At 40.4% G+C, this 72,089-nt stretch overlaps 1 long non-coding RNA gene, 1 other non-coding gene and 1 pseudogene across 2 annotated transcripts; 1 reads left to right on the top strand and 2 right to left on the bottom strand.

The window, feature by feature from the left end:
• Positions 1–5,054: 5,054 nt before the first annotated feature.
• Positions 5,055–6,095, top strand: LOC139438931 (uncharacterized). Its single transcript, XR_011648760.1, has 2 exons — positions 5,055–5,232; positions 5,890–6,095. It is a non-coding gene; the product is annotated as an uncharacterized lncRNA (long non-coding RNA).
• A 20,559-nt stretch (positions 6,096–26,654) lies between these two features.
• LOC101423111 (centromere/kinetochore protein zw10 homolog pseudogene) lies at positions 26,655–28,977 on the bottom strand (annotated as a pseudogene).
• Positions 28,978–47,662: 18,685 nt separating this feature from the next.
• On the bottom strand, positions 47,663–47,931 carry LOC111758685 (small Cajal body-specific RNA 13). The gene has a single exon (XR_002792870.1). It is a non-coding gene; the product is annotated as a small Cajal body-specific RNA 13 (non-coding RNA).
• Positions 47,932–72,089: the final 24,158 nt, after the last annotated feature.

The following is a 72,089-nucleotide window of genomic DNA, read 5'->3' as shown; positions in this document are numbered from 1 at the left end:
CTAAGAATGTCTGCGTGTATCATGTCATAGAGTCAGTAGAGAAACCTTGGGGCGGAGGGTAAGGTGCATGTGCATGGGTTTGAGGTAAAGTACTCAGGTTTTTTCTGCCTGAAGTGGGTCAGGGGCTACATGGATTAGGTCACTAAAGTTACAGCTATAGCTGAACAGGTGGCCAAATATCCTGGAGCCAGGAGAGGAGATCAAAACTGGCCCATGAAGGGTGCCTATCCAGTTTTCCCCTTGCATCACTCAAATCAGCTCTACCCTTCCATTATATCTAACTCTCACGCTATAATATGTGGCCTTCGTTTTTGTGAGGCAAAGATACCTTCAGTTCTTCCCTGAGACAGAAGTACAAGTCCGATAATTCAAACTTAACTTCCAGATGGTGGCCAACCATAATTTCTGAAAAGATTTAAGCTAAGAGAGTTAGCAAACTGAACTACAGTTCCCAGTGTTGCAGCTGTCCCTTGACCAGAAATATTCATCATCTCTTTCCTCCACCACTCATTCTAGATTTCCCTCTCCATTGGCCAACACTTTGACTGGTCTGGGTTTCTTTCCTGGTGGAGTGATTCAGACCTTAATCCCTGAGGGGTCTGAATCTTTAGTTGCTTTAGCTTTGTCAGGTTAAGTTTTCCCTTCATTGTTATCACTTGTGTATCAAAGCACCAAGAGATATCTCAGTGAATCCCAGTGTTCCATACACTCTCCTTTTCTGACCCCACTGTGTGACTTCAACCCTGGTTTCTCATGTTAGTTAGAAATTAACTCCTATTTTTGCCTGGGGGTCTACTGGCATGAGGAACCAAAAGTGTCTGGGTAGAAGGTGAGACTTAAGGGATGATAGAACTCATATTGTATTCCTTGGTGGAAGCATCCCTACCCAGACTCAGTATCCCAAACACAAGAGCATTTAAGATTAAGTGAATGGGAAACACAACCTTTGTAACTGAATCCCTGGGGGCAATGGTGAGAGGGATAATCCTACTACTACCCATTGGTTTTGGACTTGGATATTCTAGCTATTGGAGACACAGGGTGATGCTCTGTTGAATAAATACCTATACCATATGCTGGAAAAAATGCACAATAACCTTGCAGAGTATTTTTTTTTTTTGGCTTCTAGATATTAATTTTAATTACTTTGAAACAACATAATTTAGTACCAAAAGCTTAACAGGCACCCATTGTAATTGTTGTAATTTCAAATTAGCAGTATTTGTATCTGATCAGCTATACCGAACATCAATTTTTCTCTTAAAGACAGATGGTAGAAATCCCAAAGAATAAAGAAGTAACTACTAAATAAACGCCATGTTTACTATTCTAGCACCATAATTCCAGTCTTAGACTATCCCAAGCAGCTGGAAGAAGGATGGGAAGGGGTGAGGACGTTGGAAAATAAGTATAGTTCTTAACTTGTGGCCTCATTTTTGCTCTAAGGCAACTCAGGGTCTAGCAACGAAGAAAACTGCTGAGGCTGGAGATTAAAACAAAAGCTTTTGGTTCAGATGGTAAAGGAGGCCCTCAAAATACTAGAATCAGTGTATCCAGAAAGCAGCTGAAGTCGGCCTCAGGAACTAGGGGGTTTCTTCTTGGCATCCAAGTCCTTTTTGATATCTTCAAGTTTTTTGGCCAGGTTTGGTATATCATAGTTCTGAGCCAGATACATTCCAACCACGTTGACTAAAGTAAATCCAAGCAGGAACTGGAGCATGATGTCGGTGGGGAGGATGAGGCTACAGAGAGACTGCAGTTGGGAGCAGGCCAGAGCCTCGCGCCTCCACCGCGCCAACCTTGCGGAGTATTAACCCAGCACTTTAATTGAGTCCTAACAGGCCATTACACTGTCCCATTAGACTGGATGTTTCAGGATAAAGTGGTACATGGTAAGACGATGGAGCCCATGGTCATGTGTCCCTTGCAACACTTAACTTTGCTGTAAAATGGGCCCCTTGGTCCAAATTGCCTTGGACCAAAGCAATAATGTATGGCATATAATGCCAACAGAGTAGGCATTTGTAAGCCTTGGATGTTGGTGACTTTGGAGGCATTGCGTGGAGGAAAAGTGCACCTTATTTAAAGTAGGTGTCAAATCTGGAAAGGACAACTGCTGTTCTATCCAGAGTGGAAAGTTATGTAGCTGTAATTCCTTGAGAAATACTGCCATATCAATATTTCAGTGTCAGAATCTGCTGCTGGCAAGTTGACACTAAGCAGTAGTGGTCACTACATAGACCTTAGCCAGGGGGAACCCATGCTATTTGGCCCATCCATAACATGTAGCATGGAGGTAGGCTGTGGATGGGCCAAATAATAGTTTATTGTACCAGCACTGTGGCGGCCTAGAAAAAGAGGCTGGCTATTTCCATAAGACAAGTTATCCTGTCCGCTGGTTGGTGAGAGCCTTATCTGGATGGGACACTCTCTGGTAGGCATGAAGATACATAGAACTAGACACCTAATATCCCACTCCACAGATCTCCTTTCCCTCCACTAATATTTGTATTGACCCATCTGTGAACCAGGCTTGAGTTCTTCTTCCTCTATTAACTGGTGTTAAGGAATCCTCCATGAGGCTACAGGAGTGAGTGAGGCAGAGGTGTTAATGCACTAGAGATAGATGAATAGTAATCTGGGCTACATGTTCATCTAATTTACTCATGCCTTCTACTCAGGACCAATCCTAAATATACCATTTCCATCATATAATAGTTGCTGCTGTGCCATCCTGAACTTAGGATCCAGTGATTTGATCAGAAGCTTGATGGCCAATTCCAGATGCATAGTCACTTGGTGTCCCATGCTCAGCTGCTCTCTCTTTACTAGGTCTCAATATACCAGGAGCTGTTTTTCAAATGGAAAATAATTCTTACCCACAGAAGGTATGGCCTTACTCCATAATCATAGGGGCTTATATTAACTCTCCTATGAGGCTTTCCAGAGACTCCACATAGTGTTCTTATCCACCACAGATATTTCTAACACTACCACATCTGCTGACTGATAAGGTGGCAGAGCAGCTTGCACCACAGCTGGACTCCTGCCTTCTGAATGCAATCCCAGGGAGCAGAGGGAAGGGAAAAAGGGAGTGAGTCAGGAGAGGACAGTGAATAAATATAAGATGGTAACCACCTGGATTTAAACACAGCTGATTTCTCAATCTTATGGGATCATTTTCTGACAAGTTTGATTGTTTTTCAGGACAGTTCATATGGAAGAGGTAGGGAGCAGAGTTTATCTATCAGCACTCATCTTGCTTAGTCCCTTTTATTCCAGTAACAAATCCTCTGAAACACATCTCGACTCTGTTCACTTTTCCCTTTCATTACTACTTATCAGTCCAAGCTACTTTTACCTTTACTTGTATTATTGTACAAACTTCTTCATAGGTCTCCCTTTTTTTACACTTGCTCCATCTATAAACCATTCTTCACACAGCAGAAGTAATTTCTTAATAATGTAAAGACAGACCATGTCGTATTCCATTTAAAGCTCTCCAATTTGCTTCCTCCTATAATTAGCATAAAATCCAATGGTCTGGTTCCTGCTCACTTCTCTGACTTGATCACATACTACTTGTTTCCTCTACCACTGCTTTCTAGCCATACTGGCTTTCTTTCTGTCCTTGAGATCCCCAAGTTTCGAGGACTTTGCACTAGCTATTCCCACTGCCCAGAATGCTCTTCTCCCCAGTTTATACATGGCTGGCTTTCCTTGGAATTCATAGCTCAGCCCGAATATCATCTCAGAGTGTCCTTCTTTGGACCATCCAATCCAAAGTAGCCCACCCAGCATCTCTCATATGGCCTTAATTCCAATTTTATTTTTGCTTGCTGATTGTTTCTCCCTTGTCCTCATTAAAGTGTTTGCTCCATGAGAGCAGAGACCTTGTCTTTTTGACTCTTGTATTTACAGCACCAAAAATGGTGCTTGGCATAAAGTAGGCACTCAATAAATATTTCTTGAATGAATGCAGGGATATTTATACTTGCAATGGAAGTAATTTAGGTTTTCCCACAGAGCATTCAGATTTTGGTTCGGTTGGTTCAGTTAACTGCCAAATGCTTCGTGGCTAACATGGCTGAAAATTGCAAATTGACCATGATGAGGTTAATTCATTTGGGTAGTAGAGAGATGATCAGAGCCTCTGGGAGGCTAAGGGTAAACCTCCCAAATTTCATCCTCTGCCAGAGAAGCTCTTCCGTTCTATAGAAAGTACATTACATTAGAAAAATATTTTAGAGCCATTCTTCTGAGGAATGCTCTCATCATTCTTTGCTATTACCTCTGGGATGGACTTTGGACATCTTCTAGTTTAGCCTTCTCATGTTATAGATGAGGTAAGGAAGGTCTGGAGAGGTAAAGCGACTAGCCCAAGGTCATTCTGTTAGAGGCAGAGTCAGAACTAGCATTCTAATCTCCTAACAAAGTGTAGAGGCTTTTACAAAATCCCATGACATATTTCCCCTCATTCCCCAGTCTCCTAAAAAACAAAACAAAACAAAACAAAACAGAACAACGCTTGGATTTGCCTTAAGCAATGCTCTTGTAAGTCTTGGTGGACCCACCTTGGATCTCTGAAGCCTGCAGTGGTGGTAAAGATGAAGGCGCTTGTCTTCCTTTCTCAGTTTGCTTAGAATATTCTTGACTCATCATCAAACCAATATTTACCATCAAAGGGAAGTAATTGTATTTTATTTTGCATTTATATATTTAAAAAATTTATTGAAGTATATCATTTATAGATGAATGCACATAAATAATAAGTACACAGTGAAAGTTGTGAACTTACAAAACATGCATATCATCATACGGGGCTCCCATACATCACCCCACCACCAACACTTAGCATTGTTTTGAAACATTTGTTCCCAACTATGGTCAAAATAGTACTATTAACTATAGACCATATCTTACATTTGGTGTATTTCCCCCCCAACCCACCTGATTATTAACACCTTGTATTAGTATTACATATTTGTTATAGTTCATGAGAGAACGTTCTCATATTTTTTCTCTTCACCGTATTCTGTCTCCCACCACAGGATTCACTGTGTTACAGAGTCCTCCGCTTTGTACAATCCACTGGACGTGTACACTCAGTGGCTCTTATTTTCATCAAGGAGTTGTGCTGCCATCACCTCAGACAATTTTAGAACCTTTTCAGAAGTAATTGTATTTTTATCTAGGACTTTAGTGAGGATACACCTACATAAAAAGCCACAGGTAACATTCTAATTCCATCTAATTAACAGCTTTTTAAGATTCAGTGGGAACAAATCATTTTGGGTATGTAAGACATAGTTTGACAGCGAATCAACAGACCTGGTTGTCTATCCCCTTTCCTTTAGAAGTTTAGGCTTGGAGACGTAAATTTCAGGGAATTTGAAAAAAATCAGAACCATTTTTCTTTGTACCGTTGCTGTAGATAAAAGTTAGGACCGTTAGTGAAATACTCCAAATGGTTGGTTTGGAAGATTTGGGGAAAATGGAAAGTATTCTGAAGTGAAAACCATTCTAAGCTTCCTTTCCTGTACTTGTGTTCACCGGTTGCTTCCTTCTCCGCCTTCAGGGCTTTAGGGGTGGGGTAACATTTCCAATTTACAGTGTGTTTGTTTTCTCTTGAAAATTCTCAAAACGATTATGAGGATTTGTTGGTCGGAGGGTGGGGAGTGACTAGGTTCAATTCGATTAACTTATTAACCCTGTAAAGTCCTGGCTAGGCATGTGTCCCAGAAGTTCAGGACCGGGTTTTCGGGGAGAGCCCCTGAGCAGGCAGCGGCGCCTCTTCTAAACATGTGATGTGCTGAGAGCAGCAGCATCAAGTGTTTTTTTTTAGTTTCAAATTTTTAAAGAACTCCATGATGTAACTTTTGTTTCCAGGGTGTGTTTCGGGCACAGCAGACATCCCGGGACTTTGAGTCCATCCCTCCGGGAGGAAAGGTTAAGCGGAAACGACGGGCCCGAAAGCGGCCCCGGCTCTTCTTTCCGCAGAGGACTTTCCCGTTCGCAGCAGCTGCCGGTGTTCTCCGCGCCCTCCGGGCCCCGCTCGGGCCCTGAAGCGGCAACTGCGCACTTGCCGCACTCGTGCCGCAGCCCTACCTTTGTGCAGCTCCCTCCCCAGCACCCTGTCTGCGCACGAAGCGTCGGCTGAGGGCGGCGCGCGGCGCGGCGCGGGGCGGGGCGCTCGCCGGGGGCCGCGCGGGCCCGAGCGCCTCCCGCGGGGCCGCCGCGTCCGCCCCGCCTCGGCCACTGACGGAGCGTCCCGAGGAAGCCACACTCCCGCGTGGCTCACCTCAGCCTTCTCCTCCATCTCCAGGCCCCCAGGTGAGACTAAAACAAACCACCAAAGCACCAGACCGACAGACCGCCGCGTCACCGTCGCTGTCCCTGTCACCTGCCTGTAGAACGAGGCGGGAGCGGGGCGGCGGGGGGGGTGGGGGGGGTGGGGGGGGGTGGGTGCGGCTAGCTTATACTTTGGAATTTGAACCTGAATCTTAGTAGTGCCTATTGTTTTGTGAAAAGAAATGCTGTCATTACCGTGTTCCTTTCTTTTCCAGCAATTATTTTCTTGTGGTAATTTAAAACAATTCTTTTGGGGATGGGGTGAAAAAAAAATCAGATGTAAATGTCTACAAGTGCAAAGTACTTTGGCTTACTTCAGGGTATGAGGCTTCAGATGCCTGGTGCTAACCAGGTTACCCACGCAAGGCTTCAAACAGCCTTCCAAGAATGGTGGCGGAAAGCCAAGGGTGCAAATGTGATGCTGCAATTTGTGGGGGTCTGTTTCAGCATTTATATTTAAATATATTTCCCGCGAATAATTTTTAATTGGAGATTTCGCCTTGACATGCTCAAATAAATCAGAGAGGGAGCCAAACCTAGTTATTTCGCTTCATAACCAAGCTTTATTTCAGCGCTTTCTTTTCCCCGCGGTTCTTGCCCTGAAGCGATCTGTAAAGCGAACCCACTCTGATACAGTTTGAAAAGTGCATTTTGTACTTGGCTCTTTCTTTGATCGAATTAATCTGGGCTTTTTTGTAGTTCTAAATGAGGCCTATGGGCTGACAATGTAGCTGTTTAAAGGGGATTTTAGGGGATAATAGCAATGCAAATAGTGCCATGAGAATGGCAACTTGCTTTTGCACTCTCAATCACATAATAACAGCAAAGAAAGCTTTTAAAATGAATTGAAATTTTGTGGCATGCCATCTGGGATTATTTGGGGAAACAGTTCTGAATACTGCAGTTGTGCAAAAGAATGGTGGTATGGTCTGCTCTTAAGCTGACATGTTTCTGATGGCAACCTTATGCTAACTGGTGCAAAGTTGGGTTGCATTTTTTTTTTTTAATTTTCTTTCTCTTGGATTATCTGCAAAAATTCTCTTTGATTGCTGGTATTTGGGTCTGAAAAACTTTTCTATTGTTGCAGAATTCAATTCAACCCCTTGCAGCTGCTGATCCCCTTATTGTTCCAGTCGTTATGTGTACGCGTCTTGGATGAATGTAGCCAAGCCTTTTAGTGCCTTAATAGGTGTCTACATAAAGGTCATTTATTCTGCCGTACTTGTTTTAACAAAAGTTTATACACAAACAACAACCACAGCTAAAACATTCACATTAATCAATTTCCTCCTGATGCAGAATGCAAAAAACTGCCTCAAACCATGGTCAAGGCATGAAAAATGTTTTTGGTATATAATGTTGTCAAGCTATAAAGAGTTTAGGCAATTTCATCAAGAACAAGGCATAATTATTTCAACACAGTTTCTAGCGGAGACTGTCGGTTCAGGTGCGGCTGTGTTAGTGCAGCACCAGCGGGTTACGGTTGAGGACAGAGAGGGGCTTAGGATGGACTGAGTTGAGGTTTTAATTCTTCCCTTGATGTTTACTCCAGGTTTGGAGCTGCTCTCCGTGAACTTCTGGAGAGTGTCAGTTATGTGTCTGCAGGAATGGATGAGTAGGTAATTTAGTGGGTGGTTTGGAGAAAATTGTGTAAAAGTGTACAATTAGGTATCTAGAATTTGCAAAACATAAATGATTTCCTTGCAGGTATAAGTCTGTTTTTTTATTGAGCCTGTGGCAAAAGATGGCCACGGTCTCCCTTTTTCACCCTCGAACCCAATAGAAAGGCTTTAGGATGAAGAAGTAGATGACGGAAGTAACAGCCTATTGTAAATGCTCATGAGGATGCTGACACACTAACTAGATGCAAGACGGAGGAGAGACAGGCAAGGGTTTCTAAGGATCTTGGTGCTGATCATTGGTGCTGTGAGGGGATTGCCGAGCACAGAGGACGTCATGTGGGAATTACAAAACTCTGGCCACGTGGGGAAGGGAGTGAAGAGGCCCACCCACCCTGCCTTGCTGGAGCAGCCCCAGAGTCTGCCTTAGCCACCGGGTGATTCAGAAAGGCCACTTCATTTAATCCATCTCAGGATAATACTTAGTACCTGGTCATGGACCTGTCTTCTCCCAAATCCTTTAGGAAGTAAAAATAGACAGACCGTATGGTAGCTTGAGGTTATTTTCCTCTGAAGCATTGGTTTGCCTGCTCATTACTCTTTCAAGTTCAAGGCTTATACTCGAAAAGAGAAAAGATTCAAGTCCTTAGATGCTTTGGGGTTTTTATGAAGGCCAGAAAGCACTACGATTTGGCTTCTTTGTGTGCTGCAGCTCTTTCCCCCCCATTCCCCCATCTGAGAATCTATGGCAGGGCTTCATGACAAGGGTGTGTGAACTTGAATTGAAATTCAAACAAACATTATTCTTGAGGGAATGTGTTCGTGCGGTGTGATATATTTATGAAATAATACACAGTTTAGTGTGGACTTAGTAAGGGGTCCATGGAATAAAAAGTGAAGAACACCTGGTCTATGGGATGGGAATGGGGGAAGTGGGGAAGTCGGGGAAATGGGGGAGGGAGAATCCCAGCTCTCCAGGTGCTAAAGAATCCTTCCGAGGAGCCACCTGATCAGCTCCCACAATGATTTCTCAGTCAACTGGGTAAGATGGTGCTTCTCAAACTTTAATGAGCACGTGGCTCACCCCCTGCTCTTGTTAAACTGCAGATTCTGATTTGGTTGGTCAGGGATAGGGAATGAAAATCTGCATTTCTAACCAACTCCCTCTCAGTAACGATGCTGCTAGGGCCTCTAACTTACTCTAATTTACCCAAGGATGAGGTACAGCTCTTATGTTTCAGGTCTGAAGTAGCTACCTGTAAATTGATGGGAGTAAAAATGCCCATTAAAGATATCAAGGATTTCAACTCCAATAGCTTTTTGGGAGATTGGGAAAAACTTGGGGAGAGCCTATATTTAGGGAGGTTTTTTTTTTTTTAGAAAAATTTATTTATTTATTTATCCTCCCCCCCAGTTGTCTGCTCTCTGTGTCCATTTGCTGTGTGTTCTTCTGTGACCGCTTCTATCCTTATCAGCAGCACCGGGAATCTGTGTTTCTTTTTGTTGTGTAATCTTGTTGTGTCAGCTCTCCGTGTGTGCGGCACCATTCCTGGGCAGGCTGCACTTTCTTTTGTGCTGGGCGGCTCTCCTTATGTGGCGCATTCCTTGCGAGTGGGGCTCCCCTACATGGAGGACACCCCTGTGTGGCACGTGGGGCTCCCCTACGTAGGGAACACCCCTGAGTGGCATGGCACTCCTTGTGTGCATCAGCACTGCACATGGGCCAGCTCCACATCAAGGAGGCCTGGGGTTTGAACCGCAGACCTCCTATGTGGTAGGTGGGTGCCCTATCCATCGGGCCAAGTCTGCTTCCCAGGGAGGTTTGTCTTGTAGTTTATCTGGCACCTGATTTGATTCTTCAGTTCCCAGCAGGAGAGACAAAGTAAAGAACATTTGGTACCAATCTTTTATCGTTTCTATATTCTTCTCTTTTTTTTTTCATGATTAAATGAATATTGAATTCCTACTCTATGGAAGCACAGTGCTGGGTGCTTTGGGTGCAGTGGTGGCAAAACAGATCTCATCCTTGCCCTCGTGGGCTTTCCAGTCCTAGGGTTTAGGGCAGTGGTTCTCAGCCTTGGCTGCACAATAAAATCGCTGGGAGAGTTTTTATAACTAATAGATGCCTGGATGCAGTTGCCAGAGAACCAAATTAATTGTTTTAGGAGGGGTCCCAGACTTTAGCATTTTAAAAAAGAGTTCCTTAGGTGAGGACCAGAGGGTTTAACTAAGGTGTGGAAGGGTGTGGGTGGGAATTGTGAAAAGGGCTACTTTGCTGCCTGAGTCTGAAGCTAAGAGAGAATAATGGGATGGCTGTGTAAGTGAAACTTTAGTCTCTTGCCAGACTGCCTCTCTGGAGCTTCATTCCATTGTAATGAGACAGGAAATTGTGAAGTTACCATGTGTGCCAGTCATAACATCATAGCATAGCATCATAGCATATTGTCAGTGACATCATGTCCTGATTCTAAGCCATAAAGATGTGGTGTCTCCCTGGCCCTGGCCCTCTACTGCTCAGTTGAGGCTGGTTTGGTGCAAAAGATGTGCAGGAGTTCATTGGTTCTAGTTAGGGTGACTGACTATTCTGGTTTGTCTGGGGCTGTGGAGTTTCTCAGGACATTGGACTCTTCGGGGCTAAAACCAGAAAAGTCCTGGGCAAATTGGGCTAAATTACTGATCCTAATTTTAGAACAGTGTCTCTTGTGGTGGAGTCCTCAGACTTGTCCCAAAAAACATGATCCCTAAAAGGAAAACTTGGGAAGCGGATGTGGCTCAAGCAGTTGGGCTCCTTTCTATCATATAGGAGGTCAAGGGTTTGATATTCAGGGCCTCCGGGTGAAGGCAAACTGGCCAGTGTGGAGTGCTGGCCCATACGGAGAGCTGGTGTAGCAAGATGACACGACAAAAAAAGACGCAGAGGAGCGATAATAAGAAATGCAGCTGACCAGGAGCTGAGGTGGCGCAAGAGAATGATTGTGCCTCTCTCCCACTCCGGAAGGTCCCAGGATCGGTTCCCGGAACCACCTAGTGAGAGCACAAGCAGACACAGAAGAACACGCAGTGAATGGACAGAGAGAGCAGACAATGGAGGGAGGGGGTAGAAATAAATAAATAAAATCTTAAAAAAAAAAATAAAAGGAAAACTTGATAAATTGGACCTTACCAAGTTAAAAACTTTTGCTTTGTGAGAGACCATGTGACGAGGGTGAAAAGACAAGCTGCAGGCTGGGAGAAAATATTTGCAAACCACACATCTGACAAAGGACTAGTTTCTAGAAAATACAAAGAACTCTCAAAAGTCAATATGAAATAAACAATCCAGTTAGAAGATGGACAAAAGACATGAATAGACATTTCACTGAAGAAAATATACAGATGACAAATAAACACATGAAAATATGTTCAACTTCCTCAGCCATTAGGGAAATGCAGATTAAAACCACAGATGACTCAACAACACAAAGACAAAAACCTAATTACAAAATGGGCTGAGGCTTGAATAGACATTTCTCCAAAGGAGATATACAAATGACCAATAAGAATTTTAAAAAATGCTAAGCATTATTAGTCATTAGGGAAATGCAAGTCAAAACCACAATGAGATACCATTTCAAAACCACTAGGATGGCTTTTTTTTCCTTTTAAAGAAAAATAGTAAGTATCGATGAGGATGTGTTGAAATCGGAACCCTTATATATTGCTGGTGGAAATGTGAAATGGTACACCCATGTGAAAAACAGTTTGACAGTTCCTAAAAAAGTTAAACATAGAATGACCATATGACCCAGCAATTCCACTCCTAGGTATATACCCAAAAGAATGGAAGGAAGGAATGCAAACAGATACCTGTATATGGATGTTCATAGCAGCATTATTCACAATAGCCAAAAGGTGGATACAACCCAAATGGATAACAAAAGGTGGATACAACCCAAATGGATATACATTCAATAGAATATTATTCAGCCATAAAAAAGGAACAAAATTCTGATACATGCTGTAATATAGATGAACCTTGAAAACATTATGCTCCATGAAATAAGCCAAACACAAAAAGACAAATATTTATTCCACTTATATATAAAATAGGCAAATTTATAGAGATACAAAGTAGACTAGAGGTTACCAGGGGCTGGGAGGAGGGTGAATGGGGAGATATTGCTTAATGGGTACAGAATTTCTGTTTTGAGTGGTGAAAAAGTTTTGGTAATAGATGGTGTAGATGGTAGCACAACGCTGTAAATGTAATTAATGCCACAGAATGAGTCACTTCAAAATGGTTAAAATAGTAAATTTCATGTGACATATATGTTACTATAATACAAAAATTACATTGAAATGTCATTATAAACCTATCAGAAGACTAAAATGAAGACTAATACTGGTGAACATCACTCATATGTTGTTTGTAGGAATGTAAAATGGCACAGCTAGTCTAGGAAACAGTTTGGCAGTTTCTTATAAAACTAAATATGTACTTTTCCAAATGTGATGGTTTGAGATTATTTTTGTGAATCCCAAAAAGAGAAAGATTATGTTTGTAAGCTAATCTATTTCTCTGGGTGTGATTACCTTTGACTGTATTGAATTCAGTGAGAGGCCTCTGATTAAGTTTATTTGACAAAATCGATTTAGGGCTTCAGATTGGGCTACGTCAGTAAGGTGTAACTCAGGTTGGGCTGATAAAAACAGACACTCACTCAAGAAGACACATGGGAAGAGAGAGTGCTCTGTCATGTTTGATCCTGGTGCCCCGGGGAGAGATGAGCCATTTACCAAATACTTTGCAGCTGACCTTGGCAAGAGAGCCAAGACTGACATAGAAGGCCCTATGCCAGGAGAGAGGAAGCCCTGAGAGACAAGCTCTATGCCAGCCTGCAGCTGAGAGAGAGGAAGCCCAGAGGGGAGGGCTGAACCCTCCCAGTTGAAGAGATCAGTGACCATCTTGCTTCAACGTGTGGCCACTGACTTTAGTGAGAAAGCAACCTTAGGTTGGACTCTTCACAGCCTTGTAACTGTAAGCTTTTACCCCAAATAAATACCCTTTATAAAAGCCAACAGATTTCTGGTACTTTGCATCAGCACCCCTTTGGCAGACTAATACACCATACAATCCAGCAATTGTTTCTTGGGCATTTATCCCAGGGAAATGAAAAGTTATGTAGACACAAAATTCTATATAAGAATGTACATACAGCTTTATTTGTAATAATCAAAATCTGGAAACAATCTAGATGTCCTTCCAACAAGTGAATGGCTAACCAATGACTGTATTTCAGTAAATAAAAACTTTCAAAACATGCAGTTTGTGGGCAGAGCAAATAATTATTTTCTGGATGTTGATTTTGGGGTGCTACTCTCAGGGTAATTGACCTTTGTGATAAGGTGAGGGCTGGGTAGATGATAAATTCTCACAGAAAAAGACTTGTTAATATCCTCACTGTCCAGAGCCCAAGCAACTGGAAAATAAAAAAGTAGAAAAAGACATAGTAGTTAGCAAGCTTGTTATATCAAGGATTAAATTAAAAAAGACTACTTCTAGGATACAGTGATACAAGTTCAACCCATTATCCTTCCATGTCTGTATCTCTACAGCAGAGTGATAACCAGTGTTCTTAATAACGATTCTGAAACATTGTTGGAGCTTGAAGTGCTTTCTGAATTATCAAAAATGTTTTATAAATCTTATTATAGGTATGCTGTACTGTATCACAATTTTCTGTAAAGTGGTAAGCCATGGATGATCTCTATATGGCACCTTTTTTTTTTAAAGATTTATTTATTTATTTAATTTCCCCCCCTCCCCTGGTTGTCTTGTTCTTGGTGTCTATTTGTTGCGTCTTGTTTCTTTGTCTGCTTTTGTTTCTTTGTCCGCTTCTGTTGTCGTCAGCCATTCCTGGGCAGGCTGCACTTTCTTTTCACGCTGGGCGGCTTTCCTCACGGGCGCACTCCTTGCGCGTGGGGGCTCCCCCACGCGGGGGACACCCTTGCGTGGCACGGCACTCCTTGCGCACATCAGCACTGCGCATGGCCAGCTCCACACGGGTTGAGGAGGCCCGGGGTTTGAACCGCGGACCTCCCATATGGTAGACGGACGCCCTAACCACTGGGCCAAAGTCCGTTTCCCGGCACCTTGTTTTAATTTGCTAAAGGCTGCCAATGCAATATATCAGAAATGGGTTGTCTTCTACAGTGGGATTTATCAACTTGTAAGCTTACAGTTCTGAGGCTGGGAAAAATGTCCAAATCAAGGCATCAGGCAAAACTATCTCCCTGAAGGTGGGCTGCTGGTGATTCCGGACTCCCGCCACATGGCAGGGCACAGTGGTGACTGCCCATCTTTGCTTCTTCTCCCAGCCTCATCTCTTTCAGCTTCTGGCTAAAGTGGCTTCCTCTCAGCCTTTCTGTTCCTTTGATCCCAGCTTCTGGTCCCAGCAACCTTCTCTCTCAGCTTCTGGGTTTTTCTCTATTTCTGCAGCTTTTCTTTCTGTGTCTGCGGCTTTTTATTTCTCCTTTAAAAAGGACTCCAGCAAGAGGATTAAGACCCACCCCTGGGTCACACAATCTAATTAAAGGCCCTGAATTGCAGTGATTTAATCAAAAGGTCCCACTTACAATAGGTTCATATACACAGGAATGGATTAGCTTTAAGAGCAGGCTATTCTGGGATCCACCCAGCTTCAAACTGTCACACACCTTTTAGTTAATGTTTGCTGTTCCAGAGCTTGCTCTTCTCCGTCTTCTGGACACCCAGAGTTCATAGTGCTGGAGAGCTTCAGAAAAGAGTACTTCTGAGCTCAGTTACCTAGCTAATAGAAGGGAGCATCTATTGGTCCTGATCTTTACTCAGGTTTGAGTTTTGGGTCCAAGCAGTCTGAAGTGCCAAGTCAAGGGACTCATTTGTGTTGACTTTGTTAAATGGCACCTTAAAAGAGCCCCACCTCTAGTACATAGAGATCATGATAGCTAACTCCTATATAGCACTTACTCTGTGCCAGACAGTACACTCATTTAATTCTCCTTAAAACCCCGCAGGATGGATCTAGCTGTACCCCCATTTTACTGATGAGGAAACTGAGGCACAGAGAAATTAAACTGCCTGAGATCTGACAGCTTGGCACAACTAAGAATCAAACCCAGTGAGTTTGGCTCTGAAGACAGCTCCCTTTCAAAAAAGTGTGCAACTATATAGACTTTATAAAGGTTTTCTATTTGAATGATGAATATTTTAATTTTAATATGCTGTATAGTTCTTACCCAAAATTTTCTGGAATTTTGTTTTGCATGCTTTTCTTAATCAGTTTATCCCTTAAGTGTCTATATTACAAAGCCTGTGCATCTATATGCAACTCTCCACTGGTCATGGTAGGATGCATTAACTGTAGAGTTTTTCAGATGGCAAAACAAGATCCAGATGGAGTAATGTTTTTCTAAATGTCATTGTACATGTCAGCTGTTTTGGTGAGACCTGCGTCATTTATTTGGTAGTTTGGAATAATTTGTTCAATTGTATAATTTTCATTTATTAAAGATTATAATTCAAAATAATGTGTCATTTGTGTTCATGGGTTGTTGTTTCTCCATGAATATCTTCAAAGTTGAGGGACAAGCTTGCCATAGAAACCCCAGTAAGTTTTGGAGGAATTATCTGAAACATACCTATTCCTCCCACCCCACCTCTTTTGGCAGAGTCACCACAGATGGGCTGACCTAAGAACACACAGAACATTTTTCTTTTATTTTTTAAAGATTTTTAAAAAAATAATTTATTTCTCTCCCCTTCCTCCCCACCCCAGTTGTCTGCTGTCTATGTCCATTTGCTGCGTTTTCTTTTGTGACTGCTTGTCAGTGGCACCAGGAATCTGTATCTCTTTTTTGTTGTGTCATCTTGCTGTGTTAGCTCTCCGTGTGTGTGGCACCACTCCTGGGCAGTCTGCGCTTTCTTTGCGTGGGGTGGCTCTCCTTGCAGGGCAACAAATACTGTCCCCTATGTGGGGGACACCCCTGCATGGCATGGTACTCCTTGTGTGCATCAGCACTGCACATGGGCCAGTTCACACATGGGTCAGGAGGCCCTGGTTTTGAACCCTGGACCTCCTATATGGTAGGCTGACACTCTTATCAGTTGAGCTACAACTGCTTCCCACATTTTTCTTTTTCAAGGAGGTATCGGGGATTGAACCCAGGATCTTGTATGTGGGAAGCAGGCGCATAAACTATTTGAGCTAAATTGCTCCCCAGAACGTTTTTTAAATTTTTTTTTTTTAAGATTTATTTTTATTTATTTAATTCCCCTCCCCTCCCCCGGTTGTCTGCTTTCTGTGTCTTTTTGCTGCATCTTGTTTCTTGTTTCTTTGTCTGCTTCTGTTGTCAGCGGCACAGGAAGTGTGGGCGGCGCCATTCCTCGGCAGGCTGCTCCCTCCTTCGCGCTGGGCGGCTCTCCTTACGGGGCTCACTCCGTGGGGCTCCCCTACGCTGGGGACACCCCTGTGTGGCTCGGCACTCCTTGCGAGCATCAGCACCGCGGGTGGGCCAGCTCCACACCAGTCAAGGAGGCCCGGGGCTTGAACCGGGGACCTCCCATGTGGTAGACGGACGCCCTAACCACTGGGCCAAAGTCTGTTTCCCCGTTTTTAAAATTTTATGTAATGTTCACAGCCTTAGAGGAATTTGAATGACCCTGGATTTAATTACAGGCTGCTGTTTCTTGGTGTGGCATGTATTCAAAGATGAAATAAGGGAAGCAGGTGTAGCTCAGTGGGTGAGTGCCTGCTTTGCATGTATGAGGTCCTGCGTTCAATCCTTGGTACCTTCTAAAAAAAATTAAGATGAAATAAGGCCTCATTATTTCACAACTAGGTCTAAGTAGGAATTTATTACTACTGAGACTCTCCTTTAGTCTTACTGTTGTTTTTCTATTTTCTGAGAAAAATTATTGGCTACAGGGAGGGTAAGTTACATGATATCCCCTTTTCCCTCACTCTCATCTTAGACTGCTTAGCTAGCTCCATGGGGAAAATAATGACCTTTTAGATAAATTACTGCTTAAAGAACAGAGAAGACATTTTCAGAGCTAGAAGCCAGTCTGTCAAAACAGTCAGTGGAGACATCCCTGTAATTTTGTCATTTTGCAACTGGTATTAATATCCTTTGCTTGGCGATCAAAGGGATAACATCTCAAGTACACGGTATGAAAATTAGCAGGGGGGTGGGAAACCTCAGCCAATATCGCAATGTCTGCTCTCTGACTCAGAACATGAGGGGCAAGAGAGAACAATTACTGTCCCTGTAGTTGACCAAAGATGTACACTTACACATCTACCAACTTTGTGATCCACCAGTGCAATCTTGAATATGGTAAAAAAAAAAAAAAAAAAAAAAAAAAAGCCACAGCCCTGATATAGCCAGATTATGGAAAGAAACGGGAACAACTGAACTACTGCATCAAACCTACTAGACTCTTTATTTTATTTTATCTGAGAAATGAGGCAACTGGCAGAAGGTGGAAAAAAGTATTTGAGCACACACCATTGGAATGGAAGTGACTATTTACTGTTAGGTAAATACCTTAGAGGAGAAAACTGAGGTCAGAAGCTAATTTACCTAAAGTGACCACAGGACTTTTTCAATGTTTTCTTATTCTTTTAAACTTGATATCACATCTGCTTAGACTGTTATTGTGTGTTAATTACTTTTATAACATACACTGCTAAAATTATAATTCTGTTGGACATCTCATAGAATTTTAGAACTGGAAGAAGTCTTTGAGAGAATAGCTGTGATGACAGAATGCTTATTCTCTCTTAGGGACCCCAACAAATACTGTGTATGTTATTTTATGTTCTATAATCTGCAAGGTTGGTGTAATCATCTGAACTTTATGGTGAGGATAAATGAGGCCCAGCAAGGTTAAACAACGTGCCTAGCAGCTCTCAGATGGTAGAGCTGGCATTAAAATTGAAGCCCCACTGACTCTTAACTATTCTATGCTCTTAACTACTAGACTTTGGCCCCCTTAGGTGAATACTTCAGAAGAGAAAACTTAGGTCAGAAGTTAATATACCTAAACTAACACCAACACAGCTGAATTAATTAGGGGGGAAGGTGGAAGGGCAAGGGAAGATCCTGTTGCACCTCCTGATCTCCATCTCTGTAAACTCCACATATCAGAGTACAAAGCACTTCCTTTCATTAAGCATCTGCAAAAAAGAACTGCATTATAGATTTATAATTCACCTATCAGAGAGTTTACCCATTTAAAGTGCACAATTCAGTGGTTTTCAGTATAGTCACAGAGTTGTACAGTATCACCATTCTCTAATAACCAGAACATTCTGAACACTCCCAAAAGAAACCCATACCCATTTAACAGACCTTCCCCAGACTGCCTTCTGCCTAGAGTCTGGCATCCATTCTTCTCTTTTCTGTCTCTATGGATTTGCCAATTCTGGGCATTTCATATAAATGGTCTCATGCAATATGTGCACTTTTGTGTATGGCTTCTTTCACCTAATATAATGTTTTCAAGGTTCACCCATGTTGCAGCAGGATCTGTACTTTGTTCCTGTTTATGGATAAATACTATCCCATTATATGGCTATGCCACATTTTGTTTATCCATTCATCAGTAGATGGATATTTGTGTTGTTTCCACCTTTGGCTATTATGGATTATGCTGTTATGAACATTCCTGTGCAAGTTTTTTTTTTGTGTGTGTGTGTGTGCTCAATGTATATCTAGGAGTAGAATTTCTGGGACCTATGGTAATTCTATGCTTAACTTTTGGAGGAACTACTGATCTGTTTTCCAAAGTGGCTGCACTATTTTTCATTCCCACCAACAGTGTATGAGGATTCCCATTTCTCCACATCCTTGCCAACACTTGTTTATTTCCTGTTTTTTGTTTTGTCTTATTTTGTTTTTGTTTATAGCCATCCTATTGACTGTGAAATGGTAGCTCATTGTGGTTTTGATTTGCATTTCCCTAATGACTAATGATGTTGAGCACCTTTTCATGCGTTTATTAGTATCATTTTCATTTCTTCTTTGGAGAAGTGTCTATTCAAATCCTTTCCCCATATGTTAATTGGGTTAATTGTATTTTTATTATTGAATTATTAGAGTTTGTAATATATTCTGAATATTAGACCTTTATCAGATAGATGATTTGCAAATATTTTCTTGCAAGTTTCTGTGGGTTTTTTTTCTTTCATTTTTTGGATGGTATCCTTTGAAGTACAAAATTTTAAAATTTTATTTTTAAAAACATTTTATTAAAGTATCATTTGTACATGAACATACATAAACAATAAGTGTATAGTAAGAGTTGTGCACTTACAAAACAAACATGCATAACATCATACAGAGATCCCATACATCACCCCACCACCACCACCTTGCATTGTATGAAACATTTGTTACAAATTATGAAAGAATATCATCAAAACATTATTACTAACAGTAGTCCACATCTTGCATTTGGTCTATTCCCCCCAACCCACCCTATTTTTTTAAAACACTTTTTTATTACAGAAGTTGTGATCTTACAAAACAATCATGCACATGTGTAGAATTCCTATACAATACCTCTTCACCAATATACCACACCATGGTGGAACATTTGTTACAGATTATGATAAATATCATCAGACTGTTACCACTAACCACAGTCTGTAGTATACATTTGGCACATTTTTCCATACCCCTCCCATTATAAACACAGTACATCTTTGGCACTGATGCAAGAATATTACAGTATTGCTGTTAACCACAGTCCATAGGTCACACCAATTGTAGTTTTCCCATGCTTCTCAACATTCCCACCACCCTGCAATAGTGATGTACATCTGCTTTAGTTCACAGAAGGACACTTTTACATCTGTACCATCAACCACAATTCTCATCCATCTCTGGGTTCACTGTGTTATTCAGTCCCTAGATAATTCTCTAACTTCCTTTCAATTGACATTTACATCCCTAGAATACGCTTTTCAGCCACAATCCCGTTATAAACCAGCTGCTACTCACTATAATGTGTTACCATCAACTCTATTCCCACACTTTTACAGTCAAGTTAATTAAAACTACATACATTAAACATCAGTAGTCCTTCTCAGCTCTCCTCTTATCTCCTAATAACTTACACTCTCCATGCATTAATTCTTCATATTAGTTCATATTAAATGAGACCATGCAATATTTGACCTTTTGTGTCTGACTTACTTCACTTAGCATAATGTCTTCAAGATTCAACCATGTTTTCATATGTGTCCCAATGTCATTTCTTACTGTAGCATAGTATTCCGTCATATGTATGTACTACATTTTGTTTATCCATTCTTTGTTTGATGGACACTTAGGTTATTTCCATCTTTTGGCAATTGTGAATAACGCTGCTCTGAACATCGGTGTGCAGATGTCTGTTCGTGTCACAGTTTCCAGTTCTAGATATATTCCTAGTAGAGGAATTGATGGATCATATGGCAGTTCTATATTTAGCTTCCTAAGGAACTGCCAAAATGTTTTCCACAGAGGCTGTGCCATTTTACAATCCCACCACAGTGAAGGAGTGTTCCTATTTCTCCACATCCTCTTCAGCACATTTTTCTGTTTTTTAAAATAATGGCCATTCTATGTGATATGAAATATATCACTGTTGTTTTGATTTTCATTTCCCTAATAGCTAGTGATATGGAACTTTTTTTTCCTGTGCTTTTTAACCATTTGTATTTCCTCTTTGGAGAAAGTTCTATTTAAATCTTAAGCCTATTTTTAAATTGGATTGCTTGCTCTTTTATTGTTGAGTCACGTGATCTCTTTATGTAGAATGAAAATCAAACCCTTACTGAATATGTGTTTTCCAAATATTTCTTCCCATTGAGTGGGTTGCCTTTTCACCTTCTTGACAAAGTCCTTTAAATCACAAAAGTGTTTAAGTTTGAGGAGGCCCCATTTATCCATGTTTTCTCTTGTTGCGTGCAGTTTCAGTGTAAAGTTTAAGAATGCCCCACCTACCACCAGGTCTTGAAGATGTTTTTCTACATTTTCTTCTAGGAGCTTTATGGTTCTTGCTTTTATATTTAGGTCCATTTTGAGTTAATTTTTATATAAGGTGTGAGATAGGGGTCCTCTTTCTTTCTTTTGGATCTGGATATCCAGTTCTCCCAGCACCATTTGTTGAATAGACTGTTCTGCCCCAGGTCGGTGGGTTTAACAGACTTGTCAAAAATCACTTGACCGTAGCTGTGAAAGTCAAACAGACCATCAATTGGAACTGAACCATCAATTCAGTTCCAGGAAAGCGGACTTGGCCCAGTGGATAGGGCGTCCGTCTACCACATGGGAGTTCCGTGGTTCAAACCCCAGGCCTCCTTGACCCATGTGGAGCTGGCCCATGCGCAGTGCTGATGCGTGCAAGGAGTGCCCTGCCACGCAGGGGTGTCCCCATGAAGGGGAGCCCCACATGCAAGGAATGTGCCCCGTAAGGAGAGCTGCCCAGCGTGAAAGAAAGTACAGCCTGCCCAGGAATGGTGCCGCACACACAGAGAGCTGATACACAAGATGATGCAACAAAAAAAGAAACAAAGAAACACAGATTCCCCTGCTGCTGACAACAGAAGTGGTCAAAGAAGAACACACAGCAAAATGGACACAGAGAGCAGACAACGGGGGTGGGGGAGGGGTTTGGGGGGAAAAGGGGAGAGAAATAAAAAAAAAATCTAAAAGAAATTCAGTTCCATTGGTCTGTGTGTCTATCTTTAATGCCAGTACCATGTTGTTTTTACCACGTAGCTAAGTAATGTGATTTAAAGTCCAGAAATGAGAGTCCTCCAACTTCATTTTTCCATTTCAATATGCTTCTGGCTATTTGGGGCAACTTACCCTTCCAAATAAATTTGATAAGTGTGTTTTCCATTTGTTTAAATTATGCTGGTGGAATTTTTATTGGGATTGCATTGAATCTGTATATCAATTTGAGAAGAATTGACATCTTAATGATATTTAGTCTTCCAATCCATAGGCATGGACTGTTCTTCCAGTTATTTAGGTCTTTTAAAATTTCTTTTAGCAATGCATTATATTTTTCTGAATATAAGTGCTTTACATCCTTGGTTAAGTTTATTCCTAAATATTTCATTCTTTTAGTCACTATTGTAAATAGAAGTTTTTTTCCTGACTTCCTCCTCAGATGGCACACTCCTATTGCATAAAAACAGCACTGATTTTCGTATATTGATCTTTTATCCATCACGCTACTGAAATAATTTATTAGCTCTAGCAGCTTTGTTATGGATTTTTCAGGACTTTCTATGTATAGGATCATATAATGTGTGATCAGCAAAAGTTTTACTTCTTCCCTTCTGGTTTGGATGCCTTTAATTTCTTTTTCTTCCTGAGTGCTCTAGCTAGAATCTCTAGCACTATATTGAACAACAGTGGTGACAGAAGGCATCCTTGTCTTGTTCCTGATCTCAACAGGAAATTTTTCAGTCTTTCTCCATTGAATACATTGTTAGCTGTGGTTTTTTTTTTTTAATATATGGCCTTTATCATGTTGAGAAAGTTTCCTTCAATTTCTATCTTTTGTAGTATTTTTATCAAGGAAGGATGCTGTATTTTGTCAAATGCCTTTTCTGTGTCAATTGATAGGATCATGTGATTTTTCTTTTTTGATTTATTATTAATGTGGTATATTACACTAATTGATTTTTTTTGTGTTGAGCTACCCATGCATGCCTAGTAGAAAACCCACTTGATCATGATGAATAATTCTTTTAATGTATTTTTGGATTTAGATTAGCAAGTATTTTGTTGAGGATTTTTGCATCCATATTTATTAGGGAAATGGGTCTGTAATATTCTTTTTTTGTAATATCTTTATCTGACTTTGGTATTAAGGTGATACTGGTTTCAAAGAATGAGTTTAGTAGTGTTCCTTCTTGTTCAATTTTTTGGAAAAGATAAGATTTTTTTTTCAAGATTTATTTATTTCTCTCCCTTTGGCCCTCCCCCCCCCCCCCCCTTTGTCTGCTCTCTGTGTCCACTTGCACCCTTGGTGGCACTGGGAAACTGTGTCTCTTTTTGTTGCGTCATCTTGCTGCATCAGCTCTCTGTGTATGCAGTGCCACTTCTGGGCAGGCTGTGCTTTTTTTCATGTGGGGCGGCTCTCCTTGCAGGGCACACTCCTTGCACGTGGGGCGCCCCCACATGGGGGCACCCCTGTGTGGCATGGCACTCCATGTGTGCGGCAGCTCTGCACATAGGCCAGCTCACCACACAGGTCAGGAGGCCCAGGTTATCAAACCCTGGACTCTCCCATATGGTAGGCAGATGTTCTATCAGTTGAGCCACATCTGCTTCCCAAGTAAGATTGGTATTAAATTGTCTTTGAATGTGTGGTAGAACTCACCTGTGAAACCACCTGGTCCTGGGCTTTTCAATTTGGGGAGTTGTTTGATGACTGTTCACTGTCTTTACTTGTGATTGGTTTGTTGAGGTCTTTTATTTTTTCTAGGGTCAGTGTAGGTTGTTTGTAAATTTCTAAGACTTTTTCCATTTTGTCTACATTTTCTAGTTTGTTGGTATAGAGTTGTTCATAGTATCCCCTTATGATCTTTTATTTATGTGGGGTCAGTAGTAATGTCCCCGTTTTCATTTTTTGTTTCATTTATTTGCATCTTCTTTCTTTTTCCCTTTACCAGTCTAGCTAAGGGTTTGTTGATTTGTTAATCTTTTTTTAAATAGAATTATTATTATTTATTATTGTTTAAATTTATTTCTGTCCCACCCTCCCCGAGTTGTCTGCTCTCTGTGTCCATTCGCTGTGTGTTCTTCTGTGTCCGCTTATATTCTTGTCAGTGGCACTGGGAATCTGTCTCTTTGTTGCATCATCTTGCTGTGTCAACTCTCCGTGTGTGCAGTGCCACTCCTGGGCAGGCTGCACTTTTTTCTCCCTAGACGGCTCTCCTTACAGGCTTACTCCTTGCATGTGAGGCTCCCCTATGTGGGGGATACCCCTGCATGGCACAGCACTCCATGTGTGCATCAGCACTGCGCATGGGTCAGCTCATCACACAGGTCAGGAGGCCCTAGGTTTGAACCTTGGACCTCCCATGTGGTAAGTGGATGCTCTATCCATTGAGCCAAATCCAGCTAACTTGTTAATCTTCTTGAAGAACCAACTTTTGGTTTTGTTAATTCTATTTTTGTTGTTGTAGTTCTCAATTTCATTTATTTCTGTTCTGATCTTTGTTATTTCATTCCTTTTACTTGATTTGGGAATAATTTGCTGTTCTTTTTCTAGTTCCTCCAGCTGTGTAGTTAGGTACTGATTTTAGTGCTTTCTTCTTTTTTAATGTAAGCATAAATTTCCCTCTCAACACTGCCTTTACTGCTTCCCATTGCTTCTGATATGTTGTGTTCTCATTTTCATTCATCTCTAGATATTTACTGGTTTCTCTTGAAATTTCTTCTTTGGCCCACTGATTATTTAAGAGTATGTTGTTTATTCTCCATATTTGTGAATTTTCCCTTTTTTCCACCTTTTGTTGATTTTCAGCTTTATTCCATTATGATCAGAGTAAGTGCTTTGTATAAGTTTGATCTTGTTGAATTTATTGAGATCTGCTTTGTGACCCAACATATGCTCTATCCTGGAGAAAGATCCATGAGCACTTGAGAAGAATGCATATCCTGGTGTTTTGGGGTGCAGTGTTCTGAATTTATCTGTTAGGTTTAGTCCATTTATCATATTATTCAAGCTCTCTGTTTCTTTATTGATCCTTTTCCCAGATGTTCTATCCGATGCTGAGAGTGGTGTATTCGTCTTCAACTATTATTGTAGAGATATCTGTTTCTCTCTTCAGTTTTGCCAGTGTTTGCCTCATGTATATTGGGTCATCCTGGTTAGGTGCATATATATGTATGACTGTTTTTTTCTTCCGGTGAATTACCTCTTTTATTAATATATAATGTCCTTCCTTGTCTCTAATAACAGTTTCACTTTTAAAGTCTATTTCATCCTATATAAGAATAGCTATTCCAGCTTTTACTTTTGGTTACTGTATGTGTGGAAAATATCTTTTTTCATCCTTTCACTTTCAATCTATTGGTATCTTTGGGTCTAAGGTGAGTCTTTTGTAGACAAAATGTAGATAGTTCATATTTTCTTACCTATTTCACCAATCTTTGTCTTTTGAGTGGGGAATTTAATGCATTAACATTCAATGTTATTACTGTAAAGGTAGTTTTTTTTTTAAGATTTATTTTATTTATTTCTCTCCCCTTCCCCCACCCCCAGCCCCAGTTGTCTGTTCTCTGTGTCCATTTGCTGCATGTTCTTCTTTTTGTCTGCTTCTGTTGTTGTTAGCGGCACAGGAATCTGTGTTTCATTTTTGTTGTTGTGTCATCTTGCTGTGTCAACTCTCCGTGTATGTGGGGCCATTCCTGGGCAGGCTGCACTTTCTTTCACTCTGGGCACCTCTCCTTATGGGGTGCACTCCTTGTGCATGGGGCTCCTGTATGTGGGGGGCACCCCTGCATGGCATGGCACTCCTTGCGCACATCAGCACTGTGCGTGGGCCAGCTCCACATGGGTCAAGGAGGCCTGGGGTTTGAACCGCAGACCTCCCATGTGGTAGACGGATGCCCTATCCACTGGGCCAAGTCTGCTTCCCTAAAGGTAGTTCTTATTTCACCCATTTTGATCTTTAGATTTTATCAGTCATATTTTATTTCACCACTCTTTTGACACTTTTAGTTACTTTTACTGATATAATCTTCATTTCTAGATTCTCTACCAAGCCTCTCTCTCCTGTCTTTTCTTTTCAGGTTCCCTTTAGTGTTTCCTGAAAAGCTGGTCTCTTGGTTACAGACTCTGTCAGCTTCTGTTTATCTGTTTATCTGTGAATATTCTAAATTTGCCCTCATTTTTGAAATACAATCTTGCCAGATATAAGATTCTTGGCGGGCAGTTTTTCTTTTGTAATATCTTAAATATGTCATACCACTTCCTTCTTGCCTCCATGGTTCTGATGAGAAATTGGCATTTAATCTTATTGGGTATTCCTTAAATGTTATGCATTACTTTTCTCTTGTTATTCTCAGAATTCTCTCTTTGTCTTTGGCATTTGACATTCTGATTAGTATGTTTCTCAGAGTTGGTCTGTTCAGATTCATTTGGATGGGAGTACATTATGCTTCTTCTTGGACATGGATATCCATGTCCTTCAATAGGACTGGGAAATTTTCTACCATTATTTCTTCAAATATTCCTTCTGTCCCCTTTCCCTTTTCATCTCCCTCTGATTCTTCCATGACATATATGTTTGCATGTCTCTTGCCATCATTTAGTTCCCTGAAAACTTGTTCAATTTTTTCTTTTCTTTTCATCATCTGTTCTTTTGTAGGCCATGTCTTCAAGTTCACTGACCCTTTCTTCTGCCTCCTCAAATCTCCTGTTATATGCCTCTAGTGTAATTTTTTCCCCCTTCACTCTACATATTATCATGACATCCAGTTCTTCAACAAAACATCATACAGACCAGGAGATAAGTATTCTAATGTAAAGTCAATCTTCCATCATATACCAATTCACCAAAACCAGTGGATGATTCTAAGAAGGGAGTAATTGTGCCAAGACAGGAATCCACATTGTCAAGACATGGTTTTTTCAGGAAGACAGAGCTATTTAATATTAGCAAGGGCAGCTGCTCTTCTTTCTGTATTCAGAAACAAGTCATGAAATAAAGCTTTTACTTCACTGGAGGAGAATGCAGCTGCCAGAGGTACTTTTCCATCTGCCGACCAATCCCTAATTTTTTTGTTGACTAGCTTGTAGCATCATTGTCAGTTCTTTGAAAGGCATCAATTTTGGCACAAAGACTGGAACCTCTTCTTGATACTTCTTGTTCTTGTTTTCTTCAGAGAAAGATGCAAATACTTGGGGTCTTTCATCCATCTCTGTTTTGCTTAAGGAATACAATCTATCACCATCTTAAATAGAGATGTCCTCTAGGGCCGTGATTCTGCCAATGATCCCAGAAATTGCTGTATTGAGTAATGTCCCCATAGCTTTGGAAAATATATTCACAGGTAGGATATCCTGCCACACAATTCAAAGTTTCTTAAGTTGATGCAGTACCTGCCAGATTGCTTTGCTTGCTGCAGAATAATTCTCTTCATCATCCATGTTTAAAAAATTCCTAGCACTTGATAATCTTTCCAGAAGTTTTCCTTTCTGTGCCTGCATCTGGGCCAAAAAACACTCTGTCTCAAGTCTTTGGAAGCCAGGAATAAGATCCATATAAGTAGTTCCATCACAAAGAATGGGGGCAAAACGTGATTTAATTGATGCCCCAGGGTCAGTAAATGGTAGCAATATACATACAGTTGTTATGGTGAATGTCAGCCAACTTGGGAAATTTTTGAAGGTTCTCCCTGTGATATGTTGGTACAATATCATGGAACAAATGGAAGCTATTTCTCACTGAGTAGAAAGTTGAACAGCACATTGATCACTAGTAAAATCACATTGCTTCTAGTAAAATCTGACAGGCGAGCTCCATTAATTTCTTCACAGATTCACTGATGTGGCATGTTGGCAAAGAAAAGGAATGTTGGTACAGTGTATTTTCAGGCTCTAAATTCACCACTTCATTGTACTCAGTTTTGGACACCTTTTGTACTTGTAGCTTGTCATCCTCATCAGGATCAGGTAAGTCTGGCACACTTATCTTAGAATCAGGAGTAGTCTTCACAGTGTTGTGAATTTCAGAGGTCATTAAGTTTCTGACTGCCATAATCACATCCTGGCACTTCTTGTTAGCAAAATGGATTGATGTTATGGGCATATTTCAACAAATCAGTTGCATCTCCTTTTAAAAAATCTCATCTCTTTTAGGGCATTTTCAAATTCTTCAGTGAACTGTATGATCTCTTCATAATGCTGTAATTTGCTGCTATTGGTCAGAATAGAATAAACCAAGCAGTTTTTAATGAGGCAGTTGGACAAGTCCTCCCAGATCATGTCACCAAACATCTCGGCCAATATGATCTTAGATGTTTTTTCATTTTCTAGGCCAGCATCAAGAGGCAAATCTAGAAGCTGTTTCTAGAGCACTTACAATACTAGTCTGATCTTTGCAAAAACTTCAGATGGTGACAGATGTTCCAAGTCAGTCATCACAGATTCAAAATGAAAGAGGGTTATATTTGGCTGGCTTTGTAACAGCATGAGGGGATGGACAAGATGCCAAAGGCCTAAAGTTGTACTTCAGTAGCATCTGACCAAATGATTTAACTTCGGTGTGTAGCTACCCCAAAATAGAAAATGCCAAGAGAACAGCACTAGTTGGTGGCACAGGGGTCTTCTCTTCTTTCTGAGATTGTTCAGTGCATAAATGAAGTTCTGTTTGTAGGCAAGATTCCAAGCTACTGGTATCTTTTGATCATGGGAACTTCCACACACTCAGTTTCTGCCACTCTTTCCAAGGTGATAAAGTATGTTCTGTTTCTGTATTATGAGTTCCCTGCTGAGAGATTTCAACATTTTTAAATCAAAGCATTTTCTGGATTTTAATAACTGCAAGCATTTCTAAGCCTCTTCCAGATGCTAAGCAGCAGTGACACACTTCTCTGCTAATGTACAATTATAGTCTGCAGTAGCAATAGAAAACTATTCTAGCTGTTTAAACAAACTGAGGACTACTGAGTCTCTTTCCAACTGTTTCTTCAAATTCTGCAGTTGATATATGAAAATCCTGGCAGACCTCACTTTCTATTCTGGATTTCAGCTATTCGATGTCCTCAGATAGCTTATCCACCTGGGTAATCAGGTCCTGTGCACTTTGCATGCTAGGCAGGAATTCATTGTACTTCTTGCTGATCCTACTGCACACCTCACCCTTGATCTCCTCCACCCGCTGGGTCAGGCAGCTGATTCAGATGCCAAAATCCTTCTTCTCTAGTCTCCCGAGTGTGCCAGAACCTCCATCATGAATGGTGCCATCGCTATGCTGGGGACTAAAGCTGACAGCTCTCCCAGAGCCAGTGCCACAGCTCCAATCCCACCAGCAGCCTTGATGTGTGACCTGCTGGGAAATGGAATCTCCTGTGTGTGTGTGTGTGTGTGTGTACATACATATATATTTAATTTTTTAAAAAGATACTTAGATTACATAAGTACTACATAAAAAGTATAGGGGATTCCCATATGCCCGACTCCCTACTCCTCCCACATTTTCCCACATTAGCAACATTCTTCATATGATACACTGGTTATAATTGATGAACATATTTTGGAGCATTGCCACTAAGCGTGGATTATAGTTTACATTGTGGTTTATACTCTCTCCCTCACAATTTTGTTACATAATGGCCTATATCTGTCATTCAGTGTCATTCAGGACAATTCCCAAGTCCTGAAGATGCCTCCATATTACACCTACTTTTCCCTGTCCCTCCTCTCAGAACCTCCAGTGGCAAATGCCTTCACATTGGTGATAACAGTTCTTCCATTGCTAGAATCAGGATAAGTCTATAGTAGAATAAAAGTAAGTCTACTCTAGCCCATCATTCATTCCCCAATCCTGAGAATTCTGGGATGGTCATGCCCACTTCACCTCTAATTGAAAGGGGGCTTAGATTCCGTGGGGCAGATGGATGGGATTATCTTGCGTGCAGTTGCAGACTCTCTCTGTTCTTTGGAGTGGTTGTTGTCCATCACCATCTCCTTGTTAGTTGTCTGAGAGGAGTCCAATGGAGAGTAGGTGTTGCAACTCTGTTGAGATGCAGGGTCCAACTGGCACATGGAAAACCCAAAGATTTAAGTCTCTCGGACATATACCTATCAAGTCTACTACTAACTGTAGTTTCAAATAGACGGGGCAGAAGAGCCATCTATAGGGAAACTACAGTTGAGTCCAACTCTGTCACACTGGAGAGCATAAATTCCAAAGTAGGGCCCACTGGCAGGGTGCCAAACTCCTGAGCTGTCTGCCCTGACCATAGCCCACTATTTGAGGTAGTATTTACTTTGGCAGTCAATGAGATACTGCTGGGACATGCATAAGCATAACCTCTGGAATGACCTCCCAGAATGACTGACTCACTTTAAAGTCTCTTAGACATATAAACTCATTTGTCTTTAACTTTTCCTCCTTTTGGCCAAGGTCTTTTTCCAGTTGCGTTGCTAGTTGGTACTTGGTAGCAATCCCTTGGTGCCAGGGAGGCTTATCCCCAGGAGTCATGTCTCAGGCTAGGGGGGAGGTAATGCATTTATATGCTCAGTTTGGCTTAAAGAGCAGCCCCTCTGGTGTATTTTCAATTTCATTTATTGTGCCTTTCATCCCCATAATATCTGCTATTTTTCTGTGTATGCTTTCAAATTCTTCTTTGTGCTCATTCAATGTCTTCTTAATATCCTTAATCTCTTTTTCCATTTCATTGAATTTATTAAGGAGATTTGTTTGAACATCAATGATTAGTTGTCAACTCTTTATTTCATCTTGAGGCTCATCTTGTTCCTTTGCCTGGGACATATCTTCCTGTTTCTTGGTATGGATTGTAATTTTTTGTTGCTGTCTTGGCATCTGGCTTACTAAATGTATTTATTTGGGGTGAAGTTTCTCTCTTTAGTTTAGGGCTTTCTTGCCTTTTCTCCCTTGCTAGTTGTATAGTAAGAGCCCAGGATATAGTTGGTTCCTAAGCTGTAGAGACTGAAGCTGCCCTCATTGCCCCAGGTACCACTGAAGGTTCTCCCACCTATCTCTCTGCCAGGGGTAGGGAGAGAGCTGCAGTCATGTATAACAATCCAAGTTGTGCAGGCCAGGACCGTCTATAGTTGCCTGGAGAAACTGTTGAAGCTTCATGCCCCTTTCTCTTCTGCCTAGGGTGGGGATGGAGTTGCAGACATGGGCAGTAAGTTATGCTGTGTAGGTCCAAAATGACCACAGTTGCCCAGGAAGACTGATGTAGCATTGGCCCCCTCTCCCTGTGAGGGGTGGGAATGGACTCTCTGGAGTGCCCAACAATGTAATCCACATGGGATGAATGCATCTACAGTTGCCCTGAGAGACTGAGGAAGTACTGTCCCTTCTGCCCTTTAGTGGGGTAGGAATGGAACCACTGACACCCAGCAGTTCAGTTTGTGTATGCTGAAAGTTCCTACCATTGCCTGGAGAGGCTGAGGAAACACCAACCCCCTCCTATCCCATTAGGGAACTGAACAGTTCAGTCCTTGTAGGCCAAAAGCACTTGCCATTGCCCAGAGGGGTGGAGTAAACTCCAGCCCCCTCCTATCCTGTTGGGGTTGGGGGTGGATCCACAGGCACCCAAGTGTTCAGTTTGTGCAGGCTGAAAGTATCTGTTGTTGCCTGGAAAGGCTGAGGAAATACAGCTTCCCTCCTACCATCCTTGGGGGATAGAGAGGGAGCTATAGGTGTCTGTTCAGTCTGTGTGGGCCAAAAGCACCTGCAGGTACCTAGAGGGGCTGGGGAAACACAACCCCTCTCTTCCTCTTGGGGGTGGGGGTGGAGCCACAGGTATCCAACAGTCTAGTTTATGCAGGGCAAAAGGGCCTGCAGTTGCTCTGAGAGGCTGAGGAAACACCAGCCCTTTCCTATCCTATGGGCGGGCAGTGGTGGAGATTGAATCGAAGGCACTCAACAAACCAGTTCGTATGGCCTGAAAGTGTCTGCAGTTGTACAGAGAAGCCGAGGAAACACAGTTCTTCTCCTTTCCTATTGGGATGCAGGGATGGAGTGCCACGGGTCTGACTGTTCAGTCTGTGCCAGTCTAAAGTACCTGCAGTAACCTGGAGAGGGTGATGCAGGTCCTCCCAGCTTCCTCCCTGCTGGAGGTGGGGCTGGAACTTAGGCTAGAGCTACAATCTGATTTGGGTGAAAGAAGCCAGTCCCTATCAGCACTGTGATTTTCAATTAGCCCCACTTCTCCTCATGCCAGGGGGTAGAGTTAAAATGGGGGCTACCAGTCTCTTTCCAGCTTGGACAGGTTCAAACTTTAGCTGTTCTTAAGATTATACTTTAGCCAGATGAATTTACTAATCAGTAGCTGAAGTAGGTGCCCAACCATCTCTTTCTTTCCTGTTTTTTGGGAAATGGATCATCCAACTCCAGCCACCATACAGCTCCTGAGGTGGCTGCCACCGCCACCAGAGTATAGGGCACTGACCTCTGTGGTGTTGAGTGCTCTACTCATGAATCTTCTCTTCAGATGGGCAGTCTCCTCCTTCCATAGTTTCAAGGATGTTGCAGGATGCGCTTCTGCTCTCCTGGGGCCCCAAAACAGGTTCTTTAGATAGCTCTGGGTGATTACTACTTGCCCAGTAGCGTGAGCTGACTCTTGGAGCTCCTTATTCTCCTGCCATCTTATTCCTCCTCTCTAAAGTTTTAAATTTTGATATAGTCAAATTTTTCCTTTGTCACTTTTGTTTTTGGTGTCATATCTATGAAACCATTGTCTAATCCAAGGTTACAAAGACCATAGTTTTAGCTCTTAACATTTAGGCCAATGATCCATTTTGACTTAATTTTTGATATGGTGGGAAGTAAGAAGCATTTTTTCTATGCAAATTTATGGAAATTAAGTTGGTTGGTATCACTTTGATTACTAAACTAATTAATATTAGAACAATTATAGCCAATTGCTTAAAGTTATGTTTATTAATGTGATTGTAAGGAAATATTAGAATTTTGGCTTCAAATTTAAGATTGACCCTAATCTTGTCTTTTCTAGCTTTATTTTTAGTAAAACTAGTAATTGTAAATATTCTATGATTCTGTTTCACACCTGGTAATTCATTATACTGGGGGTGGGAAATAATTTTCTATTAAGGGTCTCTTGGTAAATCACAGAAAAAGAGCAATTTTCAGGCCCCAGGAGTAAAACGTAACTTCAATTATTCTTTTAAAGAAAGTTACAAGGTTACAAAAAGAACAGAGATAAATAGTCAGGAAAGCCATACCCAAATGACAATTCAGGCCAGGTATTCACACATGGTTTGGGAGGCAACTGGGTATGAGCAATAGGCAGTGAGGATCTGTGGAAGAATGAAGATCTGGATGGGCAAATGGCACTCAATTTGCAAACATTTAATCCTTCCTGTGCTATCAGAGATATGAGGTAGTCATATCTCTAAAGAAAGAGACAAACAGGAATTTTTTTTAAAAGACATTTTATTTATTCCCCCCATTCCCGCCCACCCTGTTTCCCACGTTGTCTGCTCTCTGTGTCCAATCACTGTGTGTTCTTCTGTGTCTGCTTGTATTCTCATTAGGTGGCTCTGGGAACCAACCCTGGGACCTTCCGGAGTGGGAGAGAGGCAATTATTATCTTGCACCACCTCAACTCCCTGTTCTGCTATGTCTTCTTATTTTCTTTCCTCTGTGTCTCTTGTTGTGTCATCTTGCTGCGCCAGCTCTCCATGTCAGCCAGCACTCCTGCGAGGAGTGGCTCTCCCATGCTGAGCAGCATTCCCACACAGGGGACACTCCTGTGTGGGGTGGCATTCCAGCGTGGGCCAACACTCCACATGGGCCAACTTGCTGCGTGGGCCAGCTTGCCCTCACCAGGAGGCCTTGGGCATTGAACCCTGGACTTCCTATATGGTGGACAGGAGCCCAATTGGTTGAGCCACACCCGTTTCCCCAAACATAGGAATTATACACAGCAAAGAAGATAAAACCGGGTTCCTTTTTGAAACTGATTAGTTCATTTTATTTCATTTAAACATTTTATTGAAGTATATTATTCATATATGAGCACACATAAACAATAAGAGTATAGTAATCATTGTGATTTACAAAACAAACATGCATATCATCAGTACAGGGCTCCCATGCATCACTCTACCACCAACAACTTGCATTGTTGTGAAACATTTGTTACAAACTATGAAAGAGCATCATCAAAATGTTACTACTAACTATAGCCCATATCTTAAATTTTGTGTATTTTCCCCTCAACCCACTGGATTATTAACACTCTGTATCAGTATTGTGTATTTGTTATAGTTCAGGAGAAGGTGTTCTCATATTTGTTTTGCTAACCACAGTTCATTTGCCACCACTGGATTCACTGTGTTATTTCAGTTCCATGCTTTGTGCTGTCCTTTCAAAGCATATATTCAGTTGTGCTCATTTACATCACAGAGTTGTGCTCTCATCACCTCAGTCAATTTTAGAATGTTTTCCTTACTCTGAAAGGTAAAATCACATAACCCCTTATAACCCCCAACTGTTGTCCCTTAGAATTGATATATCTTCTTTGCCATTGCTGCAAAAATATTACAATATTACTATTAACTCTTGTCCATAAGTTACATCAATTATAATTTTCCTGTGTAGCACCATATTCTTTGTTTTTCTGAACATTTTTTAATTAAAGTTAATAGATCACAAATTATGTTACATTAAAAAACATAAGAGGTTCCCATATAACCCACTCCCCACCCCCATCCCCATCATTTTTGAAAATTGTATTTTTTGAAGATATGTGCATCTCAAAAAATGTTACAATTAAAAACATAAGAGGTTTCTGTATACCCCCCTCCCCATCAGCCATATTCTTAACACTTCATGAAAGGACATTCTTATATTTATACTGTTAACCATAATCTTCCTCTACGACCAAAATCACTGTTATACAGTCCCTAGATGATTAAGTCATTTTAAAGAGGTGTTCCTTTATAAATGCAAAGCATAATTGAAGATACCTTTTCTTGGTACTGTCCCCCTGGGTAGGGTGACATTAAGTTAAGAGCCAGATTCATTTCCTCAGTCATGCCTTTTATTCCAGGAGGGTCTCTCTTCTGCATCACAGCTGGATCACAGGGCAGACAAGATGGGATTTATTCTACTGAGCTCAAAGGAACCATGGTTGTATATTACTTTGCTTACTAAATATATTTTATGCAAGTTTAGCACATCAGCTGATTATTAGGGTCATATATAAATGAATGTATTTTTCTTTCCCTTTCAAAGAATTTACAGCTATAATGTAGGTCAGTAGATAGAGGATTCTAGTCTATCCAAACAAGCATCAAACATGTAATATTACTATTGGAAATGTTAATTCAGATTATAAACTTACCAGAAATCTGTTGTACTGAATTGATGTGGGCTACAGGCTCTGCAAATGATAATGGGGTTTGGAATGATTAAAACAAAATGTAGATAAATATCCAACAATGTGTGACTCTATCAGTGTGTAAGAAGTTTTAAATTTAAGAATATTACATTCCTTGGTATCAAGTCCTTCAATAATATTAACTTTCAAGAATATTAAATTCTGTCTAGTATACTGAAGCCCGTAATTATGATGCATAAAAATAGCTGAATAACCTGGGTAGTGCCAATTACTCTGTCACTCATGAATAATCAATTATTTTTGTGTAGCACAATATATGTGATGCCTGAACACAAAGTAATAATGTACGACACATCAATGAAATATAATTTTTCAAAAGCAGGGTGAGGCATGCCTGAAAGCTTTAAGAAATTTACTTGAGAGTTAGACTATGTCTCTTTGAGGAGGGATAAATTGAATGGTTTTAGGAGATTTGGGTCCTGGACTGGTTTCATGTGTCAGCATCGCAGGGATGCTGGATACCTAGCTTCCATGTGGTTAAAACCAACAATGATGGTTGGGCAGGCCAATGTTGGATATGGTGTCATACTGACTCTATGGAGAGGGTGGATTAAGGTGGTGATGATGGTTGTATTAGGAAAAGGCATTGCACCACTAGGTTTCCCTGTAAATTCCCACCAGCCACTCTCTGAAGATAGAAGTCTTCCCTGAGATGGATTACCCCTGGTGCCTCCACTTCCACTATATTCTGGCATGCTTCTTAAACATCTTGACTTCAGAAGCCTTCTCAGGTACAGCCCCCTTCCTCAGATATGGATTCTTTCAAGGAAGAAACAGGACAAAGTTGATAAAATTCAGAAAGAGCAAGAAGACCACTTTATAAGGTCACTGTCAGAATGAAACGAGATGTTTATAGAGATTTACTGTGTTCTAAGCACTGATTTAGTAGACATTAAATTATTATTGTTGTTATATACATATGAGACTTAATTGGTTATTTCATTTTGTAACAATCTAGTTCCCTTTTATGAAAAACTTCATAGACATCAACGAGGTAATAGAAAGATACCTTTCTTTGTAAATGCCTTAACTGGTTTAGATTTATTTCTAATTTCCATTAAAATTCCTCAAACTAAAGTATAAAAAAATAAGTTGGACCCACAGGTGCGTCAGAAAATGCTAGGTAGAGTATGATACAAAGCAAATTATTGGATTTAGTGGGTGGCATTTATTGAGCATTCACTGAAATCTATAAAAGATTGAACTGAGACTCTTCTCTCAGGATGTGTGTAATACAGTGAGGGAGATGGAAAGAACACATGCCAGACAGAAAGAATTTATTGGAAATGTGGGCCGAGGTCTAGGACAAGGTACGTAAGGTAATGGCATAACTAAGTGTTAGAGTAATCAGTCCTAGATGAAGTCAGTGTAAGTAGCTTTGAGAGAGGCTAGGGTTTTGGTCCAGAGGGATGAGAGCAGGTGGGATGTGGGAGAATAATCAGCATAAAGACTAGAAGGAGCATTCAAGTCTACACTTCGTGAAGGCATGTGTGTGTAGGGATAAGAAATAGGGAGAGGAGCATCAGGTAATAAAAAAAGAGAGGAGGGTATGAGCTGAAGAGTAATTGGGAAGAAGGGATCATAAGTTATTAGGGTTTGACATCAAAAGTATTTGGGAACCTTGTAAAGAGGAGTGGGGTCATCTAACTGCTACTTGAAAAAGAAGGTTGTGGGAAGCAGATGTGGCTCAAGCAATTGAGCTCCCACCTACCACATGGGAGGTCCATGATTTATTTCCTGGTGCCTCCTAAAGAAACAAAGACAACAAACAGACACAGCAAGTGCAAACAACGAGGGGGTGTGGAGACATAAATAAATAAAATAAATCTTTTAAGAAAAGGAGGTTGAATTACGAGTGAGGACAGATTAGAAAAAGCATAGACTAGAACAAGTTAGTTGGGTGGTTTCTGTGCCCTTATTCTAGAGATATTTATTGATGAGCCACTTTGTGGTAAAAGCTGTATGGTGGACTGTAGTGGTTCAGAGTGAAGACTTGGTTCTTAGAGCCTGGGTTTGAGCCTGGCTCTGGTTGGATGCCTTGGACAGTATAACTAATCTTTCCTGTCTTTTAAATAGGGAGGACACTAGCACCCACATCACAGGGTTATTTGGAGCATTAAGTGTGAAGTGCTTAAATGGTGCCTGGCATATAATAAGCATTCAGTAAATGCTAGCTATTTTATGACATGCTAGGCCCTGTACCAGGTATGGAGGTACACTGTGCACAAGGCAGACCCAGACACTGCCTTCATGGAGCTTACAACTTAGTGAGGGACACAGCCAAGAGTAAAGGCACAGATATATTAGCTTAGAGTGACCTGCAATAGCCTGGGGGAGATATGATGGTGGCCTGAAATAGGGTAGGGTCAGAGCGTGTTTTAGGTATTGTAACAGATAAATCTAGAATTCTTAGTGACGTGACACAATGAAAGTTTATTTCTTACATGTGTCACAGCCCAATATGGGTGTTCCTGGTAGATAGCCTTCTAAGTACTTATTCAGAAGCTCCTATCTCTGGGCTCCATTGTCCTCTTTTTTTAATTTAATTTTTAAATTTTTAATTGAAGTTAATAGATCACAAGGAATGTTCCATTAAAAAACATAAGAGGTTCCCATATAATCCATTGTCCTCTAAGATCTCAGAATCCATTCCATTGAGCTGGTGGATGAGAAAAGCTCCTGGTGGAAGGCACACCTGCTTCTTAACTACTTAAGTAGTACAAGTAACATCAGCTTACACCTCATGAGCAAGAACTACTCACATGCCCTCTTCCCCACCCCAGATAGTAGGGACTTAAAATATATGTATAAGTCATACTGTAGAAGGGGAAGCACAAATATTTGGTGTTCAGACGGCAGTCTTTGCTATGGTGGGTTGGTGAGATATGAATGAAATAAAGAGTAACCTGGGAGCTGGAATCAACAGGCAAATGAATTAGGTTTCTGTAATTGACTGGATATGATATTTGAGAGATGGGTAGGAGTTGAAGGTGACTCCCTGGTTTCTGGCTTGGTCAACAAAGTTACCGGTCTTTCTGTTTATAGAGATAAGGAACAGAGGAGGAGGAGAAAGGTTGTAGGAAAGCTAGGGAGAAGTAGAAATTTGATTTTGGGTATGGGGAATTTCAGATAGCTGAGGGATATCCAAGTAAGGATGACCAATAGCTATTTGGTTTATAAGGATTTGACGATGAGGGGAGAGGCCTGGGATGGAGATGGGAATTTCGGATTCATCAGTACTGTGGTGGTTTGCAGCTGTATGTACCCCAGGAAAACATGTTCTTAAACTTAATCTATTCCAGTGGGTGTGAACCCATTGTAAACAGAACTTTTTGATGAGGTTACTTCAGGTAAAATGTGGCTTACCTCAGTCAGGACGGTCCTTTACAAGTGAAATGAAATTCAGACAGAGAAAGCCATGGGAAGCAAGAAGCTGAAGGTCAGTGGAATCTGGAAAAGAGAAGGGAGAGACCAGGAGAGGCTGCCTTGTGCATTGTCATGTGACAAATGAGCCCAGGACCAAGGATCACTGGCAGCCAGCCCAGAACGTCAATCTTTGGTAAGAAAGTATCACCTTGATGAAATCCCTTAATTTGGAATTTTTCTTAACCTCAAAACCATGAGCCAATAAATTCCCATTGTTTAAACCAACCAATTGCATAGTATTTGCTTGAGTAGCCAAGGAAACTAAAACAGATTTTGGTACCAGGAGATTGGAGTGTGTTAGTTGGCCAAAGGGCTGCTCATGCAAAGTACCAGAAAACGGTTGACTTTTATAAAGGGTATTTATTTGGGGTAAAAGCTTACAGTTACAGGCCCTAAAGAGTTCAGTTCAAGGTTAGTTTTTTACGAAAGTCTGTTGCCACATGTTGAAGCAAAATGGCAGGTGACATCTGTGAGGGTTCAGTCTTCCTCTTTCTTAAGACTCCATGGGCCCATCTTCTTCTGGTCTCAGCTGTAGGGTGGAGGGTTCATTTCTTTCCAGGACTGCTCACTAGCTCAGGGCTCCAGTCTCTTCAGCTGCAAACTATCAGGTGAAAGGCTCATCTCCCTGGCCAGGGCCTCTGCCACTGCTATGGAGCTATCTCTCTTCCTCTGTGTTTTTCTCCTGTCTTCTTGATTGAGTGTCCATTTATTTAGCCCTCCAAGGGGGTGGGGACTCAATCCTGCATACCCTAATGATGTGGTTGAATCAAAGCCCTACTCTTGATTTAATCAAGTAAATGTAAAACCCTTTGAATTGAAATCAGTCAAAGGGTATTATGCCCAGAGGAACAGACCAGTTTACAAACATAATCTATATCTTTTTTAAAATTCATCAATAATATCAAACTGCTATGGCGTGCTACCAAAAAAATGTGAAAAAAGCTTTGGAATTGGGTAATAGGTAGAGGCTGGAAGAATTGTGAGGGCTCAAAAATGAGTGAGAGAAAGTTTGGATCATTTTAGAGTATACATAATTCGTCATGAACAGAATGTTGCTGGAATTTTGGACCTTAAAGGTAGTTCCAGCAATGCCTTAGAAGGAAATGATGAATGTGCTATTGGAAACTAGAGGAAAGGTGATCCTTTTTAAAAAAGTGGCAGAGAACTTGGCAAAATTGAGTTCTGTGTTGAATGGAAGGCAGAGGTTGAAATAATGAACTTGGGATGTATAGCTGAGGAGATTTCCAAATTAAGGGTGGAAGGTGTAACCTAGTTTCATCTTGCAACTTATAGTGAAATGAGAGGGGAAAGGGATAAGCTGAGAACTGAATTCCTAGGCACAAAGAAACTGGAAATTGATGGTTTGGGAAATTCTGAGGCTATCCAGATAGTGTGCTCTCAGTCTAGGGTCAGATATTACTCTATTAGGGACCTCCCTGTGAGTCCCTGGAGTATAGGGCACCATATTAGGGTTTAACTGAATGTGGATCCAGTTGGTCATTTCAGTGGAAGTCAGGAATGGAAATGCAATTATGTAGGAAGGATCTGTGGAACGTCTTTGTCTGATGGTTTGGACCCCTGTGAACTTCATACAAAAATGACAGTTTTTTTTTTTCAAGATTCGTATGAGTAGGACCATTGGCAGCCTCTACTGAAAGGGAAGGAGAAGAGATGAACTGAGGGAAAAATGACTTGAAGGGCAGAACCATAGAAGCCAAGCTCTGGACCGAAGAGATCTCCTTGAACCAGGAGAGTGGGGCTTCCCCTGTGTGTGGAAAGTGTGTCTTCCCCTGTGCTTGGAAGGGGAGGTCATCTTCCCTGGTGCTTGGAGGGCGTTGGCCTTCTGCCCCATTGTTCAGGAAGAGTGCTGTGACCCCGATGCTCAGAGATGGTGGAATTAGTGCCTTAGAATTCAGAGAAAACCTGGTCACCATCTCGAAGTTTGGAGTGGGGGGGTGAGGCTTCACCCCAGTGTTTGGGAAGAGCATGGCCACTGCGCAAGTGTTTGGAAAGGGTGGGGCTGCTGATCCATCAGGCCCAGAGGACAAATCATTGATTCATAGAAGACTCTCAGACCATGAAATCTAATGGAGTTAGCCCTGCTGGGTTTTGGAATTGTTTGGACCCTATGACCCCTGTTGTCCTTCCAACTTCTCTTTTTTGGATTGGGAATGTTTTTCCTATGACTGTCTCTCAGTTGTACACTGGAAGCAGATACCTTGTTCTCTAAGTTTCACAGGTCCACAGACAGATGGGGATTGTGCTCCAGGACAGACCACACCTATAACCAATTTTGGTAAGACTTTCTTCTTAGCATTGTTTCTGAAATGACTTAAGGTTTTGGGGATGTTGTGATGGAATGAATGTATATTGCGTGTAGAAAGAGCATGTCTTTTTGGGGTCCAGAGAGTGGTGTGTGGTGGTTTGGAGCTGTATGTACCCCAGAAAAACCTGCTCTTAACTTAAACCATTCCTGTGAGTGTGAACCTATTATAAATAGGATCTTTTGATGAGCTTACTTCAGTTAAGATGTGGCTCACCTCAGGCAGGATGGGTCTTTGTTCTATTACTGGAATCTTTTATAAGCAGAATGAAATTCAGACATAGAGAGAAAGCCATGGGTAGCAAGAGACTGAGAGTCTACAAAACCTGGAAGAGAAGGGAGAGGCCAAGAGAGGCCAGGTATTACTTAAGCCATACTCCTAGAAAAATGAGTGGACCTTTGTGTATCACCATATGACCCAGGAACCAAGGACTGAAGATCACCAGCAGCCAGCCCCAGAATGATAGTCTTTGGGAAAAAACTATGACCCCTTAATTAGGACTTTCTTTTAACCTCAAAACCGTGAGGTAATAAGTTCCCATTGTTTAAATTAACACGTTGCACAGTATTTGCTTGAGCAGCCAAGGAAATGAAAACAAGTACATAGGTGGCAACTGGTGTCATGGAAGAAGGTGAGCTCTTGGTTGTCTTTTCTAGGTGAGAGGCAGTGGGAGCAGGGAACAGGACAATTGCTGTGGGAATGGAAAGATTGTTGTTGGGGAGGCAGTCATCACACCAAATCCAATTGCGATTAAGGGACTGAGAGGACAACCCATTGATAGAAATGGTGGAAAGAGTAAGAGGTGATGATTCAAAAGGGAGAGCAACAGCTTAGTTTTTATTACATTAAAGTTATAGATATTGATAGGGTATAAAATTATAGAATCAAAAATGGACTTTGGGGAAGCAGACTTGGCCCAATGGATAGGGCGTCTGCCTACCACATGGGAGGCCTGCAGTTCAAACCCCGGGCATCCTTGACCCGTGTGGAGCTGGCCCATGCGCAGTGCTAATGCACGCAAGGAGTGCCCTGCCACACAGGGGTGTCCCCCGCATAGGGGAGTCCCACGTACAAGGAGTGCACCCTGTAAGGAGAGCTGCCCAGCGCAAAAGAAAGTGCAGCCTGCCCAAGAATGGTGCCACACACACGGAGAGCTGACACAAGAAGAAGATGACGCAACAAAAAGAAACACAGATTCCCGGTGCTGCTGATAAGGATAGAAGCGGTCACAGAAGAATACACAGCAAATGAACACAGAGAGCAGACAACTGGGGTGGGGGGCGGGGGAGAGAAAAAAAAGGACTTTGGAGGTAATCCCTCTTAAGTCTAAGTTTTTAAAACGTCAGGTGATACAGAGTAGGAGAAAGGAGGAAAGGTCAGGGCCAAAGGTTTTGATTTGGGAGTTCTTATCTGGGAAATTAAACCACAGTTTCCCAGATACTGAGTGTTAGAAGAATCCCTCCAGAGTTTTGGATAGAGAGTCTTTATGGATCTCCATAATAAGTGAGAAGAGAAAAAGAGGAGAGTAGGATGACAGAGATGAGAAGAACACTCGGTGGAGGATGGAGTCAAGAAGGAAGATTAAAGGAGAATTGAGTAGGAGAGAGTAGTCAGCAGTTTGAATGGCAAGAAGCATTTGTATATGGATACATGATGTGTCAGTAAACATGTCAATGTTCTGTTCCTCATAATTTACATTTCAAAATTTTACCAGTAAAACATAAAATACCTGAATTAATGGGACTATTGCATAAGGGGATGTTTGCTTTTGGTTTAGAAAAGTATTAAATGGTATGAAATCTTGTTTCATATGAGAGAATGAAGGAAACAATTGGTGTGAATTTGTGATCTGTTAGGACTGAACAACATAACATACCTCAAGTGGCTCGGAACCAGTAAGCGATTTGGTTTAGACTCAGCTGTTCTTCAGCTGCTGTTCTTTGAGCAGAGAAAGATGGTACCAAATCAGAGAAGGATTCAGTACACTTGTAGCCAACAGATGTCAGTGTTGTGATACAATACAGGGCAGGATTTTGGAGCCTTCTCTCCTGCCATACTTTAGGCTTTGATTTAATGTATGAATATTCTCAGTTACTTCACTCCCTTAAAAAATGCAAACACAAATGTACTATAATGAAAGCTTCTATGTATACAGAGAACAGCTTCTCACCTGACTGTGAGAATGAATGAGAGTTGTTGTCATTTCACTGCATTGCCTTGCAATCAACTGCAAAATGAAACTGTATCTGAAAATGAATGTCTTGGAATGGATGGGGGAAATATTCAATGGTGAAGAATAAATTGGGTAATGTTATGACAGACCATTTTGATACAGTCATGGGCTCTTAAGGGTGCTACATTTAGGGAGCAGATGTGACTCAAGCGGTTGAGTGCCTGCTTCCCCCATGGGAGGTTCCGGCTTGGGTCCTGGGTGCTTCCTAAAAACAAACAGAAAACAACAACAAGCAAACAAATGAAAAAACCAACTCAAGGGAGCTCAGTGGTTCCCACATAAAAGGTCCAGGGTTCAATCCCTGGCCCTGGTACCTAAAAAAAAAAAATGCTACATTTACCCTTTTATCAGTTTCCACTGTTTCTTTGAAAAAAAATATGCTGATTTAAGAGATGCAACTGCTCTATAATAGTGTTCCATTCTTCTTGCCTCAGGTGTAGGCATTGCAGAGTCTGGGCCCCATTGTTTTGTGGGATTCGGGTATCCTGGAAAGTAGTAAGTGTGGGCTAAGCTGTTGGTCCATTCCTGTTCTTTGGAGAGACTGCTAACAGTCTCCTAAAACACATGTTGTTAGAGGCTGGAACAGAGATAACACATCTTAACAGGGTGCTGTTTTTTGAGACTATTACCCAAAGTGGTGATTTGGATATTAAACTTTTAATCAAATGAGGATGAGCTTGCAGACTGAATTCTTTTTGGCCCAGTTTAATTTCTTTCAGGCTTTTTTTTGTTATAGACCTGACAGAGTTGCTCACAGTGTAAGTTAACTGTCTGGTGGAAGCACAGGCGAGGAGAGTAGATGACACTGAGTCACGTTCAAGAGCAGAGACAATATGCCCCTGAGAACCTGCACCTGCCACCCATTCTGTAGTCCAGTCAGGAATTTAGCGTTTTGCTGCCTGGCTTCCTAGTTATGACCAACTGCTCTTTTGAGCAAAAATTCTATCTGAAAGGATGGAAACTTGGATTCAGGTAGTTGGTACCAGGGAAAATAATCCTCATTTCCAGGACTCAGTTTCCCCAGTTATAACAAAGAGATAATATTGACTTCCTTAGCAGTTAGAAGAATTTGTGCATGGTTACAGCTTAGTCATAATGACTAAGAGAGTAAGGAAGCTACTTCCATTAGCATGCAAGGTAGATGCTAATTGTCACCATAGTGCATTCTGAGGTAACTTTTTGGAGGTGGCTTTCTGTCTCACTGAGTTATCCTTACTGCTAATGGCTGAACCGATAGAAGCCAGAAGTCTGGCAGGTGAAGGCTGAAGACAGGTTTTAAAATTAAAAGTTAAAATAGTGCTTGCTCGGTATCAGAAATTTTGCTGTCACGGTATTGGAAAATCCCTTTACTCACCAGAAGTTGTGAAAGCAGTGCCCAAATTGTGATTACGAGCCAAAAGGCCAAAATCTGGAGGCACAAAGAGAGATCAAATTGTGCCATACAGGTCAAAGGCCAGCTGTGAGTGGCAGAGCAATTAATATTGCCCTGTTCCCTTTGGAGCACAAGCCAATGACTGGGGTGGAGTTGTTCTTGGAAATAGGCATGGGGTATCAAGGTTAGCATATCATGAAGTTATAAGGCTCAAAAGGTAGTTTTGGTTCAGCTCTCAGAGAGCCTTGGTATTTATGCTAAGGAATCTGGGCCTGGCTATATGGGAAATCATGAGTCTTTCTAGGAAGGGATTGATGTCAATAGATCTGTCTTCCGGAAAGATAATTCAGGCAGTCAAGGTCTGATTAGAAGGAAGAGAGTCTATAGTCAGGAGCTGCAGTTTTAAAGGAGGCCATGTGAATGGTAAGACAGAGCCTGAACTTGGGCAGTGATAGTTGGATGGAGGAGAACAGTGAGGATTGGAAGATACCTTAGGGTGAAATTAGGGTTGGATTAGGAAGCTTAACAACCCTAAGCATTGACAAGCTAAAGGTGTCTTCCAGTCTTCTTATATTGCTCAAAATTAAAACAGCACTGAAATGTAAAATAAGTATAAGAAAACCCTATAAATTTTGGATTTTTCCCGTGATAGTTGATGTTTTAATAGGAACATCAAATATCAAGTTCTTTTAAATTTTATTTTCATGTTTTTGGAGCCTTTGCTTCACCAGTGCTCCTAAAAAGTTGCTTTATCTTCCTACTGGGTTATCTAGCCATGGATGAAGTAGATAGTACTTGGAAACTGGTTGGAAATAGGAGGTGAAGAAGAGAGTGGAGTTTCTGGCTTGGTTCATAGGGAGGAGAGTAAAGCCATTGACAGGGACAAAGAACACAGGAGAGTCCTGGGTGTAAAGTATTGTCGAGTGCAACAGAGAAAACTTTAGGACACTACTCCAAACCTTGGTGAACATGAAAGCCATTCAGGGCTCCTGACGTTGACAATTAGAATAAAAAAAAAAGAAAAAAAAATTTCACCTCTTTTTCTACCTTCAAAGTCATACTCTTTTGCCTTTTCTATCATTACAAACTAAGTTACAGCCAACATAGTGACAAATGAAATGTGGGAACACAACCAGTTGTTTACTTGGGGGTAGTTTGAATTCAGTTTAACCCAAGATGTTGCTTTGTATCATAGGGATGTAGGGAATGGGTATTGAGAATATGGGAGAGCGGTAAGCAGCTTCTTAGTAGGGAGCATTAAGGAGCTTTTTAGGAATGAGTCATTTGACTGGTAACAAGGGGTCCCATCTGTGCCATCTGAAGGATGGATGCCTCCTCATCAAGGTATGGTCAGCATCCTGTGGTTTCTCCACTTAGATTTGTGGATCCTGTCTGTTTGCAATTGTAGTATATGCTCTAGTGGTGATGAGGTAACATGAATAATGGCATGTAATTTATTAAGTCTTATTTATTGAGTGCTTATTATGTGTAAGACTCTGGGTCAAGTCTTTATATGTACACACCAACTTATTTAATTATCACAGTGACTCTTTTAGGTATTTTTTATCTTGTTATGAATTGAATTGTGTCCCCCCCAAAATACATGTTCAAGTTTTAACCCTTGGTCTTGTGAATGTGATCCTATTTTGAAATAGGATCTTTGAGGATGTTATTAGTTGTGATGAGGCTTTGAACCTTAATACAATATGACTGGTATCCTTATAAGGAGAAGAAATTTGGATATTCCTCTCCTTCGAGACAGACAGTAAGAGAAAGCAGCCATGTGATGGAGGCACAGATTGAGTTTGTCACAGGCCAACGAATATCATGGATTTATGACAAGCTACCTCTACAATCAATATACTTCAGAGGCAACAGAGCCCTGCCAATGCTTTGATTTCAGACTTCTAGCCTCCAGAACTGTGAGATAATGAATTTCTGTTGTTTTCAGCCACCCAATTTGTGGTACTTTGTAACATCAGCACTAGGAAACTAAGACGCACCCCATTTCTCAATTGAGGAGACTGAGCCATGGAGAATGCAAGGACTCAAAGTCATAATGGAAAAGTTTGAATTTGGACTTGACCCAAATAATCTGATTCCAGTGCCTGACACCTCAACCACCATTCTACTGTATGTAGTAGAGGTGAAGCATTACATGAAGAGTAGGGCATTTAGAAATATATACATGGCAAAAATAAAAGCATTATGCTTTCTCCAGTTTCCCCCAATGGTAGCATCTTGCCAAACTATAGTACAATATCACAAATAAGATATTGACATTGGTACAATCTACCTATCTTATTGAGATTTGCATAATTTTGTTTGTACACATTTGTGTGTGTGTGTATTTGGTTCTTTACATGTGTAGGTTCGTGTATACACCACTAAGTCAAGATACCAAGGAATTCTATCACCACAAGGATGCCTTTTATTACCATACTCACCCCCTCCCTCCTGTCCCACCTTCTGTCCCTAACCCTAGCAACCACTAATCTTTTTTTTTTATTTCTATAATTTTGTCTTTTAAGGAATATTATATAGTGGAATTATACAAAATGTCAGCTTTTCAGATTGGCTTCTCAACATAATTCCCTTGAGATTCACTCAAGTCATGTTTATCAATAGTTGAATCAACTTATTGCTACATAGAATTCTGCAGTGTGTATCTTCCACTGTTCGTTTACTCATTCACCTGTTGAAGCACATCTTAGCTACTTCCCAGTTTTGTTTATTAAGAAGAAAGCTGCAGTGAACATTTGTTTACAGCTTTTTGTGTGAACCTAAGTTTTTATTTCTCTGGAATAAATGCCAAAGAGTGTGCATTTGGGTCAAGTCCAAATTCAAACTTTTCCATTATGACTTTGAGTCCTTGCATTCTCCATGGCTCAGTCTCCTCAATTGAGAAATGGTCATGTGGTAGTTTGCATGTTTAGCTTTGTAGAAATTGCGTATATCATTTTCCTCTTCCTACTGCAGACTTAGTGGCTTCAGACAGCCCACATTTATTCTTGGACAGTTCTGGATGTCAAAAGTCTGGAATGAGCCTTACAAGGAGTCAGCAGGGCTGGTTTTGTTTGGAGATTCCAGGGAAGAATCTGTTTCTTTGCTCTTCCAGCTTCTAGACCTGTCTGACCCCTTCCTCCATCCTCAAAGTCAGTTTTTTTTTAAAACTTGTTGCAGTACTTAGTGTCCAACAGAAATGATTCATCTGCTAAACAATATCTCAACTGCAAAGCTTCTCTTACTGTTGGTTGATAATGACATGGCAAAGTTATCACCACTGTGGCAACAGTACCCAGGACCTATGAGAGGAAAACAACACATGGAACTGCTGGCCCTTGAGCAGTATGCCTCAGTTTCCTCTGGAGTATGCTTTTTCTGCAAGTCTGATGTGCTCAAGTGCACCATTAACCCAGAGTGGTTCTGAGACCACAGATGCAAAGTCTGTTTTGTAGCATCTTCTCTTCTCTTCTCTCTGACCTACTGCCTCTCTTTTTTATTGTGATTAACTTGGGCACATCCAGAAAATCCAGGAGAATCACCCCATCTCAAGATCCTTAATTTAATCATATAGGCAAAGTCCCTCTTGCCTATTTACAGGTCTGGAGATTAGGACATGATATCATTGTGGGGGGCCATTTCTACCTCCCACACTGCCAACAGTTTTCCAGGGACCATACCATTTTACAGTTCCTCCAGTAATGTCTGAGTGGTACATTTTCTATGCATCCTCACCAGTATCTGATGGTTGTTACCACTTTTCATTTTAGACATTTTGATAGATGCGTAGCGATATCTCATAGTGGTTGGTTTTAATATGCATTTCCTTGATGGCTAATGATGTTGAACATCTTTTAATGTGCTTATTTACCACCTGTATATCCTCTTGAAATATCTGTTTACATCTTTTGCCCATTTTCTAATGGATTGCTCCTTTTTCACTGTTGACTTTTAAAAAAATATTTATTTATTTCTCCCTTCCCCTTTTCCCTCCCCCCACCCTGCTGTTTTTGCTGTCTGTGTCCATTCACCATGTGATCCTCCATATCTACCTCTCTCTCTGTCTTCTCCTCTCATTTTTTCTCCTCTAGGATTCACCAGGACTGGATCCTGGGGAACTCAGATGTGGAGAGAGATACCCTGTCAGCTGTGCCACCTCACTTCCTGGTTTCTGCTGGACTTCACCTTAACTCTCCCCTTCATCTCTCTTTTGTTACATCACCATCTCGCTGTGTGACTCACTTGCGTGGGCACTGGCTTACTGCGCAGGTAGTCGGCTTACTGCGCAGGCACTTGGCTCACTGCATGGCGAGGTGTGGGCACTGGCTTGCCGTGTGGGCACTGGCTCACCGCACAGGCACTGGCTGCCTGCACAGGCATGCTTTCTCTTCTTTTATACCAGGAGGCCCCAGGGATCAAACCCAAGTCCTCCCATATGGTAGGCAGAAGTCCTATCACTTGAGCCATATCCACTTCCATACTGTTGAATTCTGAGAGTTCTTTATGTTTTCTAGATACTAGGCCTTTGTCAGATATGTGGTTTGCAATATTTTCTCTCAGTCTGTTGCTTGTCTCTTTATTCTCCTCACATGGTCTTTCACAAGCAAAGTTTTTAATTTGATGAGTTATGATGTATCAGGTTTTTCTTTTTGGATCATGTGTTTTTATGTGTGTCAAGTCAAAGAACTTTTGCCTAGTCCTAGACCCCAACGATTTTCTCCTGTATTTTTTTTTTTTCTTCCTAGAAGTTTTAGAGTTTCATGTTTTATGTTTAAGTCCATGATCCACTCTGAGTTAATTTTTGTGGAAGGAATAAATTCTTTTAATAGAAGAAAATGGGTGGCATGACCTAATTTCAATGTCTGTGGCTCCTAAAGATTGTATTCATGGTGTCACTAGTTTAGCAAGACTAGCAAAGGTGCTAAAATAGATATCTACTTTGCAGACAAACTGCCTGATGGTGGGTTTCAATGGCAAAAAGAAATCTAAAACATTTATTATTCCCCTAAGCAGAGTTCTGGGCTCTTATTCATGTATATGTATATATATATATATACATATATATATAAAAGGAATACCAGACTTTATGGAAAATAATGATAGAAAATTCTCTGACATCCTGCTAAATTTATCTTGCTATGGGTTTCAGTAATTTTAACTCGTGGTATATTAGAAAAGGGCTCTGTGAACTCGTTTAATTTTCTTGTTCCTGGTTGTTTCTTTGTCTATTCTTCTGGTTTTGGAAGTGGAAGTGCCCTTTCAGTGGCTGAGGATCTAATTAGGTTCTATGTCATATTGTTGGACCATGGCTAGAGAGTACTGCTGAGGCAAGCAGTGGAGTGAATTTTGGAAAGGGATTAGAGAAAAGTCTGTAAAAGCTTAAAACCAGTATCTTGAATGAACAGGGCAAAAAAGATGAGGGTGATCAGTATTGCGGCCACATGGTAATAACAGATGGGTAGAAGGGGGAATCAGATGTTTTTCTCTGCACTCCAGGTTTTACACTAAAGAAACAAGTATAAACTTGTACTACCTCTGAAATATTAAGGAGTGTTCACTGTCACTGATTCAGAAAAATCCATGTTCTGGTTATTGTATATTACAGTTTTCATGATGGATTTCATACTCTGCATATGGAAGGAACCAAGTCAGAAGAATATAATGTATGTACTCTAGGTTTCAAAAAGTCAGTAAGGAGAATGAAGTAGCTTTTGCAATAAATATAGCAACTGATTTGGTAAAGATAATTATGAAGTGATTCTACCCTTGCTCCTCGAAGACGGACTTTACTCAAATCAATGGAATTACATACATGGGTCAAAAATTTAATGTTGTTTAATTTTCACATGTCAAACTAAGTCAGCTCATGAACTAGTAGCTACATGTGCTATTTTAAAATACATCATCACATCTTTATACTTTTGCAAAAATTAGTTGTCTTAAAGAGAATATTTTATACATGTTATTTTCTTGTAAAAATGTGATCAAATAATGACAATATTATTACTGCACACACATCTTGAAAATGATGAATGAATGATTTCAAGGATTTATAGGAGATGATGTATCCTGCCCTCGCAATTATAGGTCACCAAATTTAGGGAGTAAGCCTCCAGAAATAAAGACTGCTGGTACTATTATGATGAATCTTTTTTCTTTGAAAGCAAAGATGGAAATGAAGATACAAATGGAAGGTGGAAAATGTCAGTCTTTTTGGACATTTAGTAACAGTGTAGTTTCCTCCATTTAGTTGGTCTCAACTTTTGTGCTAGTTGTTCCCCATTCTCAGAATCAGAGAGATGCATAGAGTGTCACATGAACATGCATACTTCTTCCCATATGACAGCTCCATACACTTCAGGTCCAGATCTGCTGGGACCAGATCACACCTTCAAAAATAGTTAAAACTTGGTTCTAGAGCTAAAGAGGCCTGAGATAAAAATATCATGTGAGAGGCTAATGCCTCTACTACCATGTCTACCTTTGCTCTTTTGGATAACCTGATCGTATTTTCTGACCTTTTCCCATTTTCTGTTGCTTATGGACATTTTTTTTTTTTGGTGTTAGGTGTACCCTTATTATTTTATTTTTGTGTAGTTTATGCAAACAGAGCTTGTATGAATAAATTGGAGACTGTATTCCTGCCCAGTGACTGAGTGTGACAGATGTTCACTTTAGCCTGAGAGGGTCCTTCTTGAGGTCCATGCACTTACATAACTTTAACTGGCCATATGGTTGGAGGGGGTTACTTGCCTTCCCCCGTTCCTCCTTTTGGAAGTAATGGCTTTCTTCTCTGAATTTTCTCAGCACTTTGTCTGATTCCCTCTTAGGGAATTTCTAACTCTTTATATAATAATTACTTCTGCATCAGCCATGTCTCTTCCTAGAGTGGAAGCCTCTGGAGGGCTTGGACCGTGTCTTTAATTATCTTTGTATCCTCCTATAGCACCTAGTGGGGCCCTGAGCGGATCAGGCCCAGATAGAAGTAAACAGGTTGTGCTTATGTTTTCCATGTAATTCTGAAGTCTGAACGAGGCATATATAATCCCTAGCTGAACTGCATATAACATTTTAATGATAAGGATTTTGTTGGTCTGTGTTTTTCAGCTTTTAGGCCTAATTTTCTGCAGTTTATGTCTTCAAAAAGAAAAGTGGCCATTTCCTTTCTTTGCTCCTTGTTTTTATCTCCCTGGACACAAAACATGCTTATAAATGCCCTTCTTGCTAATCACCACTTTGTGACTGACTAATCATCAGGGACTTTAAATTTAGCAGAAAATGCATAAAATCCATGCCCTAAATTTGTTTTTAGGGAGTCACTTGAGTATTTTCTTGGAAAAAGAAAATCACAGCTTCAGTCTTCCTATTATTAATTATTAGACGATCCTTAGAACCACATTGTATAGTGTGCACGAAGAAACAACATGGCATTCTTACAGAATTATCTTACGTGAAAGAATGCCTCCAGTCTTCACACAGAAACATCACATAAATCCAAAGTACTATTATTGTTTTTTAATTATTCTTAAAAGTGGGTCAATAAAGCCAGGAAGATATGTGTTTTCCAAGAAAACAGGAAACAAGTCTGGTTTTACCAGCAGTACCTAGTAGAAAGCTGTTAATTTTCTTCTAAGAATAAAATAAGTTTGCAAGTGGGTGTTTAAAAAATGCATTAAAATGGCAATGTGCACATAATTTAAATGAGCCAGGAGCTGCTAATTATTCTGGCATGTGTTCAGTTACTTTTGTATTATTTCTCCTCTAATGTAAATAAGAGAAACCCTCTTAATTGTCAAAAATAGCTTTTAGTAGATGTTGTTTTTGTTCTTTTTTTGCTTTTTCTTTTTATATAGTTTCTGCATTTATGAACTAGACACTAAGTGTGATTAGTTAGAATTTTTTTCGAAAAATAATGCACTATTACTTATATTTTTCAGCTTTTAAAATCAAATTAAGGTGCTAATTAAGCTATTCATTTACTAGAGTGGAAAATAATTATGCAATGTGTATCGGGAGGAATAAATGGCCTCATGTGCATCCAAATGAGGTAAAAATGGGCTCAGACATATGCATGCAGCATGTTACATGAGGCACAATGCATAATAAAGAAGGAAGGTCCATCCCTATTGTATACTTGATAACAATATTCCAAAAACGACATTGATTTATGCGAGTGAGTACCCTACTCTGCACGGCTCAGGGCCTTCAGTATGACTAAATAGCGCAGCTTTATTTCTATTTTTAAGGCATTTTACTATACATATATTAAATTTAAATGAGTTAATTCACATTAAGTTTATAGACACCAAAGAGAGTGTGAGAATCCTGAGAAGTAGATACATGACTTAGTAGATCAGGGATATGAAAAGGGGTCAGGACATGAAGAGAGGAAAAGGATTTAGTGAAGGGATATCTTTGGAGAGTACTATGCCGTCAGTCTTTCTGACTTCCTTTTTCATTACCAGCCTAGTGGGGCGTGCTCTGTGATACCCTTTGGAGATCTTTGGTGTGCATGGACTGGGGTCTCACTCTGATTTGGGAAATCCAGAGGTCAGGAGAAGGGCTGACTAACCCTCTTAGGGCAGGCAAGGGGAGAGTTTGGCCTTGAGTTTGTTGGGCCAAGGGACTAGATGTGGGCACTCAGGAAAGAGAGAGTTAGTATAGCTCCTCTTAGATCCTGCCATCTAGAAAGAGTGAGTTCCCAGAAGATGGAGGCTGGTCATGCACCACTAGTGTACTGAGGGAGGAATTGTCAGTGGCCCCTCAGATTAGAAATGCACCCACTTGGGCCTAGAAGTTGCAGGATAAAGGCCCCAGTTATAGTAACTCCGAGGCTGTCATTTGACGAAAGAAATGTTCTGTCCCTTTTCTTTTTTGCCATCCTTCTGTTTTGACCCTTCATCAAAACGTTAACTGGGGAGGGGAAGTTGTAAGGACAGAAGGGAAGCACAAGGGCGTGAATTAAGGAAGAAGTCAGCTAGCCCCCTTTCTCATTGTAGGCTTTCTGCCTGAAGCAGAACCAAACTGGGTAAGGGGGGGGAAATTGACTACTGCGTCAAGCCCAGATTTAGAATTTGGATACAAAATGGCATTCTAATTTTTTGAATCATTATCCCCAAGAAATAAAGCCTAATGGAAAAGTGAGTGGCAGAAATAGTGTTTTGATTATATTATGATATGTGCTTGAGTAACATGCCAATTTCAAATGCAGTGCTAGGTTCATAGGAAAGGAAGGAAATGTCCAAGGGTGTAAAAGAGAATAGTTTGTGTTGCCGCCTTTCTCCGCCCCTCCTCCCCTTCCAGCCCCCGCCACCCTTCCCGCCAGTCCCGCCCATATTACCAACCTACAATCTGCCCTCTTCCCCAGTAACTGCTTACGGCGTATTACCAGAGGTCTGCCCCCCCAGTTTTAGCCTATCCGCAGCCGCCCCTCCGCCCTGCTCTCCCCTTCATACTCCACCCCCTTCCCTGCCTATATAACCAAGTGTACTTCCGCAATAAAGCAGACCTGTTCTTGCGCTCAAGCGGTCTCCGTGGTTTTTCCTCAACCGCGCGTCCCCCACGCCTGGAGAACCGGTGCTCCATCTTGGAGCACCCCCCGCCGGCTGCCTGGCAGGAGCAAGCCCCCCCGACTCTTGGGCCTGAGCGAGGACGAAACCCTCACACTCAGCTACAAGTTTGTTCAACCATGAGTAGGAGATGTAGGGAGCAGTAAGCAGATGCCATCAGGAGACTAATGTTTTGGCCAATCCAAGGTGAATGAACGGAACCTGAGACTCTCAGAGAAGTTCAGACCCTGGAAAGGGATAAGGTAGCTCCAGGACTAGCACCACCGGATTCCCAGCAGAAGCAAGAGAAAACCTGCCTTAGAGGAAGACGTCAGGCCCTCAGCATTCCCACAGATTAAGATCAAGCAGACATAAACTCACAAATCTGGTTTTACCAGCAATCCCTAGTAGAAAACAGAGAAAAAAGCCAGTATGAGGAGAATCAGCAGAAACAATAAGCATGGGATTTAGACCCTTGATGAATGATCAGATAGAGAATATCAAATGATTATGAATGAAATATTTAAAGAAATAATATGGTATCTCATAGAAATGAGAAAGCAAAAAGAAATTACCCAAAATAAGCAGGATGAGTTGAAAAGGAACCAAATAAAACTTTGAAAATGGAAAAATGTTTGTTGAAATTTTTAAAAATTAATGGATTGGTTAAACAGTTGAAGAGAGAATTGTTGATAGATTGAAAGAACTTAGCACAGAAAGACAAGGGGTAGAAAATATGATAGTTTATCACTAAAAGGCCCTCAATAGAGGAACTCTTCAAGCAAATGTTTAGGTCTCAGAGCCCCTTTACACTCTTAAAAATTATTGAGGACCCCAAAGAGCTTTTGTAAATGTGGGCTATATTTATCTATATTTACTCTATTAAAAATCCAAACAGAAATAAAAATATTATTTAATTAAAAAATAATAACAAACACATTTGATATTAACGTAAATAAAATTTTAATGAAAAGATAGCTTATTTTCCAAAACAAATATTTTAGTGAGAGACTGCTTACATTTTTGAAAAACCTTTTTATCATTTAGCTTTATAGAAGACAGCTAGATTCTCATTTCTGCTCCTGAATTTGTTCTGTTGCTATATGTTATTTTGTTGAAATGTATGAAAAAACCCTGGTCTCACACAGATATATATCTGGAAAAGGGAGAAGTATTTCAATAGCCTTTTCAGATAATGGTGGATATTAATCTTGATACTTCTCCCAAAGTTGACAAGTGGTGGTTTCCTAATGGTTAGTTGTGATGTGGAATTTGAAAACCATATCAATAAACTTTTCATATTCTCTTACATTAAAATCCATTTATCTATCTCACATTTTAAATGGGTCTTTTCCCTATGCATGACTTTGTAACATCATAGGTTGGTGATTAGAAAATATTGGTTCCTATCCAGATCTTCCAAATGCTGACACAAAAATAACATTCATTAGCATCACCACTGATCTTATCAGAAAAGTCAAAGTACTAGGAAGCTGTCAAGCTCAATAGTGGTAAATACAAGTTTTCTAAAATTTTTGTTTTTTCTTGAAAACTCAAATTTTATCACTGGCAACAGATTCCCTCAGTTGTTTTCCTGGAAGTGACAGGCTCAGTTTGTTCAGTATTGATAAAATATCTGCCAAATAACCAAGTCTAAATAGCCATAGTTCATTTGTGAGTCATTGCTTCAAGTACGGCAGGTTGTATTAACTCCCTAGGACTGCCATAACAAATGACCACACACGGGGTGGTGTAAAACAACAGGAATGTATTCTCTTACTGTCCCAGAGACTACGAGTCTGAAATCAAAGTGCAGGTAGGGCCGTGCATCGCCCGACAGCCTGGGAAAGAATCCTTCTTTGCCTCTTCTAGCTTCTGGTAACACAGGTGTTCCTGGGCTTGGGGGCGGAGAACTCCAATCTCTGCCTCCATCTTCATGTGGCCGTCTTCTCTCTATGTTGCTCTCTGTGTCCAAATTTGTTTCTTCTTATAAGGACACCACTCATTCTGGATTGGGACCCACTCTCATCTTATTTTAGCCAATTACATCTGCCAAGACCCTGTTTCCAGTAAGATCGCATCTGAGGTTCTGGGTTGACATGCATTTTGGGGGTTTACTGTCAACTCAATAAAATGGTGTTCCATGAAGAAAGCAGTTAGGTCAGCTCACAACTCAAACACACAAGTGTTTTTCCTTAAGACAACAAGCATATTTTGGTATTCAGCAGAAGTACTTTAAGTGGACTTCCCATGTGGTCACAGAGAATATTCAAATGCCATTACTCAAGCATCGAGATTTGATAAAATTAATATAATTTTCTGCTTCACCAAGCATGTTGTTAGGTGAAACTGGCATTTAAAAGAGTTTACTGTAAAAAAAAACAATAAAAGAATTTACTGGGGAGGTGATGGGGAAGAACACACTGATTACCAATACATTTTGCTGCCACTGCCTTGAATTGTGTGAAGGCACCAGCAGTTTTGCATCTTTTTTTCAGAATTTAAAAAAAAACTTTTTATTTTGAAATACTTTCAAACTTACAGGGCAGTTACAAAAACAATAAAAACCCCATGTATTTTTTGTGATGTATATATCTTCAAAAAAATATAATTTACAAAAATGATGGGAGTGGGGGTGGGGAGTGGGTTATATGGGAACCTCTTACGTTTTTAAATGTAATGTTCTTTGTGATCTATTAATTTTAATTAAAAAAGTATAAAAAAACCGAAAAACTCCATACAGAGAACTACAGCTCCCCCAGATACAACTTGGAAAATTAATTGTAAAATGTATATGGAAAAGCCATGACCCCCAAATAGCCATGATTTTCTTGAAGAACAGAAGGTAAGAGGCTTGTCCTACCAGATACCAGGACTCTTTGTAAAGCTACAGTAAAATTAAAGTTATTTGCAACAGTAGATGGCCCAGAGTAAGTGCTCAATAAATATTAGTTATTATTATTGTGCAGTTCACACATTGTCAATATTTATTTTCTCTGCAGTATTCCAAGGATTTCTTTTCTCCCCCAGGCCTGGGATTTAAAAAATTTCTCCTGGACATTTTTAGACTGTTTGTTGGGCCTGGGGCATATCCGTAGTCTATATCTCATTGACTTCTGACAGCTATGAAACAGAGTTCTCTATTTCCTTTACCTCTCCAACTGCTTGCTCCTCTTCCTTGAGTGAGGATGAAAAGGGATTTTTGTTGGGACAATATCTTTATCTGCAAAGGAGAAAGGAGGTAAGTAGCAGTATCCAGAGAACTAGTCTGAAAAGAGAAAAGGGATGGGACAAATTTGGGCTCCTGGGGTGGCAAAAGGCACATACTTAGTGGTTAGGGCAAGAGTTGGTCAAAATTGGTAAAATATTGAACAAGATTCATGTCATTTATGCATGCATTCATTCACTCATTCATTCAGTAAAATGCTACTTATTGCTTATATATCATGTATTATGTGACTGGCAAGAGAAATGTAAAGAGGCATCAGAGAGGTCCCTGCCTATGAGACACTCACACTCTACAGGGCAGGACAAATCTGAATAATATTAAAATGTAGTATGCTGGGGAATGAATGTGGTTCAAGCAATTGAGCTCCTGCCCCCCACATGGGAGGTCCTGGGTTCGGTTCCTGGTGCCTCCTAAAGAAGATGAGCAGATACTGCAATGAGCACATGCTGCAAGCAGCAAGTCACTACAAGGAGCAAGATGCCACAATGAGCAGATGCCACAACCAATGGACAATGCAACCCGCAGGTAGTAGAAGGTCCCAGGTTTGGTTCCCAGTGTCTCCTAAAGAAGACGAGCAGACAACGAACAGAGAGATGAGGAAGCCATCTTGTGGGGGAGGGGGAATAAAAAAAAGGTATGCCAATGACTACAGTATATTATGTATCAAATGAGGCTGACAGACAAACTCTGCAAGGGAAAGTAGAGGCAATTTTTTCAATGAAGGTATCATTTATGCTTAATCTTGGTTATCTCTGTTTTGGGGAGAAGAGATGGCAGAGGTATATGCTACAGAGCTATAGATAGACACAGAATTTTCTAATGTGTTTGAGTAATTAGAATCAACCTCTATTCCAGGACAGCAAGATATTAAAAAATTGTTCCCACTTCACAGTACAATATTTAGGCATTTTAAATTCCTGTCTTTGCTTCCTCCTAACTACCTTTTTGAGCAATTAATAGCCAAATGACTAAAATTGGGCAGTGGTGGGAAGGAGGTGGAGATCTCGGGTGATAGGCTGGCTCCTGGAGGTGGATAAAGGATAGTTCAGTGTTACAGCTTCATTGATTTGCACTTTGGAAATGTCTAGGGAATGAAGTAATTATGGATTCCATGGTTCTACCTGTGATTTAGTGTGAGGTTTCTTTCTTAAACAGCATGTTTCTAGTCAATATCGAGGTGTTGCAGGCTGAATATTAGTACAGATTTTGTAAGTGACCTTTTGTGAATTCTCCTCTGGTTGGTATAGAGTTTTTCTCATCTGGTCACATACTCTACAGACAGGAGCTGTAAGAAGGAGCAGGAGAATAACATGGATGACAGATAGCACTGCTGTCAGAGAGGGCTGGTTTGGTTATAGCTGGGACTCTAAATGTGGATAAGACCCATTTCTGTAACGGCTGCCTTTACGGGAATGTTATGTGACAGCAGGGTTGTGGGAAATGGACTTTGGGCAAGGAAGAACTGGGGAAAGGAGAGGCTGGAGTACATCTCCACAGGAGGCATTGTGCTTAAAACCAAAATTTTGAGAACCGAATGGAGGAAATCTCTCCCTTAGGTATCTCAGTCCATAAAATCTGGAATCTTCCCCTAAGACAAACACCTTTCATCTGGAATACAGAATGGTACAGTTCCCATCAAAATTGATAGTCTGGACAGAATGATAGAGCTTTAGGTTTTCAGGAGTCCATCTGAGTTTCCTCATAGGTATAACTGACAAAGTGCAGTCAGTCTCTGTAGCCTGAAGAGATTCTGCCTGGAGAATACAATTCGTTAGACGTTTCACTGTGTTTGAGATTTCTAGACCTGAGAAGCAGTTGCTTGGTGAGTTTTGGCTTAGTTCAGGCCGAGGGAATGTTTGATTCAAAACCTGTGATAGCTTTTCAACGATAATTGAGTTTCTCAGAGTTAAAGGGAGAAACACAAACCATATGGGAATAAGTGAAAAAATTTAACGGAAAGAGCTATAAACATGCAAACAAGTCTTTATGAAAGTTGTCGAAGTATTTTCAGATTTCTTCTTACATTCCTCTATCGAATTCTTCAATGCCTCTCAGCCTTTTAACTATATCATTAATTTACAAGTCCCCTTGTAAATTAAGGGTCTGTTGATATAACAAAGCACAACTGGTTTACTATTGTCTTCGCTGTCCTGGGGCATCTGTCCCACCATTGGTTCTTGCACCAGCTTACATGGATAAATTGTATTTCTACATCTCTTGCCCTAATGCATTATATTCTCTGCAGACCCGCGATTCCTGATCTCTAAAAGTCATTTTCTGCTTGTGAAACAGTCTGTCAACTAAAATAAACAGGTTACATTGTCTTTTTCCATCAAAATAAGTAGTCTCCCAGTGCTTTAGACACATCATATTGTGGTACTTTTAATCGACTATATGTTTTCTGAGAGTTTTTCATCTAGAACGGTGCTGTCCCATGTGGTAACCACTAGCCACATATGGCTATTTAAATTTAAATTATACATGTGGATATTCAAAATTTATGCAATTAAAGTTTCAGTTTCTCAGTTATATGAGCCATCTTCAAGTATTCAATAGGCACATGTGGCTAGGCACATGTGAATAGGCACATGTGAATTGGACAGTACAGATATAGAACATTTCCATCATCAGAGGAAGTTCTTTTGGATATCACTGGTCTAAAACATTTCTCATATTTATCTTGAACTTTTAACTTTCTCATTTAACCTTGGCAGTATGCACAATGTGCCTAGACTTTTACAACAACCACTTTTATGGTGGTCTCCTGTCTGATTTCTCAATCCTTGTGATCTGCAGTGAACCCTCCAGAATCTTAGAGTCAAAACTGAGCCTTGTCATCACCCAGAATCACTCCACCTCTGACACTTTAAAGCTAAGAACGAATTCTCAGCTGTCTTGCTCTCTTATTCCCACCATCCCTATTCTTTAGTTACCCTGAGACTTCCAGTTCTTGGACTTCTCCATTTATTTCTCATCTGACTTTTCTGCCTTTCTCATCCAGTCTAGTGTCCACCTCTCTATATATCTCTTGTCATTATCCTGGAATCAGTTAACTCATCCTTCTAATACATCCATCCTCCTTAACTTCTCTGCTCCTATATCAGGAGCAAGAGAAATCACAAAATTATATGCAAGTAAAGTTAAATGCTCTGTACCAGTGGTTTTCAAACCATGAACCACAGTCCATTGATGGATCATGAACTCAATTTAGTGGTTTTTAAAAAGTTAGGTTGAATAGAAGAGAGTAGAAAAAATTCATTTCAGAGAGTTTGTTTCATGGATCTTTTGTGATATATGTATGTACTGGCCATAATATAAAATGTTGTTCTTCATGTAGATTCAAAATATTTGAAAGCTACTGCTGTATACTGCCTGCCTAGAAATTCTTCAGTATGTCCAATGTTTTCAGAAACTATTTGAAAATTATCCCTTCATTCTTCAATCCTGTTCTCTATTACCTTCCTCAGGATTCTCAAGTGGTTTGTCTTTGCCTCACTTTGCAAATGGAGGCTATCCAGTGAAAAGTCCCTGAAAGTCTTCCTCTTCTTCCAAGAAATATACATCAATCTGGCCCTGTTCTTTCTCCTTTTCTTCTCTCTCAGTGGCAGAGATGGTACCTTTTCTGATGATGTGGAGCTTATTCTCTTTTTTGTCCTGGGGACCCTGCTCAATCATCTCCCTCCTCTCTCGTATGGTTACTCTTTCTCTTCCTATTAAAAAAATCTTCCCCTGATCCTATGTCCTCCTCTCCCTGTGTCTCCTCTTTAATCCTCCCTCCTCTTTGCCACTGTAATGATTTCTGTTTTTTGAAAATTGTAATAAGATTGTACAAGTAGACACTAGCACATTTTTCTTGTAAAATTTTTCAACAAAACAGTTGAGTAAGAAAAGAAAGTCCCTATCCCCTATCCACATTCTCATCCCAGAAGCAATCACCATTAACATTTTGGTATGCATCTTTCTAGCCCTTTTCCTATGCATTTATGTGCATATACAGATTCATAAACAAAAATAGAGTATTAAATATTTACTTACAAGTTCATGTTTTTTCTTCATATATCTTAGTATACTCTCCATATCTGTGTGTATATATTTATATGTCATATTTCTTTCAGATTGCTGCATAATTTTATATAGCATAGGTTTGATTTTCCTTTTTCCAACTAATAGGCATTTTGATTGCTTACAATTTTTGATTATTACATATAGATAATGCTGCTATAAATATCGTTGTATATGTATTATATCATAATTGAGAGTATTCCTGTTGTATAGATACTTAAAAGGGAAATTGCTGGGCCAAAGAGAATATATGCATCTAAAATTCAATAGATACTGTTAACTTGTCTTCTGAAAAGATGAGCCAATATATATATATATATATATATATACACACACACACACACATACACACACACTTCATATATATGTATATATATACTATAGTAAAAACTGTGAACTTATGAAGCAAACATGCATAACATCATACAGGGGCCCTATACATCAAACCTCCACCAACATCTTGCATTGTTGTGAGACATTCATTAAAAATTATGAAATTTTTCATAATAAGTAATAAGATTGTCAAAATCTTACTACTAATTATAGTCCTTATCTTATAATTGGTGTATGTTTCCCCCAACCCACTCTATTATTATTTTTTAGATATATTTTTATGACAGAAGTTGTAAACTTACACAAAAATCATGCACATGTGAAGAATTCCCAATAACATCGCTCTGTCAACACACCATACCATGGTGGGATACTTGTTACAGATTATGAGATAATATCATCTGATTATTACCAGGTCTGTAGTGTACATTTGGCAGCCATTTTCCATCCTCCCCATTATCAACACAGTACATCTTTGGAATAGATGCAAGAATATTATATTGTTACTGCTAATCACAGTTCATAGGTCACTCCAGTTGTATTTTTCCCATACTTCTCCACATTCCCACCACCCTGCAGAAATGCTGTACATTCACTCCAGCTCACCAAGGACACTCTTACATCCATACTGTTGACCACAATTCTCATCCACCTCTGGGTTTACTGTAACTTTCAGCCCCTAGATTATTCTCTAGCATTCTTTCAATTGGCATTTACATCCCTAGACTACCAATTTCAGCCACATCCTCATTTATAAACCAGCCTTTACTCACTATAATATGTTACCATCAACTCTGTACATTTCCACACTCTTACAGGAGAGCTAATTAAAGCTTCACATACATTAAACATCAGTAGTCCATCTCAGTCCTCCTCTTATCTTCTTTAAGAATACACCAGGTCTTGAAGGTATTTTCCTATATTTTCTCCTAGACGCTTTGTTTCTTGCTTTTATATTTAGATTTTTTATTCATTTTGAGTTAATTTTTGGATAAGGTGTGAGTTAGGGGTTCTTCTTCCTTCTTTTGGCTATGGATATCCAGTTCTTTCAGCACCATTTGTTGAATGGACTATTCTGCCCAAGCTGGGTGGATTTGACAGGGTAGTCAAGAAGCACTTGACCATACAGGGTCTGTTTCTGAACCATCAATTTGGTTCCATTGGTCTATGTGTCTGTCTTTATGCCACTATCATGCTATTTTTACCACTATAGCTAGGTAATATGATTTAAAGTCTGGATGAGAGACCTCCAACTTCACTTTTCCTTTTTAAAATATTTCTGGCTATTTAGGACCCCTTACCCTTCCAAATAAATTTGATAATCATGTTTTCCATTTATTTAAAAAATGCTGGTGGAGTTTTTTATCAGGATTGCATTGAATCTGTATATCAATTTGAGTATAACCAACATCTTAATGATCTTTAGTCTTCTAATCCATGAGCATGGAATGCTCTTCCAATTATTTCCAGTGTTGATTTCTTTCAACATTGAGTTGTAGTTTTCTGAATACAAGTACTTTACATTATTGGTTAAGTTTATTCCTGAATATTTGGGTTTTATTTGCCATATATATTATTTTAACCACTCTTTTGATACATTTAGTTACTTTTATTGATATAATCTTCATTTCTGGACTCTCTTCCACCCCTTTCTCTTCTGTCTTTTCTTTTCAGGCTATAGCACACCTGTTTGTGTTTCCTGCAAAGCCAGTCTCTTGGTTACAAACTCTCTCAGTTTCTGTTTATCTGTGAATATTCTAAACTTGTCCTTATTTTTGAAAGACAGTCTTGCTCGACAGAAGATTCTTGGCTGGAAGTTTTTCTTTTGTAGTATCTTAAATATATCATACCATTGTCTTCTTGCCTCCATGGTTTCTGGTGAGAAATCAGCACTCAATCTTACTGGGTATCCCTTATATGTTATACATTGCTTTTCTCTTGCAACTCTCAGAATTCTCTTGTTGTCTTTGGCATTGACATTCTCATTAGTATGTGTCTCAGAGTTGGTCTATTCGGATTCTTTCGGATGGGAGTACATTGTGCTTTTTGGACATAGATATCTATGTCCTTCAGTAGTCACAGGAAATTTTCAACCATTATTTCTTCAGATATTCCTTCTGCCCCTTTTCCCTTCTTTTTTCCTTCTGGGACACTCATGACATATATGTTTGCACGTCTCTTGCTGTTGTTTAGTTCCTTGAGAACTTGTTCAATTTTTTCCATTATTTTCTTCATCTGTTCTTTTGTATGTTCATTTTCAGAGGCCATTTCTTCAAGCTCACCAATCCATTCTTCTACCTCCTCAAATCTGCTAGTATATGATTCCAATGTGCTTTTAATTTCATCTATTGTGCCTTTCATTCCCATCAGATCTGCTATTTTTCTATGTATGCGTTCTCCTTTGTGTTCATCCAGTGTCTGTTTTTTTTTTTAAAGATAAATAGATCACATAAAAAGTTATATTAAAAAACTTAAGAGGTTCCCATATACCCCACTCCTCACCCACCTCTGCTCCTCCCACATCAACATTCCCTTTCATCAGTAAGGCACATTCATTGCATTTGGTGCCAATGTCTTCTTAATATACTTAATCTCTTTAGCCATCTCACTGAATTTATTTAGGATATTTGTTTGAACATCTGTGATCAGTTGTCTCAATCCCTTTATGTCACTGGAGGCTTATCTTGTTCCTTTAACTGGGCCATATCTTTTGGTATGGATTGTAATTTTTTGTTAGTGTCCTGGCATCTAGGTTACTAGAATATTTATTCTGGGTGCAGTTTTTCTCTTTACTTTAGGGCTTCCTACCCTTTCTCCCTTGTTTGTTGTTTATTAGGAGCCAAGGATGTAGTTGGTGTGTATAAGCTATGGAAGTTTAAGCTGCCCTTATTGTCCCAGGAACCAGTGAAGCATCTCCCAACTTTCTCTTTTGCCAGGGGTGGAGACAGAGCCACAGTGTGTGGAATAATCCAAGTTGGGCAGGCTAGGCTGCAGTTGCCCAGACAGACTGATGATGCTTCACACTGTTTTCTCCCCTGCCTGGGTTGGGATGGAGCTATAGGTGTGGGCAGCAATCCATGCAGTGTGGGTCCAAGATGACCGCGGTTGCCATGGTAGACTTCCGATTATTCAGTCTATGCCAGCCAAATGTACCTGCACTTACCTGGATAGGCTGGTGCAGGGCCTGCCTTCTTCCTCCCTGCCAGAGGTGGGGCCAAAGCCTAGACTAGGGCTGCAAGCCAATCTGGGTGAAAGAAACTGATCTCTACCGTCACTGTGATTTTTAGTCAGCCCAGCTTCCCCTCATGCTGGGGGCAGAGTCAAAATGGTGGCCACCAGCCTCTTTCTGACTTGGACAGGTTTCAACTTTAGCTGTTCTTAGGATTATACTTTAGTCAGCTGAATTTACTAATTAGTAGCTGAAATCAGTGGCCAATTGTCTCTTCCTATCCTCTTTTTGGGAAATGGAGCTTCCAACTCCAGCCACAGAATAGCTCTTGATGTGGCTTGCACTGCCAAAATAGGATGATGACTGGCCTCCAAGGCTTGGCTTATAGTTTCCCAGAGAGGCTGGTGCAGGATCCCTTAGCTTCCTCCCTTCCGGAGGAGGGGCTAGGCCTAGGTTAGAGCTGCAATCTGATCTGGATAGAAAGAAGCCAATCCCTACCAGCACTGTGATTTTCAATTAGTCCTGCTTCCCCTTGTGCCAGGCATGGAATTAAGATGGCAGCTACCGGCCTCTTTCTGACTTGGACAGGTTCAAACTTTAGCTGTCCTTAGGATTATGCTTTAGCCCACCTAATGTACTAATCAGTATTTGAAGTTGGTGCTCAACCATCTCTTCTTCCCCTGTTTTTGGGAAGTGGAGCTTCCAGTTCCAGCCACAGAAAGGTCTCGAGTTGGCTTGTGCCTCCAGTGGAGAATGGGCACCAGCCTCAGTGGCGTGGAGCACTCTACTTGGGAATCTTCTCTACAAATGGGCAGTCTCCTCCTTCCATTCTTTCAATAATGTTGCAGGATGCTCTTCTGGTCTCCTGTAGCTCTCAAACAGGTGCTTTAGATACCTCTGGATGATTACTAACTGCCTTGTAGCATGAGCAAACCCAAGGAGCTTCATACTCTGTTGCCGTCTTGCTGGTTGTCTCTGTATGCAACATTATTTTAAAATAAATACTCTAGTTATGTTCCCTTTCTCATCCTAAAGGTTTTTGTGTCCTCTCTTTCTCTCTCCCCCTTTTGCTCTCTCTTTTTCACCCCAATCAGGCATGATAAAGGTTTGCCCACTTTTATTGGTCTTTTAAAACTCAGGTCTATCTGATTTTTGTTTTCCATTTTATTGACCCATACATTTGTCCTTTTCAATAGCTTTCTTCTCTCTTCCTTTTGGTTTATTTTGTTCTGGAGTTGATGGGTCTTGACAGGAAGCAGAGCCTGCCTTCTTGAAAGAGCTAAAAATGCCAGTCTCTCTTGCTGATTCATGATCTAGGCTCCAATCATATGTATACCACCCGCGTTTTGAATTGAGAGTTAGCAATGCACGAAAGTTACAACAGTTGTATTTGCAGTGAGACCAAGTTCTTGGGACTTTAGTGACAGGACCTCCAGGGGCAGTCTCCAGCATCTAGGGCTGGCAAGGGCAGTGTGCAAGATGCAGCTGCTGGCACCTGGGGGCGGCAGTGGCTTTGTTCTCTCCAGATTAGCTCTGTGGTGCTAAAGGTGGATGTTGTTTTAACTGAGTAGCTCTGAACCTCATTCTATTGCCATGCCAGTGGTTCTGTGAACTAACTAACCAATGTCCTGTTAATAAATTCTTTTTCTGTTTATGTCTGCCAAAGTTGGTTTCTATTACTTCCAACTCAGAATCTTGACTGAATACATGCTTTCATTGTTGTTCCTTTCTAAATAGTGTGCAACTGAATTTTGATTTCCTCTTTATCAGAAGGATTTAAACATTTTTCTTTTTTGTTGTTGTATGATGATCAGTTAATGTGGCTTGTAAGATTTCCCCCTTTTTGGAATTTGCTGAAATTTTACCTGTGGCCTAATATATATCACATCTTGTTATTGATTCAAGGTATATTTTCTATTTGTGGGTATGAAGTTATCTCTCTGGATGTAGCCAATTAAGGATTTGTCAACTTTACCTTATATTTCTAAGAGTTATCAGTCTTCATGATTGTTTTTACCTTTAATTACTATAAAATATTCTTCCTTGTTCCATTTACTGTGTTTTAACTTTGAATTATATTTTGTTTGATATTAATGTTGCTGCATTTCTTTACGTGAGCAGTTGTGTATAGTTTTATACCTCTATGTTGTAATCATCTGGATTTTAGTTCCTATTTTTTCTTGCTTTCTGCCTTCATAGCAGCCTGTGTAGGGGTGGAATCTCTCTGAGGATTCTAATTAGAGTGTTCTTAGATTTCTCTTTTGTTCCCTGAATCTTTTGTTTTCCTTCTGTTTCTTCATCTTGGTCCATCTTTTAAAAACATTTTTAATTCTTGATTGTTCATATTAAATATTAATAAAGGTAGTGGGTTAGGTTTCCTTTCAATTATATATTTCCATTTCCGCAACATGATTTTTCCCTGAATAGGTGAGGGGGTGGATGGATGTTTTTCTGTATGTGGATGGGACGTGGAGGTGGAAAAGCTTTATTTAGGGTGCATTGAAAGGGAGGAGATAGGCAAGTTCTGTGAGCATTCCTCCCCTTCCCCGCCCTCTATAAGAATGGGAAGGGGAGGTGCTTTCCTCTGAAGGTGGAGTGCTTTCTTCATGATAAGAGCTGCTTTCCTTTTTTCAAATCTTCACTCCTATTTTCTTTTAAAGATCCAGTTTTCCTCAAGCTTTACTATGCTTCTCCCAGATCCAACACCCACATTATAAATCCAGGAACTTTGAAAGCTAAGTATCCTGGCAGTTTTATCACTGTAATTGCCTTTTCTTTTTATTTTTTCAGGCAGTATCGGGGATTGAACCCAGTGCCTCATAAATGGAAAGCAAGTGCTCAGTCACTGAGCTACATCCACTCCCCTGCATTTGCCTTTTAACTTTGTGGTAATTTTCTCATGTGTATGTGTGTTGGACAACAGCTTTTCTGTCAATCAAAATGCAACGGTTTTCAATATTATTGGAATTTTCCCAAATTTCTGACCCTTTGATAACAACTTTTCTTGATCCCTGGGGCTATTATGGATTTAAAAAGCACCAATTACTTTTTTATTTGGAATTTCAAAGGAGTGCAATGTAATTGTGGTTATGTTTTATCCTTTAGAAAATTCTTTCGTTTTTTTTCTTTTTTCTTTTTGTCATGTCATCTTGCTGTGTCAGCTTTCCATGTGTGCTGCACCACTCCTGGGCAGGCTGCACTTTTTTCATGCGGGGTGGCTCTCCTTGTGGGGTGCACTTCTTGCACGTGGGGCACCCCTATGCGGGGGCGCCCCTGTGTGGGGTGGCTCTTTATAACTCATTAGTTCCTGAACTGATCCATGTAACAACTCTGTGCCCTTGCCTGTTGTTGCCAATTTCTGGTTTGCCCTTTACACTTTTCCTTCATTCAGCTAATTCCTACTTACCTTTTAAAACTCAGCTCAAACCTAACCTCAATTGGGAAATTTTCTTTCTACCTCCATTCAGTATAGATGTTCCACCTTTGTACTCTCACAGCCCCTTGAGTGTTTTTTTTTTTTCCCATAGATTTAATCAGAAGCAAGGTTTTATTGGTCTGTTTCTCCTCACTCATCTGTAAATTACTTAGGGGCAGGAACCACCCTTATTTAATTTTGACTTTCTCATGCTTAGCCCAGGACCTGATGCCCAATAGACCTTCATTCAATGAACAAATGAGGTCATCTTTCTTGGGCAGCATGTTGATCACATTACTTGCTCTCTCCAAACCTGACTTCCCATTGTGAAATCCTAATTTTCTATTTAAACCAGTAGTTTGTTCACATGAAGCCACCTGCCTGCATTTGTTAATATACTGTAATATTTGTTTGCTACTTTTATGATTCCACATTTTTCACACATGAATTATAAACAGTCCTACATTGCTTGTACATTGAATCAAGTGTGTTATTTTTTCAGTTGGAGGACCCTTTTATGGCCTCTGTGTTTCTCTGTATCCTTAAAGGTATATAGCATCTTGCTAGATACACGGTGCTCAGTCGTAATTGTTTAATTTTGTATAACAGTTTAGTTTAAAGGGATTATATTTGAACATAAATTTTCTCTTACAAAATATGTATTATTATTCCTGGATCATATAATCCCTGTTTGGAAACTCTTATTTCTATAGCAACAGATTATCATGAACAAAATAGAGTATGGTCTTTACTTTGAACAATCAGAAAGAGAAGGATTCTGAGAAGAAAACTTGTAACAGCAAAATTTATAAATAAAATGAATGAATTAAGCAAAAGAGAGACAGTGCAAAGAAGACTAAATCATTTCCAACAGTGTTAATAGGATTATTGAACTTCAAGATGATTAAAATGGCCAGCCAGATCCAGAGGCTCAAACATTAGTAATGCGATAAACTTCAGAAGCTGAAGGCAAAAAGCATTAGGTCAGTCCCAGGGGTCCTTGCTGGCTTCAAAGCAGTGCCCTCTATTTGATCAGTGAGGGCAATGGTACAGAACCTAAGTTCTTTAATGATTTGCAGTATCATCAAGACTCCGATAAGCCTGTATTTGAGAGTTGCCTGAGGTGACTTTCTCTTTAATTTGCAAAAGGTGTTCAATACCCAAGTAGTGATAAATTGAATCTGCCCCATAAAGAGTGGAGAAAATAATCCAACACCAAACAAACTTTTCTTTGGAGAACAGAAAAAGCGAGTTCAAGACTGCCTCTGGCCACTGGAATTCAGTGGCCATTTCTTTAGGTTGGTTTTACTTGGCCAACTATTAAAAAATATGCTAACTGGATGTTGCCAGCAACAGGACTTCCACATCCTTAAGCTTGCTCACTTCTTCTTGAAGTTGAGAATATTTGGTTGGGATGAGAAGGATGAGATCACATCTCAAAACTGAACTAGTCTTGGGAATACAGAGATTCAGAAGAGGAAGCAACGTGGTGTTGGACACAAGCCATGCTGTGTAGCCAGCCCTCGACCCTCTGGATGTTGGTGTCTTCACCTGTGAAATAAGGGGATCAGGCTAGTTAGAATGATGATTGCTAAGGAACACTGAGCTCAGCAACGCCACAATTCTAAAGGAAAAACAAGCTATTATTCTTCTCTTTTGTAGATATTTATTTTGTAGATATCCTTGTGTTTTGGAAATATGTTTTCCCCCACTAGATACTATTTACATTTATTATTATAATTATTGATATCTCTGTATTTATTTCAACTCTCTAACTGTGGGATTTCTATTTGTCCTGCCTTTTCTGTGTTTCTTTTTCTTTTTTTCCTTGTATTCTTTTAGATTGAGGTTTTTTTCTTCTCATTCCATTTTCCACTTTGCTAATTTGAAAGCTCTATATTTTATTTCTGTTCTTTTAATTGTTATACTAGACATTTTAGCATACATATCTTGGCTACCTAATCCTAAAATTAATCAGTGTCTTTACTCTCTTCTCTGACAATACAGCCAGTTTAAAACACTTCAGTGCTAATCACTACACTTTTTTTTTAAAGATTTATTTTTTATTCATTTTCCCCTCCCCCTCCCCCTCCCCCCATCCTGCCATCCCCCTCCGTTGTCTGCTCTCTGTGCCCATTCGCTGTGTGTTCTTCTGTGACCGCTTTTTTCCTTATCAGCGGCATCGGGAATCTGTGCCATTCTAGGGCAGGCTGCACTTTCTTTCGCGCTGGGTGGCTCTCCTTACAGGGCACACTACTTGTGCATGGGGCTCCCTTATGTGGGGGGGCTTCCTTATGTGGGGGACACCCCTGTGTGGCAGGGCACTCCTTGCATGCTTCAGTACTGCACATGGGCCAGCTCCACACAGGTCAAGGAGGCCTGGGGTTTGAACCGGGGGCCTTCCATGTGGTAGGCGGATGTACTATCCATTGGTCCAAGTCCGCTTCCCGCTAATCACTACACTTTTGAACCATATTGTTTTTATCATGCATTTTACATTTAGTTTTTCTTTTAATCTCACAACATTATTATTGTGTTATAAAGTCAATACTTATTTAGTTTTACATTTTATATATTTATTCATGTATTTACCACTTTCTTTCTTGACCATTTCTTTTAGCATCCTAGATCTTCCATCTGGGATCAGTTTCCTTCTGTATAAAGCATATTTTTAAGAATTTCCCCTAGTGATCTGTTGGTGTCAGAGTCTCAGGATACTTTTGTTTGAGAATAGCTTAAATTTGTACCCTTTTTTGAAAAATATTTTCATTGTGTACAATTCTAGGTTATCAATGATTTTTCTCAGCTTTTTTATTTTTTAAGATTTATTTTATTTATTTCTCTTCCCTTTCCCCTCCCCCCACCATTGTCTGCTTTCTTGTGTCCATTCGCTGTGTATTCATCTGTGTCTGCTTGTATTCTTGGTGACACCAGGAATCTGTGTACCTTTTTGTTGCGTCATCTTGCTGCTCCAGCTCTCTGTGTGTGCAGCGCCACTCCTGGGCAGGCTGCACTTTTTTCATGTGGGGCACCTCTCCTTGTGGGGCACACTCCTTGCGCGTGGGGCACCACTATGTGGGGGACGCCCCTACGTGGCATGGCACTCCTTGCGCGTGGCAGCACTGCACGTGGGCCAGCTCACCACACTGGCCAGGAGGCCCTGGATTCAAACTCTGGACCTCCTATATGGTAGGCAGATGCTCTATCAGTTGAGCCACATCTGCTTCCCTTGAAAATATTATTCCACAGTCTTCAGGTTTTCTTCGTTGCTGTCTTTGTCCTTTCTTTGAAGGTCATCTGTTTTTCTGTTTTTCCTGTCTGGCTGCTTTTAAGATATTTTCTTTGTATTGTTTTACAGTTTCTCTATGATAAGTATAGACATGGATTTCTTTCTTTTTTTTTTTTAGGAGGCACTGGAAACGGAACCTGGGACCTCCCATGTGGGAAGCAGGTGATCAACAGCTTGAGCCACATCTGCTTTGTGACATAGATTTCTTTTTATTATCCAGTTTGGGATTCACTGGGCTTCTTCAACCTATGGAATGGTGTCTCATCAGTTCTGAAAAATTCTTGGCCTTCATTAGGCCAGTAACTCTTTTTCCTATTCTTTTTCTGTTATCATTTTGGAACTTTGATCTGACATATCTCTTGTTCTTTCTTTCATAATTTTTAACTGTTTTTCTATGATGCTTTCTGGATTATTTATTTGCTTCTATTTCTCATGTCACATTTCAACTTTGTCTAATCTATCAAGGTTTTAATTATGTTTTCTGTATACTTTTATTTCTAGAAGTTATATCTGGTTCTTTTAAAAATCTGCTTCATTTTTATAGTCTCTTT

The sequence above is a fragment of the Dasypus novemcinctus genome, chromosome 5 (genome assembly GCF_030445035.2).
Source record: "Dasypus novemcinctus isolate mDasNov1 chromosome 5, mDasNov1.1.hap2, whole genome shotgun sequence".
In the NCBI taxonomy this organism is placed as follows: Eukaryota; Metazoa; Chordata; class Mammalia; order Cingulata; family Dasypodidae; genus Dasypus; species Dasypus novemcinctus.
The sequence above is the reverse complement of the archived record's forward strand: the minus strand, read 5'-3'. Positions and strand labels throughout refer to the sequence as shown.